Source organism: Henckelia pumila, chromosome 2 (genome assembly GCF_033568475.1).
Source record: "Henckelia pumila isolate YLH828 chromosome 2, ASM3356847v2, whole genome shotgun sequence".
Classification (NCBI taxonomy): domain Eukaryota; kingdom Viridiplantae; phylum Streptophyta; class Magnoliopsida; order Lamiales; family Gesneriaceae; genus Henckelia; species Henckelia pumila.
The window spans coordinates 14,455,829-14,526,248 of record NC_133121.1 but is presented as its reverse complement, the minus strand read 5'-3'; the positions used below and the strand labels follow the sequence as shown (position 1 = coordinate 14,526,248).

At 34.4% G+C, this 70,420-nt stretch overlaps 9 protein-coding genes across 11 annotated transcripts; 4 read left to right on the top strand and 5 right to left on the bottom strand.

The window, feature by feature from the left end:
• Positions 1-23: 23 nt before the first annotated feature.
• On the bottom strand, positions 24-675 carry LOC140877257 (probable pectinesterase/pectinesterase inhibitor 46). The gene is made up of 2 exons (XM_073280798.1): positions 334-675; positions 24-242 (listed from the first exon to the last, which is right to left on the bottom strand). The coding sequence occupies exons 1-2, from the start codon at positions 673-675 to the stop codon at positions 24-26; spliced, it is 561 nt and encodes a 186-aa protein (XP_073136899.1).
• An 11,215-nt stretch (positions 676-11,890) lies between these two features.
• Positions 11,891-13,150, top strand: LOC140883792 (GEM-like protein 7). The gene is made up of 4 exons (XM_073290378.1): positions 11,891-12,167; positions 12,257-12,337; positions 12,422-12,696; positions 12,787-13,150. The coding sequence occupies exons 1-4, from the start codon at positions 11,981-11,983 to the stop codon at positions 12,961-12,963; spliced, it is 720 nt and encodes a 239-aa protein (XP_073146479.1). The 5' UTR covers positions 11,891-11,980; the 3' UTR covers positions 12,964-13,150.
• Positions 13,151-16,233: 3,083 nt separating this feature from the next.
• On the top strand, positions 16,234-17,474 carry LOC140883482 (putative GEM-like protein 8). Its single transcript, XM_073289966.1, has 4 exons — positions 16,234-16,486; positions 16,575-16,655; positions 16,737-17,011; positions 17,109-17,474. The coding sequence occupies exons 1-4, from the start codon at positions 16,303-16,305 to the stop codon at positions 17,283-17,285; spliced, it is 717 nt and encodes a 238-aa protein (XP_073146067.1). The 5' UTR covers positions 16,234-16,302; the 3' UTR covers positions 17,286-17,474.
• Positions 17,475-18,930: 1,456 nt separating this feature from the next.
• On the bottom strand, positions 18,931-20,988 carry LOC140883319 (uncharacterized). The gene is made up of 2 exons (XM_073289740.1): positions 20,597-20,988; positions 18,931-20,098 (listed from the first exon to the last, which is right to left on the bottom strand). Exons 1-2 carry the CDS (start codon positions 20,916-20,918, stop codon positions 19,206-19,208), a joined length of 1,215 nt encoding a protein of 404 aa, XP_073145841.1. The 5' UTR covers positions 20,919-20,988; the 3' UTR covers positions 18,931-19,205.
• A 2,230-nt stretch (positions 20,989-23,218) lies between these two features.
• Positions 23,219-27,643, bottom strand: LOC140880493 (FAD synthetase 1, chloroplastic-like). 2 transcript variants are annotated; one of them, XM_073284990.1, is made up of 5 exons: positions 26,910-27,643; positions 26,405-26,457; positions 24,716-24,856; positions 23,939-24,010; positions 23,219-23,849 (listed from the first exon to the last, which is right to left on the bottom strand). In XM_073284990.1, exons 1-5 carry the CDS (start codon positions 27,287-27,289, stop codon positions 23,323-23,325), a joined length of 1,173 nt encoding a protein of 390 aa, XP_073141091.1. In that variant the 5' UTR covers positions 27,290-27,643; the 3' UTR covers positions 23,219-23,322. The 2 variants fall into 2 exon arrangements, with proteins under 2 accessions (XP_073141091.1, XP_073141090.1); XM_073284989.1 differs by having other exon boundaries at positions 23,939-24,114; positions 24,721-24,856.
• A 123-nt stretch (positions 27,644-27,766) lies between these two features.
• LOC140879375 (myosin-1-like) lies at positions 27,767-43,314 on the bottom strand. The gene is made up of 23 exons (XM_073283064.1): positions 42,265-43,314; positions 40,089-40,190; positions 39,866-40,009; positions 39,623-39,773; positions 39,501-39,528; positions 37,864-38,029; positions 37,625-37,688; positions 37,493-37,506; positions 37,323-37,407; positions 36,968-37,071; positions 36,734-36,872; positions 36,063-36,181; positions 35,825-35,977; positions 35,650-35,739; positions 34,116-34,193; positions 32,881-33,039; positions 32,286-32,492; positions 31,024-31,229; positions 30,796-30,931; positions 30,118-30,247; positions 29,862-30,008; positions 29,442-29,509; positions 27,767-28,712 (listed from the first exon to the last, which is right to left on the bottom strand). The coding sequence occupies exons 1-23, from the start codon at positions 42,598-42,600 to the stop codon at positions 28,050-28,052; spliced, it is 3,489 nt and encodes a 1,162-aa protein (XP_073139165.1). The 5' UTR covers positions 42,601-43,314; the 3' UTR covers positions 27,767-28,049.
• Positions 43,315-45,245: 1,931 nt separating this feature from the next.
• LOC140879374 (tRNA threonylcarbamoyladenosine dehydratase) lies at positions 45,246-53,590 on the bottom strand. 2 transcript variants are annotated; one of them, XM_073283061.1, is made up of 11 exons: positions 53,420-53,590; positions 53,231-53,277; positions 52,546-52,639; positions 51,653-51,800; positions 49,506-49,718; positions 48,736-48,884; positions 47,854-47,983; positions 47,382-47,597; positions 46,226-46,350; positions 45,890-45,947; positions 45,246-45,726 (listed from the first exon to the last, which is right to left on the bottom strand). In XM_073283061.1, exons 1-11 carry the CDS (start codon positions 53,509-53,511, stop codon positions 45,616-45,618), a joined length of 1,383 nt encoding a protein of 460 aa, XP_073139162.1. In that variant the 5' UTR covers positions 53,512-53,590; the 3' UTR covers positions 45,246-45,615. The 2 variants fall into 2 exon arrangements, with proteins under 2 accessions (XP_073139162.1, XP_073139163.1); XM_073283062.1 differs by having other exon boundaries at positions 45,247-45,726; positions 47,854-47,988; positions 48,750-48,884.
• A 1,367-nt stretch (positions 53,591-54,957) lies between these two features.
• Positions 54,958-59,062, top strand: LOC140881490 (E3 ubiquitin ligase BIG BROTHER-related). The gene is made up of 7 exons (XM_073286847.1): positions 54,958-55,214; positions 55,600-55,951; positions 56,053-56,144; positions 58,229-58,270; positions 58,351-58,472; positions 58,619-58,727; positions 58,810-59,062. Exons 1-7 carry the CDS (start codon positions 55,032-55,034, stop codon positions 58,855-58,857), a joined length of 948 nt encoding a protein of 315 aa, XP_073142948.1. The 5' UTR covers positions 54,958-55,031; the 3' UTR covers positions 58,858-59,062.
• Positions 59,063-59,558: 496 nt separating this feature from the next.
• On the top strand, positions 59,559-61,210 carry LOC140879373 (pentatricopeptide repeat-containing protein At5g08305). Its single transcript, XM_073283060.1, has one exon. It carries the CDS (start codon positions 59,589-59,591, stop codon positions 61,173-61,175), a length of 1,587 nt encoding a protein of 528 aa, XP_073139161.1. The 5' UTR covers positions 59,559-59,588; the 3' UTR covers positions 61,176-61,210.
• Positions 61,211-70,420: the final 9,210 nt, after the last annotated feature.

Below are 70,420 nucleotides of genomic sequence, written 5' to 3'. Positions count from 1 at the left end.
TTGTTGAAAAAATGAGTATTCACTCACAAGTCTAATTGAAAAGGCACGCCTATCGCCGGAAGCCATCGATCTCCATTGATAAGAGACCTCACAGTGAACCTGCTAGCTTGTTCTCGAGTACTATTCCGGGCACTCACCCCTTTCCATTGAACCCTTCCCGCAACATTCGCACCAGGTCCCCTGTTATTGAATTCAATATAATTTATATTCACCGGAACATATTGATCCCAAGGAAGCCATCCCTGTGGATCAACCAAGCTTTCTATCTGGCTTTGCATGAAAATGGTGGTGGAATATTCTTTCCATGCATGGCCGACCCAAGTATGTTCTGACTCCCGTGAGATCCCATTCCGGAGATGAAATCACACAGTTTTGTATGGAAATGCCTGTGTTAGAGCACGGGCACACTTTCCCTTGTGCTGTTATTGTGTTCGTGTTCCCTTCTATTGGCCTGTATGGGACGATTCGGCTGTTCTGTATAACCACGGCCGAGTCGCCGAATATGAAGTCCACCGTGCCGTATATGAGGCAGTCGCGGTAGAATTGCCTGCCAGAGTGAGCGTACAATGTGTCTTGATGGGATTCTATCCGGCAACGGTAGAATACCGATTGATCCGACGTCGATAGCAAGGCCACAACTTGCTTCTTTACCTTTGCAGCATTGATAAATCCCATGTCTCGAGCTATGAAACCCTTCCCGCGTGCAGCTGCACGTACGTAAATGCATGCATGCATGTGTTCTTTTTCCGATTAGAATGCATTAATTAATGGGTAATGCTACATGTACACTGAGGGTTATACGTTGGGTTACGCATTGCACTTGAAATTAAATGATTATCCCTGCACTTTATTTATTTGGAAACAATCTTTCAAAAATGCATATAGGATAATCATGTAATTTCAAGTGCAACGTGTAACCCTCAGTGTACATGTAACATTACTCATAATAATATATATTGTTCAATTGCTTATAAGTTCTCCTAGCTAGTAAGGATTATGAAAATTATATATGTAGCTAGCACTCACCAAATGTAGTTGTATCCATGGTTCCTATACCAGTAGCAGTGCTGAGTTATGCATACTCCCAATTCTTCCTCTTGCTTGCTCTTTTTGATGATGATCCCACGACGTGAAAAAACGTTGTTAAAGGGGGTCTGAAACCGATGTTAAAAGCTATGTTGTTAAAATTCCAGTAAAAAACAACGGTTTTTCACCGTTGTCATTTTGAGCTTACGACAACGGTGTTTCACCGTTGTTAATTGAGTAAAAAACCGTTGTCGTTTGCTAAAAAGACAACGGCGCAAATCCGTTGTCTTTGACTACACTTTTAACAACATAGCTTTTAACATCGGTTTTTAAACATGCAATAGACAACGTTTTTCCACCCTTGTCTTTTTTCAACTATAAAATAAAAAAAAAATTAATATACAATTATCCAATATTATAAATTACACAAATTCGAAAATAAAATTTATTATAAAATATTTTAGTATTACAAATGACTCAAAATTAAAAAATTCAAATTCAAATACACTAAAAAATAGAGCTATACTAATCAACATGGAATCGGATAGAGAACAAGCTAGAACCATAGCCTTCTTTAATCCCCTTCTTCAAATCAACCACGAACGACTTCTCATTGAACTCAATTTACTGCCAACTGAAAAAGAAACGAGTAGAAGAAATTCAAAATCAACAAGAATAAGCCGATGAAAATACTGTTTTAAGCAATGAAAATACCATCGAGATAGTGATGTAGATGCAAATGAGATAAACTTTAGAAATTATTTTATAATATGAGAATATGAAAGAATCATCGGAAAGTAGTAGGTCAAATATCAATTTTAAGAAATTATTTTTCTAATATATTAGAGCTTATGGAACTTGTACAGGCCGAAATCACCTATGTAAGAACCTAATTTAGCAAACATAGACCAATGATGTTCCTCTTAAGTACTATTAATAATCTCACAAAAGTAAAATCATAAACTGGTCACTATATATATTGAAATGAAACAAACTATATAGATACGGAATGACCCAAGAATTTGGTGTGATGATAAGTTAATTTACCTTAGGATGCAAAGCTTCGCAAAGTGACCTCCATTCAGAGTGAAACATCAAGCCACCAATTGCTAAGCCTGAGGACATAGCTTCCCAATACTCAGGATCATTCTCAATAGCCTGGGAGAAAATACACATACAAAATAACCTGTTATATAATTTATTAAAAATTGGTAGACTACCGAACCGTTAAAATAAAGGAGTCGACACATCAAATTAGAAAATAAGGTAACAATGGTCACATCCAAAATACAATGAAAAGAAAAAGTATCTCTGATGTTAAACATAAATTTTACAAACTCAAGCATCGCCAAACAAATTAAAGTCGATCTGCAATTTTAAGTAAATTAATGTTGATAAATCAACTACCAATAGGATGTTTGATATATGCACAGTAAGACAATAGAATCCTCTTGAAAACTGATAAAACATCAAAATTTGTAAAATTAATGATTATTTCATGTTGTGAGATTTATACAAAGTTAGCTGTCGAAGATATGTTTGATGTTGGAAGCTAAGATAACTAAAAAATGATAACAAATTGTTTCCCACGATGAAACCAAACAGATATTGGTGAAGTTTTGGAAACACATACAGGTCTAAATTATGAGAAATCAACCAATCATAGTTGGTAGGTCGGTCCGAATTCTGATTTAGTAGAAAACCAACGAGAAACATTTGTTTACCTTTTGAAGCGAATTGATACTTCAATCAAAACCTCGAACTTTATAATCTCATCTTCAGTATTATATATTATATTCATATTCGTTTAGAAGTTGATTTATTACAAGACAAGCTGGCTGCCACCATCCCAATATATATCATATTATATATATACTTTAAGAGTCAGAAAAACATTCGAAACATCGTGAATTTATCATTCACCATAAGAATTCAACAAAGATCCATCAAACTTACGTTTTTAGGTCCAGTGATGAGAGTTCGTCAATGGAGGTCAGTTTTTTCTCGGCTTCTGCATACAGAAAAAAATACAATATCAAGTAGGCCAAAACAAATACACCATATGGTGAATTTATAGCGTGCATAGTTAAGAAGAGCATAATAACGAAAGACAGAATTGGACACAAATACTTCTTGTCATTGCGAACTAAATAAAGGTGATGATAAAGAATACACAACGAAGATGGACCAATCAGTAAAATCTTATCAAGAATCATTATGCCTAAAATAAACTTTATAATTTGCAAAGTACTATGGCGAGCAGGAAGAATGTATACATAGGGTAATACTGTGAATGAAACAAAAAAGTACATAAAGTATAAACCACCTCAAGAACTATTGGAATTTGGAACCTAAACATTAAAAAGGCTGAACTTAAGAAAATTCAACAACAAAATGAATACCAGTGAATGAACATATACCACAGAAACTCACATGTGGAAATAGGGGGGAGGGGGGAAGACAAAATTTTTAACTTGAAACCAAGACTCTGTTAAAACAAAGAGAGGGGAAAAAAATTATACTGCCAAGTCATGGATGTAATTTTACCCAAATTATCAATGCTTCATGTTTCTTCTATTTATTTTACCATCAGAAGTTCAGAACAACACAATCGATGAAATGGCATAATTGACAGGATGAACATACAAATTGGACCAAAAAATTGGACAGAAACAATGACACACCTTCTGTCGTCTTTGGCTTGTATCTTGCAGTTCGATATTTCTGCGATCAAGGGATCATATTCCATTTCAAAGGTATCAAATCAATTTAGGTTTGAGAATAAGCATGCTTACAGATATACATACCTGTCGGTGGCTTTTAACATGGTAGATGGCTTTTAACAATGGATTATAGCTCCAACATCCGACAATATTCAAATGCCCATCCAACATAGCATCAGTCCGGTAAACAAAAGCATAAGTTGGAATAAATTACCAATATTTCTTGTAACGGGATGCGTCCATAGAATTTTTCCTGCTCTGAAGAAGCGAGAATGGTGCGACCAAGCCATAAGCAATTTTCCTCCATTGCGCGCCTGATAAATTGCATGCTTGCATCTTTAACCAATCAGAAAACAAGGATTGAACAGAAGGTACAAAAGGATAATCAAAATCATTCTGAACAGTGTACCCTGTCAAAGGTTTTCATTGTGCAACTAATCATCTCATTTTAAATCAGATGTCCAAATGATGGAGCATATGTGTAGAGAAAAAAACAATTAACCAACCGCATTTTGTTAGAATTCCAAAACTTCTGCTCTGATTGAATCCATGTCTCCTTTTTATCACATCCGGCTTATACCTGGACCACCCAGGTACAAATTCCAAACATAAGACAATTGGTCAATCCTCTCCTTAGGAAGCAAATCACCACCAAAACACCATTTTCAGCTCAATTTATCAAAGGGATATCTGATTATCATGCCTGAAATAACAATATGCCTAAAGTAAGTAGGCAGGCCAGTACAAAAAGCAACAAAAAAAAGAGCAAATGATACCTAACGCATTCACCTGCCATAAACATTTACTTTTATCTGCCCAAAAGCAAACCAAGGGAATCATACTACAAACCTTCTGCGAATATCCAAAAGCTGTACCTCAGGGAACAACAACGGTAACTCATCATACACCCTGTTAGCTCCACCATCCGCACATACACGAAATTGTGCTGCTCGACACAAAATTCCAAAAGAAGATCTCAGAATAGTTATATTTTGAACAGAAAAAAAAACACAATCTCCAGAATTGGATGCATGATAATTACAAACGTTTTTGTACTGCGCACACATGAAACAAGAAAACAAATAGTCACGATAGAACTTGCTATATAATGAGCTCATATATAGAAGCAAGGAATTAGTCCAACAGACAATAGCAGAATTAGAATTCATTCACAACACGAATGTTGAAAACTCGCTAACTTCCATTTTCACTATGAATCAGCGTTAAAAACCGCGTGTTTTCTTTGTAAAACAATATAGGAATCAATATATCATGTCTATCTCACAAAGTCACAGGAAAAAAGCAATTTAGTGCCTCATTTCACCTTCAGATATGTATCTGCACCAAGTTTAAAAAGACAACTTCCACAGAACAGGAGTAAACCGAGAAAAACCTTGGTTAAGCAGAACGTGGTATCACAGAAGAGGATTTTCCATACCGATGGCAAGTTTCTTTCCGGTGAGGGTTTCTACGGAGACGCGGCGGCCGACCAGAGCCAGCAACTCCCAGAGGTCGTGGTTTACTCAGCCAATTTACTCAGAAACAAAAAGAAGAAATGAAAAGAAAATGAAAGTCGAACAGAGCGACGGCTTCGACGCTTCAAGTCGTGATTCGCTTACGAAGAGATCTAACCTAATTGTAGCTCCAATAACAGATTTCCGAATTTGGTGGCAGCGAATCGACGGCAAGAAGTGGGCGGCTAGGGTTGGGATTTGGGGGAATCGTGAGAGGAATGAAAGGCGATACGAAGAATTGCGTAATTTCCTTGAAGAAAAAAAGAAGGAAGAAAAGAAGAATGACACGATAATTTTGTCTTATAAATTATATACCAAAAAACCAGCTTATAGACAACGATTTTTAAAACCGTTGTCCTTTGTTAAAAAACCATTGTCGTATAGCTTTAAAAAACACTCAAAGACAACGGTTTATAAAAACCCGCTCATAGACAACGGTTTTAAAAAAACCGTTGTCTATGAGCGGGTTTTTTGGACTTACGACAACGGTTGTCAATAAAACTGTTGTCAAAGAAAAAATACAACGGTTTTTCAAAAAACCGTTTTCTATTAAACGTTGTTGAATCCCAATATTCTTGTAGTGAAAATCGTCCATGCATGTAGACAAGTCCGCGTACGCGGAGCTTAGCCACGTTCTGAAATCATCCCGAGTTTCCTTACTCATCGCGACGTTGAAATTGGTCGTAGGCGAGGAAGAGTTGAGGTTATCCAATGCCATAGAAAGAAGCCGGATACAAATCCCCAAGGATGATATGGATGATATACTAGCGTTCTTTGGTAATGTTCCATTTTCGCGAACAAATCCCTTCAACGCTTTAGAAACCTCATTCATGGAGACTTCCACAGAAGTCTTATAGAGGAGTTTCAAAGGATACAACTCAGTAATCGAATGGATAATAGGCGACGAACGTCCAAGGCTTTCGCGACATGCATTAGGGTATGGCATCGTGCTGCATAGTTCTTTGACAGAAGTTCTCCAAATGGGATTCGGAGACCCTACTGCATCTGATATTGAAACCATCAGCATCAAAATTAAAATACTAGCTTTCATGATGTAAAAAAGAGGATGGAGAGGGGCCATATATGTTTCCAAGTTGGTTTCTTGGATATCTACATATATCTCATGTGTTACATGCATATATATAATGGTGACTAGCTCCTGGCCTCATAAATATTTTTTGATGCTAATATGCATTATGTGTGATATGTGTGCACAAAATTTGCTTCTATTAATATATAAAATGCAATCCAAATGTTGGATGCGGAAGATGCTATAAATGCATGCATAAGCCATATATCTAGTCTTGTTCGTGGTAATTGAATTTAATTAGATCTGTAATCTTGTACTAAAAGGTTGATATAGTAATTGCAATTAATTTACGAAATCCATGATGATTTCACTTAATTGTGAGATTTTTCCAGTTTCTAAATCATACAATATCCATTAATTTTTTTTGTGTGGAATAATTAATAATTGATTGGACGTCACATCTCATTGAAAAAAGAAGAGAGAAATTAGCTAGCAGAAAATTTTAAAGAAAAAATATTTTTTTTCCCTGCGACAGTGAGATTTTGGTTTTAATAGCCATGTTGTGAAATTATCGCGACACCGGGATCGGTTGTAGGCAAGGAAGAATCCAATGCTAGAGATCAAAGTAGCCGGATTCAACTTCCCCCAGCTGATATGAATGCTATATATATACACTAGCATTCATTTGGTATGGTGTCATGCCACACAATTCTTTGATAGAAGTTCTGCGAATGGGATTCGGAGATCCTAAGCCGACTGATATTGCACTCAACATCATCAAAATCAAAATTCTTGCTTTCATGACCATGTAACAAAGAGGATTGGGAGAAGCCATGTGTGCTTGGTTTCTGGGATTCCATCATCTGTCATATACATTTTTATAGTGGTGTGTATATTTGGAGGTCAACTACTTTTATGGGTAATCTGTGTACACAAAATCAACATGAATAATTAGCCTAACCAATTAAGAAATCTAATGATCTCAATCAATAATATCCAATATGTCATGATTTTACATGTAGTTTGAGAGTTTAATCTTTGTACTTGAATATTTCCTGACTTGACATCATAAATCTTAAAAACTGCAAATTTGGTCATGTATGTTTGTCACTTTGCGATTTTGGTCCTCTATGTTTTCATATTTCAGTTTTAGTCATGCATGTTTTGATTTGTGGCAATTTCGGTCTTTTTTATTCGAAAATGCTTACGTGGCACTATACACGTCAGCTCCACGTCAGGACTGAATTGGTGCCACGTCAGCGCCACGTCAGAAAAAGAACTAAAATTGCCAAAAAAAATAAAAATATCGGACTAAAACTGAAATATAAAAATATAAAGGACTGAAATCGCAAAACGACAAACATACAGGATCAAAAAAACAATTTTTCCTAAACTTAAATATCAGTAGTGGGTAGTGTTTGATTGATAAATAACTGTTTATCGATTGTTGTTAAAAAAAAAGTGATTCTTGGTTGTTTAACTTAAAAAAACAAGTTATATATATGTCATTATTGAAAAAACGTGTTTGGTCAAATTACTAATGTGCCACTGATGGATACTTGGACGATAAATGAATGACGCACTGTTGATCTTTTTAAAGTCCAAAGATTTTAAAGTGCAGAAACAATACATATTGATAGTCAAATTGTATATTAAAGTAAACTATTTCAAAACTCACGGCAAAAAAATCAACAGGCTAATATTCCTTTGAACTTTTAAATATTTTGGTCACTTGTCCCAAACTCAACTTAAAATATATTTAATTATAGAATGACTTTTATGCCCTTAATAATATTGTAAGGCAGCGTTTGGTAACCAAAATTAGCCACGGATAACGGATTAATCAAGCGTTTGGTAGAAATTTAGCACACTTTTGTAATACCTAGGGCCCGGCATAAAGTTACTGTACCACATGAAAAAAGCCAGACAATTGTCCTCTTCTCACGGTAGGTATTAGTAAGACCCATGTCAACAGTGTCTTTGATTACTCATTTTTTAACGTTTTTACCCTTTGCCCTAATATATATTTTCACGCGTCCACCATTCTTTGCCGCATCTTCTTCCCCCAATTTCCCCCTTCGAAGGTATGTAGAATATTTGGCAAACTCAGTTTTATCTTCGATCAACTTTTTTTATTCAAATACATACATGGGACCGTATGCTAGCTGCAATTCGAAGCTTTGATTTTCAGCGATAGTTTATAAATCCATGGGATCGTATGCTAGCTGCAAAATTTCAGAGAAAACCTCAAATAAATGATTAACAAAATGTCTTTGTAAAAGAAATTAAATTCGAAATTGAGTGAGAGATCCAGATCTGAAAATAGGAGCAACCGTAGTGAGAGATATGGAGATGGAGATTAAATCTGCAATAATCGAGGAGGAAGAAATTTTTCATTCAATGGGATAATGTCATAGTCAACAAAGGTAAATTGGTCTATAAAAATATTAGCACTCATTTTTATCAATATCTCAAAAATACAATCAAACAAGTTATAAAATTATCACAATTTTTATTATCCTATAATTTATCAAATTTTTATTCTTACATTAATAGTCTTATCGCAAAAACCAAACGATGCCTAAGAATATAATCAAAAGCTTAAAACGTTCCAAAAGGAAGAATATACTGTGGCCGTTGCGTAACCGGATCGCCGGATCAGCTGTCACCGTCGACACCTTGACACATGCTACAATTGTTGTCTTGAATCCTCTAGTGGCGGCGCGGCCATTATATATATCTGTAGGAACGTAAAATCGAGCGATTTTGAGGTTGGACAGAGTAGGGCTGGGATACCAAACTAAAATACAAACTTTTCGGAATACCGTACCAAAATTATTTCGATATATAAACATTTTTTTGGTATATCGAATTTTTTTTCGGTATTTGTACGGTATCAATATGGATTTTTTCCATACCAAAATTTTAAAATTTCAATATCGATATCGATATAAATTTTTTTCATATCAATATTTTGGATATGGTATACCGAAAGCCACCCAGGCACAAGATTGAAGATAAGAAGAGGAATTCGCAGCAAGAAGATGGTCCGACCCATATTTGATAATTTTTAAAATTAAAAATGAAAATTTAGAATAAGGAAATTAATAAATAATATAGTTGGTTCATACGTATTATTTTTAAGTAAAAAAATAATACATTAAATTTAAATAATAAAATTTAAAATTAACTTGTGTAATCTATTTTGATCTTAATAATTACATTTAACTCACTTGTGTAATCTATTTGTTTTTGGTAAAATTTTGTTTCTTGCAAATCATTATTTCGAATTTAATTAAATATCAATTTTTCAAAATATGCAATACAGTTAGCGTAAACCGTTATTATAATGTAATTCAATTAAAAATAGATACACAATTTAAAATTTTTAAAATAAAAATTTCTTTTTCAATCTAATTAAACAATTAGAATTTATCATCGTGTGTATATATATATAAAATAAGCTAGTAGTTTACGGCAAGCTATATATCTATACTATTAGGTTCCGTTTGATAGCTTATATTATTAATTTATGTATAACTTATCTTATCTAATCTCATGTTCTTCTCGTCATATTATTTATCTATTTATTAATTATTTATTTTACCTCAAATCATTAATTATTTATCTTACATCAATCAAATCATTGAATTTAAATTACTATATTACTTCTTATAAATAATATTATTTATATTTTATTTATTGTTAAGAGGTCAAAATGATAATTTATCATTTTTATATAAAATCTAATTAATCAAATCAAATAAAGTATAATTTATCAATCAAATCAAATGTTATATTAACTATCATTTTTTTTATTTTTTATTATATTACATTACATTACTTATCTATGTATTATTGATCATATCACTCAAACCAAACGGAGCTTATATAATAGTTCCACCCCTTATACTAATAGTTTTTTATGTGTCAAATCACACCAAAAATTATTCCCATTTTACCCCTAAATTTAACAAACTTTTCTTTTATTTTAGATCTTAAATGACTAAATTATCCTCACTTTTATCTAGCATCCTTATCTCATTTTATCTATATCTCTTTTTTCAAATTTCATCATTTATCAATTCATGTTAAATCATCTACATAAAGTTTTTCAACTTCTCTCTGCTTATATCAAAACTCCCATATTTTTTCATCATGATAATTTTTTTACATTTTTTAAAAAAATAATTAAATTATCGAGTACGTGAAAATCACGCGTGACGATGACTAGTTTGTAATGAAAAATTCAATGTTTATTTGCAAGTTATTATCTAAGACCCACATCTTACATGGAAAATACGAGGGGAAAAACAAATATTTTATTCTCAAAATGGAGGGTGAATTAGTCAAATAATGTGCGAAAAAAAACATCAAACATTATAAACATTTGCATTTATCGTGCGTGCATTCACTACTTTGATGGCAGAAGAGTTACGGAAAAAGCATCAAACATCATAAACACTTGCATTTATCGCGTGCCTTCACAACATTAATAGCAGAGGTGTTATGGGCAAAATGTTTAAAAAATCAAAGGTATATTAGTCTATCAATATTTCATAGTTTTGTGATAATTAGGATTTTCACAAAAATAAAATAAAAAAATCGAATGCATTTAGCCTGCGCATATATGTTGGTTACAGTGACGCGAAGATGATAAGGTTTGATAAAGAAAAAGGGAATTAACAACATGAGATAAGGCTCCTTTAGAACTGGCAGCCATGAAAATATTTGGTTTGCCTAACCTGTTAAGGAATCCCTTTTAATTGGTGCAACAAATTTAACTGTAATCAATTTGTGTGCGTGTGTATGCTTTTGGCCCTACAAAACTAACTAATGACACTGTTTTTATTTAATGACGGAGTGGCACATGCATCCTATCAAAATTCGAAAGTTTTGTCCTAAATTGGACATTATTTATTCATGGGGGAACAATGCAAAGTTTCCTTCTAAAGGTGGTGTGCATGGTTACATCACAAAGCATGGATTCCAGCTCAAAAAGATCGCATGACGAATCTGCACACACTCACATTCCACCTAAGGATTGAAGGGCCGGAGAATTAATACACTTTTTTTTAATTAATAGCATAATACATGTAGTTATCAATTTCAGGACGAAGTCAGAAAATTCTACTCAATATCATTAATTTTCAAAACACCGATACAAAATGCTAAATTTATGATTCTTTCCACAGCTAGTTTTCGATCCTTGTTTTCGAAAACATTCAGGGTAGGATGATCAAACTCGAAAAATTAACAACATTCCATCTAGTGACAGAGAGTTCAAGTAGCGGTGACAATTTCAAGGAGGGAAAAAAATAGTCAGTTGCAGAAATTAAGGAAGTTGAACAATATATATAGATAGATGGTTAATCCCTTTCTCATATTATATTTTAAATTTTAAAAAAATTGGGACTCAAAAATCAAGAGGGTGTAATGTAATCCCAGAAGAAAGGGAATTAAATATGTAAAAGAAAAAGAATGGTCAGAAGTTCATACCTTCAGCTTTAACTTTTGATGACCCAAAGCTGACTCATGCAAGAAAAAAATAATCTAACATAAAAAAACTAAGACATTTCACTATAAATAGAGGGCTAATGAATCATGGTTGGATCAGCAAAGTTAATCTCAAGAAATTGGTGAACATTCTCAAGTATTTCATCTCACAGACACCGAACTGAAGTATAATGGAAGTAAAAACCAGCAAGTCGAGAATTGGGAAGAAAAATATGCAGAAAGAACATGTGATCATGGGGATTCCCATTAGCTCACAAGGTTATGCTTTCTCTGCAAAACCAGAACTTTTACCCGATCCCGCGTCTCAATACCAGCTTCTGCCTTCCCCGGCTAATCACTATTACAAAATCAGACACAGTAAGCCATTCTTTCTTAGCATGGCCTCAACAACTATTCAGAATATCTGAAGCATTAGTTACTCATTTGATTCTAATGGAAACATGCAGGTAGAGTAGACTCAGTGATTGCTAAGATCAACAAACTCGGGCAGAGCGTGGACATATTCGCTCAAGGGATCAGAGAGCATGGTAAACTACTCATAATTGACATACAACCAACTATCTTTGTTTGATGAAAAAACCGTGTCCAACATTTTTTCATGGCCTTTGCAGTGAGACTAGGACCTAAGTTAAGTGAAACTGTGAAAGGAAAACTAAGCCTGGGAGCAAGAATCCTCCAGTTAGGGGGAGTGGACAAAGTTTTCAAGCAGAAATTCGACATAAGAGATGGTGAAAAGCTTTTGAAGGCTTCACAGTGCTATTTGTCGACGACGACTGGTCCTATTGCTGGACTTCTCTTTATTTCTAATCATAGAGTTGCCTTCTGCAGTGAGAGATTAATCAAGATCTCTTCTCCATCTGGAAAGCTGGTGAAAATAAACTATAAGGTACATTTCATCTTTGGTATTCTGAACCTAATTTTAAACATTTCGCCAGAAAGATAAACAACTTATCCTGAAATTTTTATACATACTCAGGTCATGATCCCACTGAGGAGAATAACGAGAGCCAACGAAAGTGAGAACGCGAAAAAACCAACACAGAAGTATGTGCAAGTAGTCACTGATGACAATTTCGATTTCTGGTTCATGGGATTTCTAAATCATCAGAGAACTCTCAAGTACCTGCAGCAGGCAATCCATCAAGCTCGATGAAGCATGGCCAACAGAATTTGCAGCATAATATAGTTTTTTCTTTAATTTTTTACCCCTATATATATCTTCTTGTGTTTTTTAGTCACCCTTTCCTTAGGGTACATAGATGTAAAGTTAGGAAGATATATACTCTCATATATGTATGTATCAATTTGTATAAACTCGGGCTTAGCCTTTCGGTGAAAGAACAAGTTCAGTTCATTCTCATTTTTTTTCATCTGATGCCTGAACCGGCGAAGATTAACTCAAATATGCTTACTGTCAATGATAGATTTGTGCAAGGATACAGATTTGAGATTTGTGGGATATGAGCCTTATTTGCTGGAGCCCAGGACACTATTGGTTGATCTATTGGGGATACATGAAACATCCCAAGATCTGCTGAACAGGTCATGGGCTAACCAGTTAAAAAATTCGATCTCCTGTAGGAGGTCGGACAATCTGGAACTTGGTCACAATGAGTCAGTCGAGTGCTGGGAGATCATGCCATCCTAACCTTCGAACATCAGAGAATATTATATTGGATATCTAAAGTGTTAAGACAATTGATATCAGGGTTAGTAATCCACCAGGTGATCCGTTCGATCGTTCATTTGATTACACTAAATGTGTTTTTATATCCCAGAGCCTATTTCAGATGACAACCTATAACATACATGAAGCTGCATTTTTTTCAGCATCCAAAAATATTGCACATTACTCTTTAGTAGTTGCTAACTTCATTTTCTTGGTTATTTTATAACTCACTTCTGCTCACCCTTCGGATCAGTCATTAATTTTCCATTTGTTTGTGGTTTTACCATTTGAGCTCACGGTTGGAGATCTTTAGAGATGAACGATGGATGTTGTGGAGCCCGAGCAGCGGGGTACCATCTTTTGGAATCATTTTACGTGTTATTTTGAAGTTTATATATATTTTGCATTCGGAAAATTATCTCAAATCATCTTAGAATGATCTGCATTGACCATTTATATGTGATGTGGATGGTGTTTATTTTGTGTTGTTTACTGTTCTATAGGAAGGTCTGTGGTATGTGCATGCATCCCACCCGTTGATTCTCTTGCATTGAAATGAATTTAAGTGAGTTTTGTTACCTCTAGAGTCATTGGGAACAACTTTGCTTAAGTTGACATTCCTGGTTCGGGTGCATTCAAACTTAGATATTTATTGTCACACATGAGATTTATAGTTTTTTTCAATGGATCCCACATACAATCATAAATACCGATCATTTAGTTTATCCTTGGATAGCACCGGATTTTCTCCATGAGATTTTTATCTGGGTCATTGATTAGTTTTGTTCTCAAGTGATGCTCATTCTTATATTAGATGACAATAGGCTAAAAACATCTATTGAGATTTTATGTTGCTGGTATATATCACGAAACATATATCGTGCTGCCATGGTATGGTTTCAGATAATTAACCAAAGTAGCATTGCACACTATTTATCTTTAGTAGCAAACACGAAAGGTGGAAACAATAATATACATTCATAATGCACAAATTTGCTGAGAAAAATAAAAGGACACTCTTTTAAGTTGTGAATTTACAACATTAAAGAGATGTGGAACCCTCGTCCTTTCACTTTCAAATGTTAGATTTCCAAACACGCTGCTGTCGAAACATGTCAGCTATGTTGTGTTACCACTAGTCCCATAAATTATCATCTTAGCACGTCTGGCTCTGCCAAGCTAATGGAAAAAATTTATCTAACCACCTATAAGAAACTTGAGTCCAGGCTCATGGCATCTTACAGTCAAGTTTATCGCAGCAGTTCATCGAAAGATGAGTTAACATAGAATCAAAAACCAGTCTGCAAGATGCAAGATGCAATGCTATGAGATCCCGGCAATCTTTGACCAGTGTCGATGATCCTATATCAGTTAGCTTGCGACAGTGAGACACACACATAAAAGGATTCCAATGAAGGAAGCCTCGATCCAACTGAACTTTCAAATTCCAAAATGTTAACTTTATTAATCGATGTATATGGATTTTCCCTAATTTTGAATTCTCTCTTGTAACTATACATCCATCTTTGCACACTGTATCCATTGGATGATTATTTCATTTTAAAAATATGTAAAAAATATTATGATCATAATAAAAGTGCATAAAAGAAACATCGAATGAGATAGATTACAGGTAAAATTATTTTTAAATGTAGATTTTAAAGTCGGACGTGTTATTATATGCAAAATATAATACATAGTGATAGTCAAATCGTCTACTAAAAGAAAACAATTTTAAAACCTGAGCATATGTTAGTTACAGTGACGCCAAGATGATAAGGTTAGATAAAGAAAAAGAGAACATCAGATAAGCCTCCTTTTGAATTGGCAGCCATAACCTTTGGTTTTGCCTAACCTATTAAGGAATCCTTTTAATTGGTGTAATGTCTGTATGCTTTTGGCCCTACAAAATTAGTATTAACAACACTGTTTTGTCTAATGACGGGTGTCTTATCAAATTTGAAAGTTTTGTCCTAAACTGGACAAACTGGACATTACTAATTGGCAAAAGCAAAGGTTACTTTTGAAGGTGATGTGCATGGTTACATCACAAAGCATGTATTCCAGCTCACAAAGATTGATTGACGAATCTGCATACACTCGTATTCCACCTAAGAATTGAAGGGACTTAAAACTACTAGCTTTGTTGCATGGACCGCTAAATAACATGTTGAATATGTCTAGCATTATATTAAATGTATGTATGACTCGTATCCAATGGAGAGAATATATTATCTATGTCAACAGTTGAATGATTTATAAACAGCTGGCTTTCAATCCTTATTCTCCAATTAAGAAATCAGGAAAGGGTAATCAACCTTGCAAAATCAACAGCATTCCATACCAAGTCCCTTAAGTATCTAGCTCCGCGGTGTTGGATCACGCGATCGAATTCAGAGAACTCTTCTATAAAAACAACAAATCTTGGTTTTCCAAAAAAATTCAAACAGGAAAAGATGAAATTGAACTAGATATGGAGACGGCTAATCCCTTTCACATAAATTTTTGACCAGATGATCGATTATTAAAAAATATTGGGCTCAAAATAAAAACGGTGTGATCCCAAAAACACAATGCTGTCAATGCATTAGGGAATTAAAAAAAGAAAAAGAATGGTCAGAAGCTCATATCTGCAACCTTTAACTTTTGATGATCGAAAGCTGACTCATGCAAAAAATAATTTAACACTAAACAACTAGCCAATTCATTATAAATAAAGTACTAACGAACCATGGTTGAATCAGCAAAGTTGATCTCAAGAGTTGTGAACATTCTCAAGTATTTAATCTCATTTACTCATCAAACACACCAAACTGAAGCATAATGGAAGTAAAAACCAGCAAGTCGAGAACTGGGAAGAAAAATATGCAGACAGAACATGTGATCATGGGGATTCCAATCACCTCACAAGATTATGCTTTCTCTGCAAAACCACTTTTACCAGATCCTGCGTCTCAATACCAGCTTCTGCCTTCTCCAGCTAATCATTATTACAAAATCAGACGCAGTAAGCCATTCTTCTTAGCCTAGCCTCAACAACTATATAATATATTTGAAACATTTGTCAATCATTTGATTCTAATGGAAGCATGCAGGCAGAGTAGACTTAGCGATTGCCAAGATTAACAAACTCGGGCAAAGCGTGGACATATTTGCTCAAGGGATCCGAGAGCACGGTAACTACTCATAATTGACATATAAACAACTATCATTATTTGAGGAAAAAACCATGCCCAACATTTTCATGGTCTTTGCAGTGAGACTAGGACCCAAGTTAAGTGAAACTGTGAAAGGAAAATTGAGCCTGGGAGCAAGAATCCTTCAGTTAGGGGGAGTGGACAAAGTTTTCAAGCAGAAATTTGACATCAGAGATGGTGAAAAGCTGTTCAAGGCTTCACAGTGCTATTTGTCGACGACAGCTGGTCCTATTGCTGGACTCCTCTTTATTTCCAATCATAGAGTTGCCTTCTGCAGTGAGAGATTAATCAAACTCTCTTCTCCATCAGGGAAGCTGGTTAAAATTCATTATAAGGTAAATTTCATCTTTGGTATTCTGAGCCCAGCTTTCAACAACTATGCCTAAGCAACAAGAGAAACCAACTTGCTTAGAAATTGTCATACATTTGCAGGTTATGATTCCACTTCGGAAAATATGGAGAGCCAACAAAAGTGAGGATGTGAAAAGGCCGACACAGAAGTATGTGCAAATAGTCACTGAGGACAATTTTGATTTCTGGTTCATGGGATTTCTAAATCATCAGAGGACTTTCAAGTATCTGCAGCAGGCAATCCATCAAGCCAGATGAGGCTTTAGCAGCATAATATTTCTTTTCTTTAATTTTGTTAATTTTTTCCTTTATGTCTACCTGTGTTTAAATTGTCACCCTTTTCTTGGGGTGGATAGATGTAAATTTAAGAAGCTATATTCTCAAATATGTACCATTTTTGTACAAACTCGGGCTTAGCCTTTTGGTGAAAGGACAAAAATTCACTCATTTTATATCCCCATAGCGGAATGCAATGCGCCAAAGCAACCCCAAAGTAGCAAAAATGTTTTGAAATGAACACATTACTATCGATGTTATTCAAGCCGTACAAACATCAACAAATAAGTAGAGGAAGTCACTTGAGAAAATCAACCACAAGCTTTCATTCTTCTATGATCTTTTCTTTACCTATTGTAATGAATTTCATCGAATGTCGGAAGTAGAAAAGTGAAATTTGAAGGTGACTGATGCAACAAATAGTTAGGAATATGCCACCTATCAAGCGGAAAACATCCTTCAGGTTAGATGCTTCCTACTTATCGACTTAACAAAACCACCCAAAGTTGGTTAATTTAGCTACAATATCCCTCTGCTCTTCCTGACAATTCAATTCTAGAGTTTTATCCATCCTAGTCATTTTCCTATTGATACTACCACAAATAGAATGATTAACAACTGGAGGTGATTAATAAGGGATGATTTTTTATTAATGATTAACTGTGGTCCGCAAAACATGAACAAACAGGTGAAGGGTGTCGTAAATTTTCCAAACAAAGTCCCGAAACTAAAATTAGGGACTATAGGAATATGTGAAAGTATTAAGGCTGGAGAATGTGAGTAAAAACAAAAAATGGTGTACCTAAATATTTATAGGTGTAGAGCATACTTGATTTTGGAGTGGAATTGTAATTTAATTTGTTCACGAGATTTAATTTGATTAGCCAGGATTTACAGGGATTACTGCAGTTTGTACATATACCTTTTTATTAAGAATAGATTTGTGTCTGGATGTAAATGTGAAACTTGTGGGATATGAATATTACCTGCCGAGGGCAATATCTGTTGAACTGCTGAACAGGCTACAGCTAGCCATTTGCGTCTGTCATTTATCTTCCATTTGTTTATGTTTTAACATGTGACCTTAGGGGTGGAAGCTTAGAGATGAATTATGGATGTTGTAAAACTCAAGAGTTACGGAGAATCAACCTTAGGAATTTTATTGCATGCCATTATGAAGTACATCATTTCCTCCCCAACAGAGTATCTTAAAATGTTTTATGTTCAAAAAGTTGTTTTGAATTGAGCAGTTATATTTGATGTGGGTGTTGTTTGTTTATTTTGTATTGCTTGCTATATACATATGAAAATTTGAGTACTGAAAAACAAATATAAATCGTGAAACAAGGGTGTTGGTGTTAATTATAGGGAAGAACATATACAGCACCAACTAGGGTGTTGCCTCTATGATCATAGGGAATAACATCCTACACACTAACAGGGGCATTGGTATTAGTTATTTATATTGTAATATCAAGGGTAGTGTAGGTATTCTTTTTATTGAAACGTTCTAAATCATAATTAATGGATAATTTATGTTGCTCATAGATATCACAAATACACATTATGCTGCCAGCGTGACTTCAAATAATTGACCAGTGGGGAAAATTTTAATTAGTCAAGTATCATTGCACAACTACTCTCTTTATTAGCAAAAAGAAAGGTGGGAATCGATAATATACATCCATAATGTACAAATTTGTTCAGGGAAAATAAAAGAAAAAGAAAAGAAAAGACACTCCTAAGTTGTGAAACTTACAATAGAAGATTCTATATCAAACCGGAGAAGAGATGTAGAAGCCCTCACATGTTTCAGTTCCAAATGTTAATTTTCAAACTCACAACTGCCGCTGTAACACGTCAGCTATCTTATGCTATCATCAGTCCCGTAAATTATAACCCCTAGCGCAAGACTTCTGGCTCTGACAAGCTACCAGAAAAATTTACCTGGCATGCTATAGGAAACTGAAGTCCCGCCTCATGGCATCTCACTTTGGTTATGTGAGGGCACGAACGGACATCAAGATATTCGAGAGCTTCACATGACAACAAAAGTTTGTTGATTCCATCAACTGTAATCTTTGGGCAGTTGCTCAGCCTCAAAATTTTTAACTTCAACTTAAAATCGTCATTTCCTAAACTTTGAAAAGCAGCATCTGTCAATTCCTCACAACATGCAACATCTAGAGCCTCAAGCTTCCTACACAGAGTAAATATGCAATCTAAAGATATGTCAGATACATTTAAACACCAATCCATGCGCAAAATCTTGAGACTGCTAAAACAAGCCACGGCCAATGACTTTATGGATTCGTTAGCTATGTCTCGACAACCACCAATGATGAGTGCCTCTAGATTTCTGCAGTGTTTGGCCAAGGATAGTATGGCATCATCTCCAACCTTGTAGCAATCTAGCAACTTTAAAGTGCGCAAGGAAGAGGAACAACCTTTTGCTACATTATATATCCCAAGATCACCAATATTTTTGCACTTATTGAGGTCTAAAAGCTTCAAACTCTGACAACCCTCAGCAAGAGCAATGAGACCAGAGTCAGTTAAGTTGGTACAACTTTGCAAACCCAACTCTTCAAGTTTATTGCAGTTCATCGAAAGATGAGTTAACAGAGAATCAGATATAAGTTTGCAACCTGCAAGATGTAATGCTCTGAGATCCCCACAACCTTTGGCAACACTTGACAATCCTTTATCTGTTAACTTGCTGCAATAAGATACATCTAACGATTCCAAAGAAGGAAACCCCGCTCCAATTGCTGATATTCCATAATCAGTTATACCTATTAAAACCATCATTAATATATTATAAGATCTTACAAAAAAAAAAAAAGTTCCCTTTGAAGTCTTATTCTGAAGAACTGCCAGTACCAAAATAAAATTTAACTTGCAATCCAGAACATTCAGCTTTCCATTCAAAAAGAAATTAGCAAAATTTTTAAAGGTTTTTTCAATTAATAAATACTTTGAGTCATTCACTTAAATAGAAAAGGTGTGACTATAGATCCAACAAATTAAATTAACCATTATTTTCTAAGAAAAATTACTTCAATAGCTACAATATTCAGCTCCCGGTAAGATGATTTCATTGTAGGGTGATAACAAAGACCAATTACAATAAAGTAACAATTTTACAACTTCTTCTTACACAATATAACGCACCTCAGAAAAAAAATATTAATATTGGGTCGGTGGAAGGAAACTAGTATTCAAATCAAAATCATATCTTTTCCACAATTACCAACAAAAAAACCCGTAAAGTGATGATGAGATCGATATACCTTTGCAATTCTGTAGGTTTAGAACACGCAACGCGGAAAACGCGGTGGAGATGACGGAGAGATCGGAGTCGGTGACACCTGGATAGAAAGAGCGTGAGATGGACTGAGAGAGATCAAGCTCACGGAGGCTGGTGAATCTGGCGGCGATGCGGTTGAGCATGTGGGGGCCGGCACGAGCACAGAGTTTCCTCCTCTCAGAGCTCTGGAGGCGGAGCCACCGCTTGCAGACGAGGCCGAAGATATCTCTGTCCTTGTCCAGCAGAAGCTTGGACAGCACGGCCCGAAGTTCATCGTCACCGAGGCTGTCATTTATGCAAGCCATGCCCGATCGATAGATGATAACCTATTCGGGAATCATCACACACACTCTTCGCATTTCACAAGTCTCACTTTGGACTCTTTTTATAAGTACTCTGGTTTTATTTTTATTTTTATTTTTTTAATTGAAAAAAAAATATTTTTGATTTATATTACGATGAATAACATATTTAAACAACAAACTAATTGTTTGGCCTATAAATTAATTTGGCTCATTAATTCATCACTTAATCCATTTTGCATTTTAATGATGGACTTCGGTGTCAAGAAGGCTGTCGAAACTGTAAAGAAATTGGTCAACAATTAGGGTAGTCGAGGAACCAACTAGGGAAAGAAAGTGGAATGAGATATCAAAGAAGTTACAAGTTAGTGGGTAGTTAGTAGGGCTGTTGGTGCTGCTGTTAATGGGTTAGTGAATGCAATAATTTATTGTAGGAACTAACTCGGGAAACTAAAATTTAAAATGAAATAAAAAATGAAATAAACAATGCAGAATAAGAAGTTCCAAGAAAAACAACTCATCATCAATAATTACAGAGAAAATCTCAGCAACTTCAGTTTCAATCTTCAATTTTTTAGTTTTTATTTCTAGTTCAATCATTTTAATTCTATTTTTCCAGCATTACACTTTCAACTTTCAGACTTTATATTTCAACTTTTTTTAATTGTAAAAATGTTGTTTTCAATTCTTAGTGATATAATCTTGTATTCATATCATTCAAAGAATTTAGTTTACATGTTATTCAATTACATTGGTTAAATTTCGGTTAGTTGCATCCAATTCCGAGTATGTCATGACGGACGCCGGAATCGGACTTACAACGTCCGATTAAAAGTTAGATTTGCACATTTTTTCCTTCAAATTTTGGTATGATTTGTGTCTGACACACCTGCACGCAAAATCCAAACCAAACACAAATTAAAAATAAACCAAATTAATTTTTTACCCATGAGAATGGTAGTCATGGTGAATGGCAACCACCGTGCCAAAGTTTCGGGTAAAAGTGATTGTATAATTATAGCATTTTTTTTCGAAATGTTTTGGAATTTCGATGATTTTGAAGTGCCCTGAAATAGAACGAGACGAAAAACCACTGAAAACTGGAACAACCACCTCTGTGAGGGCGAACCATGGTAGTAGCGGCTTGCCTTGAATTGTTTCTTTCAATTTATTTACCACGTGATAAATTTGTTTAGAAAAAATACATTCTTTGTTTAGTTTTCACATTTTCACTTGATATTTCAAGTACGAACGGTGAATAAAACAGTGCAAGAAAGAATAATTGGTGGTAATCAAGGACGTAGTCAGAAATTTTTTCGACACTGTACTAACTGACCATTGGAGTTTGAAATCTTGTCGATAGTTGATCAATATTTTCTTTATATCTCGTGCAACAAATTAACTTATTAATGAATATATAGTTTACTTGTTAGAAAACTAACTTGTTATATACATTTAACTGAAACAATTAAGTCCCAAAAAGCACAATGAAAAGAAAAAAAATGAAAAAAAAAGAGAAAATTCCTAGGAAGCATTTTCTCGAAAAATACAAGTAATGAGATAAAACAAATATACAATATATAAATTGATGATAACCCAAAGAATATAAAATTTCCTGTAAAACAGTCTCACGGGTAAAATTTTGTGAAACGAATATTTTAATTGAGTTACTCATGATAAAATACTACTTTCGATGCTAATGAACAAAAATATCACCATAAATAGAAAATTGAATCTTCCAAACAAAAAAACCTAAACAATAAACTTTCTCATTGACAATTTTTTTTTTTTTTTGAAATTCACCATATTTAAATTTGACTATTTATAATTTCCGTTAGTTTTATTTTTAAATCAGATTTCTAATAATAATGCTTATTAATATTTTTATAATAATATCTTATTTAAATAATAATTTTACAATATTCTTTATAAAATCCAGGCTATCCAAAAATAAAAAATGATAATTGAACACAATAAAAGGAAGAATTTAATGATAGATTTAAAGAGGACGGAAAATCACCATATGACTTCGTGCCGATTGAAAAGCAAGGAACGAATTGAGAAAAGTAATGGAATTGAAAAGAATTTCCACCGTCTGCTCAATACAATAATCGTTGGCTTACTAATGGAGTGGACCAACTCCTAATTGGGCTATGTAAAAAATTTAATCCATGCTATAATTTAAATAGATATTATACTAACGACCAAAGTTTTTTTTAATCCAGGGCTGGAGCCCACCCCAGCCTTTGGGTGGCTCCGTCCCTGGTGGTAATAGAGATTGTATCAGCAAATATAAATCAGTATACAAATAGCATGCATGTATGTATTCATAGTGCATCAAATGAATCGATCCTAAAGAAATTAGAGTATTATTACTACCAAAACACCATATAAACATGTGTATATCTTAGCTTAAAACCGACGAATCTCCGAATTCTATACCCAATAATTCCATATTTTGGGCGGTAACATGTGAGTGAGGGGCTAAGGCTAATTCATCTGATTCCACGTGAATATCTGTGGTATCAATAATGACTCTGCAGGGTACCACCACATTCTCCTCGCCAATCACCAGGCAACAATCCTCGTATACACCTTCACAGGGAGGAAGATTCAACAAACAAGATCTAGGAGCTGATAACCTCTTTCCACCACTAAAAAACCTTTCCTTGTTTTCGACCCCCAGCATAAGACGATGACGGCGTCCCAACAGCTCTGACGCATATTTCATGTCCCCTTTCGCAAGAGCATGACAAACCCGAGTGGATGAGACTTGGCCTTTCTCCTTCGAGTTGGTACAGTTTATGTCTTCAGAGTCTTGGTTCTTGTCCATGACAGAATCTATTATACAAGCACTCATGCCAAACTCGGCACACAGATGCACCAGGTCTGATGCATCACCAGCGGCTTTGTATCCAAACCGGTAGTTTTGACCTGCCACACTAACAACCATGCTTAACGTATTTGTTTTTGGACCAAAATAAAATGAATAAATCTGGAACATCAACAGAGGGATCCTATACCAGCAACAACACCTCGGACTCCAAGCTCCTCAGATAACTTCTCAACAAATTGTCGTGGAGTGAGATATCTAACTGTAGAAAATTCAATTTGGAACTCCTTAGGGATGACATTATGGCAGAGGTGACCCCAAGAGGAAAGAATTCGCTTTCGATCACATTTGGCAACTATAGGAGCTCTGTTAAAAAACTCACAACGGTCACGAATAAACGTCCAATCAATTTATGCCACCGCAGCAGGTGAATTATTTATTGTTAAGTTACTAGAAAATTGGATTAGTTTTGATACACAAGCCTGAAACAAAAATCTAAAAATAGCACTCATCTGACTCTAATATTTTTAAAAACGCAGGCTTCAAGGTAACTAATGGATAGACTGCTAATCCTCGACTTCGCATAATCTCAAATTAGCAAAAGCAGCTAGCGCAGTGGCATGAAAGATTTCACAGTCATGCAAAACCAGTAGTCTAACAAGATTTACATATGTCCTTAATTTGTATAAAAAGAGTATGAACAATTTATTACTGTCTTCATGCAAGTATATCAAACAAACTGCTCAATGTATGTGGCTATAAAATACCAAATTTCAGAATATGAATCACTGCACCAGTAATATTGGAGACAAGTAGTTTGAAGTCTGGGTTATTAATGAGGCCTTCATCTTACTTATTCACAAAAGACATTTCTTTAGGCATTAATCTGAAATTAAATTTGACAAAATAATTCGTTCTTCCATAAGTATATGCAGGGACAACAAAGTTGAGAAGACAGAGGGCATACCATACCTAGGTTCCCAACCAAGTATCTCAGCCATTCCAACGAAGGACAAGAGAAATGGAACTCCTATCTCCGCAGCTTGGATGGCAAGTTCTCGATGACCGATGTGAAGGGCATCAAACTTTCCCAAAGCTACTATCCCTCCTATTTGAGACCAAACAATGATCAATCCATCGGTATCACATTAATTCGTAATAATAAAACATCCAAGAATTTTTTTAGGAAAAAGAACGATATTTCTGGAACAAAGTACGTCAGGTTATGGTAAGCACAGCACAAGTATAACTAGAGCTGCAATATTCATTAAAATTTTCGTTTTCTAGTCAAATCCCTTGCAAATTTTTAATGAATGATCGATTTTGTTGTTTTAACGAACGGTCATCACCCATCAAGAGAAATAGAAGGAAATAGAAGTGTACAGCATAAAATTACAGGATAAGATTAATTACAAATACGTAGAAAGTAAAAAAAAGTTTCCATAATATTAATTAAGCAGCACATAAAATGAAAGCCAACTTATTATGGACTCTGTCAAGACTCTTATTCAGTTCATATATGTATATATATAAGAAAGAAAGAGAAAAGAAATATTGAGGAATAATGATAAATTTTGACAACGAAGAGAAAAGCTTGAACCACACTAAAGAAACACCACAGTGATGAAAAAATAGATGTATATATCTTAAAGTCATCAAAATTTGTGAGTGCTCAGTTTACTAGTGACCAATGTTGTAAATGGCGGGAGGCGGTGGCGGGGCGGTCAGTGACCGCCTACCGCCTTGGCCGCCTAGGTTGAATTTTTTAGCAATTTTTAATAGGCAATTATGTATAATCATGCAATATAATTACAAATAGTCAAAAAAATTTGTGTAATATATGTAATTAAATAATGTTTATGCCTAAAGAAGCTTCATACAATATATATAATCTAGAAAAAGTGCAAATAAATATATAAATGCAAACTGACAAGATAATTAAGGTGGTGGCAGATGTTGACAGCGGCGGAGGGCGGATGGAGGCGGTTTGAGGCAGATGGTGGCTAATGGTGGAGGACATTTGAAACCAAAAGTAAATATAAAAGAGAGTGAGGGGTATTTTTATTATATCTAAGGTTTTTAAAATTAAATGACTTTGACTGGTTTTTAAAATTATTTGACTTTGATAGTTGACTGGAATTTTAAAATCATTGACCGCCTCGGCCGCCTTCTAGCCCGCCTCTGCCGCCTTGACCGCCTGCTTGCCCGGCTCCGCCGCCGGATGGCCTCGGACCGCCTACAGAAACCGCCTTAGACTAAGGCGGGGCCGCGACCGCCATTTAGAACACTGCCAGTGACACAATATTTGACCTTCAGATATTTTAAGGCAATAACAGTACAAACGGTAGGCTAAATATCACGAATGGTTCAAGATATATTTGCACAAAGCAAAAATTAGTAGACTGCTGTCCAAATTTAACTTTGATGCTTCTGCGACTGGACAAAACAAATCCTTGAAATATTTAAACGTTCGGAGTGAAATCACAAGTCAAACCACACTTTACACGAGGCATTATAATCTTAAAGCATTAGTTGCTGCAGCCACAATACTGAATATTAAATATCTATTGATTGTATTCTTGTGAACTTAAAGAGTGTTATTTTCTGGCTATCGTTTCCAGCAAACTGATAAAACAACAATACTCAAAGAAGCAACCTGCCACAGGTGATAACCTTGCAGATGGAGGATCTGGAACATCTCCAGCTGGGCTGTTAAAAGCAACATATTGTGGTAATAAGAATCATGAATATTTGAGAATAAAAAACTCCTCAAGATTAAGAATAGGAGGCAGCATTCTGGACCTCATTTAATTGTGGTCAATAATGTACAATATACAGGGATTCATTGACTGCAGAAACCATGCAAAAAGGGAAAAAAAAATCGAGGAGAATGCTGCTAAAACATAAAATTGCAGCAATATGAAGAAAATGCAGCCCAACAAAAATACCAATCACCCCCATTGCCAAAACTGAATACCGCATCGTTCACTAGACTATGAAATGAAACGAGCAAACAAATTGATCCCACTGAGCGAAAACACGCATAACAAGTTTTCACAATAAAATCCAATCTTGAAAACAAACAAACAGTAACTTGTCCAAAATATGCCAACCGGAAAAAATTCACCAAATTAAGAAACCAAACCAACGGGGAAAATTACCTCAAGCAACCAGAAAGGAGGGGAGGAGCATGTATTGCACTCCGAACACAACTTTCGTTATTAACGACAGAAACACGAGCCGGGTCGTCGTCATTATTAGTATTGCTAACAGAAGGATGGAGAGAAGCAGAAGAAGAATAGGAATGAGTGGCGGGCAATAATTTGAATCGGAAGAATCTCTTGGAGGAACGAAATGGGAATTGAACAATATTTCGACCGAACGAAAAGGGAAACGAAAGAACGAAAGAAGAAGATAGGTGGGATGGTTTGAAGCTGCGGTAACGACAGCAATTGCTCCAATTGGAATTGAAACCACAGAACCCTAATTGCAGAGAATGGTGGTCTCGAAACTGCTGTGAAATACGAGACCCACTTAACATCACTCTATTTCTTGCGCCTCCTTTATCCTTTCTCCCCTTTTTCTTGGATAATTAATGGCTAATTTGTTTTCACTGTAATCATGGACAATTGCTTGCAGGTGGGAGAAGAACAAATAGCCCCAAGAACAAGGAAGGAAGGTGGCAGAGCTTATATATGTGTGGGCATCAACAATTAGACAGTAAGCTGAACCCAAATAGTTTGGAGCAGCAGGGGACCCGATCGTCTGGCTGGACAGTTCAAAATTCGCATTTCATCTATATAATATATTAATGGTGCAAAAATATATGGGAGACTCCGTGTTTTGATGGTGATTCACGAATTTTTGTGTTCTAGGATGAAATCAACCGATAATATCCTTGGTAGGATACAAATGTAAGATGCAGACAAAGTTGTCTTATTTATATTATTACTCAAATTAATCACGCATTTTTTTCTTTGCTAATTGGTTTTTACTAGTATAATAATTGGTGCCAACATGATGTACCAGATAATTCTATATGATAATTAAATGAGTTAGTTAACCCAATGCTGGCCTTTTCAGAGAGAAACGTTACAATACCATTTCTCAAGAAAACAAAAAAGGGCCAAAAAAGCACATACATATACATACTCAAAGCTTAGCTACCACATTCCACAGATCTTCCTACAAGAGTGGAACAAATATCATCAGCTATGCATGATATTGCGTCAGATGACGTCAGCTGAAATCTAATGTACGGTACCTAGCATAAAAGAATATTAGCTTCAACGCAATGCAACTCAAATTATCCTTGTGCTGTTCCTCCTCCCCCACCAGTTCTTCTTCGCCTTTTCGCCTGATGACCCTTCCTCATTTCCGAGCTTGTGGAGAATCACCTTTGTTTCCCTCAGTCTGGCCCCATAATCTTTCTTCCAAGCTTCGAACATCTGTTTTAATCTTCGGAGCTCGCGATCTGGATCCAAACTCGCGTCAACCTGCCCTGATTTTACTTCCACCAAGAACTTGGAATCATCTCCAAACACGTGACTCCTCTGCTCAAACTCCTCGGCAAGCCGATTGATAACACTTAAACCAGCACCTAATGATCTTGCGCCATTGATATCATGATTCCTAAAGTTGCTACCACTCTCCCAGCTAGATTCTCTCTCATCGTTTCCATTCACCGATGCATCCGAGTTTCTGCGGGAATCATCAAAAGCCAGGCTCTTCTTTGCAATTGAAAGGCTAGACTGTAGTGATCTCATCTGTTTCTGCCACACTTCTTCCATGGACCTCATTTTTAGCTCATATTCAGACCATCTATTCTCGTATTGTTGAAGCCTTTGGTGAAGGATATCATTCTCCTCTTCTTTTACTCTCAGAGAAGCTTCAGCCCTAAGGACACGACGCTGCATTTCAGCCAGGAAAGATGACTTCACCAGTACCTCTTCCGGCTCATTGCCCTGGTTTGCAACATAATAATGTTGATGATAAATAACTCCAAAATGTACAACTCATATAAAAAAGAAATATGGAAATGAATGAACAAATGTGGAATAACACATTTCCCCATTTGGTCAAAACAATTTTAACTATCAACATATCTTCCATGCTCCAGCCATGATACTTTTTTCATTTCTGATCTCACTGAAGAATTCAAATAGCAACAATCGCAAATATACATCAAGACAAACATATCGGACTCCATATTTGACGAAAATCCCGGACTGTTAAAGTTAAGAGTTCAATCCAGAAACAAACATGTAAACAATGCAGATAAATCATAAACACTAGAGAGGGAATTGAATGGCACAGCTGGAAGTGAATGACTTACATTTTTAATACAGAAGTTCAGAGAAAATGGTCATGAAACAGATTCATTTAAGGTAAAGGCTCCACCCTCATGATAACAGTGGTATTCTTTGTGCAAAAATCGAATCAAGAGCTAGGATAAGGGTGTTAACATTTGTGTTCGGACTCTAGTACATTTACAGACACCGAAAAAAGTCTATATTTTTAACTGCTTTGGAATGGATCTTGAAATTTGAAGTACTTGCAATGATATGAGTGCATGTGATTTAAGGATCCCATTTTCCTTCAAAAAAGTAACAGCAGAGAAACTGAGTCATCAGTGACTCCCTTGCTGACAACATGGTTTTTCATTAGGAAAACCAAAATAGAGTCAAGTGTACCTTTCTTCCTCCAAACTGCAACAAGCTTATATCTCCTGAGCATCTTCTCACCAACCAGCCACGAATTACTTGAAATGAAAAAATAAGGGGAAAAAAATTGTATCAGTACAATCTTCTTAGAGAAATGAGTCATGAGGATCAGGATTTGTCCTGATAGTGTCTAGGATTCAACAAGACAGGGAGTCATTATCTTTAAAAATTCAGTCATGTTGGCTTCAAAAATAATGTCGAAAACTTTTCACCAGCATGTGAAATAGTGGAAAAAGCTTGTCTGCTTGAATTAAATTTGAGCCAAAAATAAAACAGCCCACAGACTAACCGGCAGTCATTCAGATTCCAGAATAAGCAACAGTTACATCGCATGAACTTAAATGGGGTAGTGGAGTCATCGGTCACCAAGTAAATACAGATTATCGTTACCTGATTGTATTGAAATGGATGCCTCCTTCAAAATGTTGAACCTCTTTCTGTAAATCCTTGCTCTTATTCTCTTCTGGATGGATATAGCAGCTCTGTGTCTGTTTAATAAGACTCCAAACTCTTTTCTAGATTTTTCGCCACGAACAACTGTATAGAAAGGGTCCATGGCTTATTGAGATGATAAATGGCAAATATTATCTGAGATGATAAAAATGGTAAATATTATGATAATCAGTTTCTCCATATATAGGCATACATGACTGGAGTGAGGCAATCCCTCTCTTAAGCTCCTTTAAATGGCAACGAGCTTGATAACCTCTGAAACAGCTTTGAACGCGCAAGATACCATGGAGAGTATGGTTCCTTGTATCCTCAAGTACTCCAATCTGAAACAACTCACATTAAATCGCAAAATAATGTTCATAAAGGACAATGTCAAGATGGTGCAAATATCCCAGATAAACTATTTGGATTCAGTATTTCCTGGATCTTGTCTGAATTTGCGTTATTCTAGCAACAAGATAAAAGGACACATCTTTGATAAAGTGCTCAAAATTGTGTCAATGACATCATGGTCAAGTGGCATCCCCTATTCCACAGTGGGAGAGGTGAAGATTCAATACCTAATAATCCTCCACCTGCATATATTCATATGAAGACAAAAAAAAAGAAAGAAAAGAAAGACCAACCTATACATCTTTCGGCATTGCCAACTATGATTCTATAAATTTCAAACTTTTGGGAGTTGATTAAAGAAACTAAGCCAGCACTCCAGAAAGGAAAATCACATAAAAGCATACACACACAGAAAACTGTTCGGGTCTATTTATTTCTACATTAATTACCAGAATGTTTTGACATTGTTTCCACAAATAAAGAGCACGTCCCCAAGAGCAAAGGATATATATATAAACAGAGTGAGTGAGGTACTAACCTGACCAGTTCGGAAAAACAACTTTGTGTAGCCAACTTGATACATCTCAGGTAAAATATTAAACTGCTGAAGAATTGCTACAGAAACACTTAGTGGATCTTGTGATGCAACATGGTCTAATAGAAGAAAACCATACCTGACAAAGGTGGAAGGCAGAACATAAGTGGAATAGAAATAGAGAATCTATGAAGTCAAATAAGTAATGATGGCTAATTTCATTTTCTTTACCTTCTGGCAAATTTTTGATGAGTCATTCTCGTAGGAAAACCAGATCTTGATATTCTTACAACCTCTAGAACTCCACAACAACGAAGCTGTTGTAGGACCAAACCCTGATTATAGCTACCAGGAGATTGAAAGTTGTTGGGCTTTATACAACGTATAAAATGAGGTGTTGTGCTCTCAAGCCGTAACATTAATTGGAACAATTGGCCCTGAAGATAGAAAGAAAACACCACTATCACCGTCATCCACATGATAAAAATATTGCCTCAAGCATAACTATTATTCATAAACCTCGGCCTTTAACATCCAACCCCCATACTCCCACACTCCAACGAAGAAAAGTAAAAGTATTGCCTCAAGCATAACTATTATTCATAAACCTCGACCTTTAACATCCAACCCCCATACTCCCACACTCCAACGAAGAAAAGTATAGATACCGTACCCTGCCAAGTGCATACTTACTAAGCTCAAATGGCAAGCAATTTGAATAATTGAATGTAATCAAACAAAAGAGCAAATTGATACCAGATTTTAACAAGTTTCAACAACATTGATCCTCTTTATATATATATAATATGATCTCGTTTCTTATCCAAAAAAAAATGTTTCAGCATTGATCCTTATTCGATCACATTTCTTGGCATGCAAACCTAACATGTGTAGCCGAACATGTATCATGAGCATGCCCCCACAAGGATCATCCTTAGCAGTATCGATCCCGGAACCTACCGCACTTGTAAGTTCTGGTCAGACCATAGCTAGAATATGGTCCTTAACACCCGCTAACTCATGTTGTCACTAGTCATCCAACTAATCATGGCGAGTCATAACTCATATGGAAGAAAGACAACAGGTTTTGATCAATAAAACCCCATAGAGAACCACGAGACAACATAATGCAGTTAATTGATTCTTACCATCACATATACAAATAAAAGGAAACTATGATCTGAAAACATGGCATGCTATGACGAGACTTCTAGTTCAAAATGAAGAGAATATACTTTTTGTCAACTTCATGAATCAGGAACTTCATACTATATGATATCATCATAATTCTGACAGCACTTTAAAAGGAGAAATATATGCTGGCGTAATACAGTAGACACCAACCAATGGCTACGAAATACTGTTTCATCTGTTTGTACAGAGCCTACATCTTCAATTTGCTATTTAGCTTATCCCACCCCCCAAGCATGATCACCAGACTTGCACATAAATTTAATCTCCATAATCCTTTAAGAAGGAGACGTGATTGTTACCTTAAACTTTGTCATCACACTTAGTTTTTGTGAATCTGCTCCACCAGATTTATGTAGTGCACCTACAACAGGCTTCTCAGATTGAGAAAGCATACTGGATGCAAAAGCCTGAGGAAGGTTGCATGCACAGGAAGATAAAAGTTGGATGGAATCTAAATATAGTAAATCCCGATTCTTCTCGAGAAACCCAGTCGTATTGTAAGTAACCTGAAATGAGCAAAGAAGACAGCGAAGTCTCACAGATCAAGAGAAAATTATTAGGCATAAAAGTTCTAGAAATTATTGTCATGGTCGTTAAAACATTTTCTGTACTTGTTTGTAGCACGTACAAACATCAATAAAAATATAGCCCGTAAGCACAATGTCAACATTTATGCAGTCAGGGTAAAGCGAAGAATTTAAATAACAGAACTGGCCTGCGACCGGCCCCAGCAACTAAGATTTTGAAAGATAGCAACCAAAATTTTATTCTGCATTTACTTCTTTTAGCTTTCTGTGTGAGAATGTGAGTTAATTGACGAAGGGAAAGGGATGGTAATGGAACAGCAGTTAATTATCTGTAAAGAATAAAGATTTTCAGTAATAAAGTGAATACCTCCCCTGCATAATGGCATACAGTAAAAGCTTTGCCTCTTTCTCCTCTAAAACAAGGGTTAGAATTCAGATGCTGCTTGAGCTTATTGGCAAAGGTCAAATCTGTGCCGTTTGGAAAGGTTGACTCCTCATCTAGCAAGGATTGCAACCCTAAAGGTTTCTGCACAAGACAATAATTAATAGGTCAATTGCGTTCAGTTTATTTGTCACCGTAAATTAAAGAATTTTTAAAAAAATAGAATTATCACTTAGGAGTTAAGACCTTGTGAGTTGTGAATGGCAAGTATACAATATTAAAATTAAGGGAGACACCACAATATTTGTCCAATTAGAGATTCCACAGGGTAGCATCTATGATGCCTCAGCATATCTTTCCCTCATCAACATCAAACGTTTTGTTGCCCAGTGCTTGCCTTGGTTTAATTTCATTCTCCTGATTTAGCTCCAAAGAATGTCTATATGGAGCTATGTTGTCTCACTGACTAAATGATCTTGTAAAGACCGTGTATTAAATATTAAAATTAGGCAGTGTTCGAAATGGCAGTCGAGGCGGCCGCCTAGGCAGGAGGCGGCCATCAACCGCCCCGCCTTTGCCTTTGGTGGTTTTGTAGGCGGTCAAAGGTGAGCCGAGGTGTGCGAGGCAGGCGGGCGGTGAGGAGGTCAAAAGCCAACAGAATTTTAAAAATTCTAATTATTAATACATTAACACTTTATAACCAAAACATAATATCCAACTCAATCACCCACGTTAAATTTATGCATAAATTGCATGATTATATATAGCTATGCATAAAAATATTCAACCGCCTAGGGATTATATATAGTTATGCATAAAAAATAGTAAAAAAATATTCAACGCCTAGGAGGTCACTGACCGATTCGCCTTCCGCCATTTACAACACTGAAATTAGGGGACAAACCATAATTTTGGTCCAAAAGGAAATTCTCAGGGGTGGCATATATTATGCCCCTAGCCAATTTTTAAGTTATTTAACAATTAACATGCGTCGGACATGCCTTCAGTATTCACCATATGTTTCCTATCAAAAAAAAGTATTCACCATACATCAACGTAAAATGGATGATAAAGAAAAACCTATTGCACACAGCACATTGCAATTATCCTCAGTAAGGTCATGTAAAATAGATTTAAAGCTAAAAGGTTAAGCAGTTTAAATAGCAAGCATCAGATGCGACAATTAGTTGTCTAAAATGTCTGGAAGTCGGCTTTCATACCTTCTCAAAAAGATTAAGACAATCTTGATTGTCATCAAAATCAACTTTCGCCCAGTCAATGCCGTCTTGAATGTATTCCTGGAGAAGAATTTTTTAAACTTCAAAATATTGAAAAAGCATTAGCGGTTCAATTTCATCCATTTCCCTGGAATCTGTTTCGTGGACCAAATTTTTTTCCTTTAGTTATATAATAATTTGGTCCAAAAAAGCTCGAGTACAAATTCAATTAATAAACATGATCGTCTCCCTGTCCTAAATATCAGACAAATTGATGAGATTCATACCACTAGGTTGCGCATGTATGGAACGATTTCAAAACCATGGGTTTTGATTGTAGTTTTATTCTTTCCAATGAAACAATACGTCAAATCTTAAATCCATATATTTACATTTATAAGAATGAATTTCAAATGACACCATTATCAGGTAAACTTGAAATCCTCTTAATTAACATGTAATACTATATAAATATGAAATGGTGGATTTGAAGTTTATAGTCTCGCTTCTCTAAACAACAAAAATACATTTGAATACATTTGAAATCCATGAAAATCTTTCCATCTAAACGCAACCTTAATGTATGGTTGAGGTGATTCTATGCTCGAAACAAAATTGAAAATAAAAAATGCACCATCTTAATTGAAGTCAATTCATATAACTCATTCAAGGATTTTTTTTTTATTGTAACAAGTAAAGCATAGTAACCCTAGTGTTTACATGGAACTTAACTCCAAAGCCGTCATTTTTAGCAGGAATTTTAAACTTATATTGGCCATCTTCAAACATGAAAAAGAAGTGTGAGACAGCTGCCAAAATTACCCTATTTTCGATAAAATGATTAATCGAAGCAAAATGTCCATGAAATCGAGTGGAACAAAGTAACAGTTCCCCCTTTGCAAACTGACTCTAACTCTAACCATAGAAAACCATAAGGACTTTTCCAAAGTGCAACTTCGAGTTGATGAACATTTTCAAACGACATGACTAAAAGATCAAAAAAATTCGACTATACCACATGCAAAAGAATATATTGCTAACTGTTCACATATTAGTGATTGACACATTTTCAGAGGCGATTAGACAGGATTATGCACATCCTGTGAGGCTGTGACTGACATCAAACCGACCATGTAGCACGGCTAGCAACTCATACTTCACTGATCCATTTTTCCAAGCATCTCCATAACAGGTTTCAGTAAATTTGTCAACACATGAAATAAGTACTGATTCAAACTTCCTTTTCCTTCTATAGTAAGACAGTAATCATGATTACTTAACAAAGCTTCAGGTAGCTTCATACATTAATATTTTTTAGCCTATGATTCATTTAAAATAGAGGAACCAGGAACCGTCAATGTATTTTCGAAAAAACAATAACCCAATTATATATTATAAAAAAGTGAAGATTGACATGAATGGGGGAGCTACATAAATAAGCCACAGTTCTCATTTTAATTAGGATCATTAAACCTGACACAAATATATAATTTACGAGCACCGGAAAGACATTTGAAGAAAAAGATAAATTGTTCACCTCTTGCTCCAATTTGAACAGGTGGCGGTTGAAGTGTTGTTGTAACCTTTCATTGGCATAATTAATGCAGAACTGCTCAAAGCTATTCCTCTAAAGAACAAAATAGTAAATGCAGTCATAAAAGAAAAAGACAAATAACAAAAAAAGTAATTGAAGAACCAGGAAAGGCACACACCTCAAATGATTCAAAACCATAAATATCCAGAATACTGATGGACCTTCCTGTGCGCCTTTTACCTACTGCTAGAGATTTATTGATTTGTTCAACCAGCCAATCAAACAAACAAGAATATATTGATTTAGCCAGTGCATCTCTTGTATCAACTGCCTGAAAAATTCAATTAACAATGTACCATAAATTAAGTGCAGACATGACAAGTCATCAATATCTTTGGCACTCTTATGTAACTAACCTGAGCCAGGGTAAGTTTTTGAACAATTGTATCATTTCCAACTCTCATTTTTCGAGTTGATAATGCTAGCTTTAGCTCCTCAACATCACATTTAATCAACGTTGCAACATTAATTAGACCTGAAAATTGCACAAACAGCATTGAGAAAATTCATGCAACTCGCGGGAGTTATGAATAGTCTTTCGTATTACATGTTTTTTATAAAACTGGTGCACAGTAGAGAATATAAAACTCGAGGCAATGAAATGACAATTCTGTTTTTCAAATATCTCAAAAGATTTTGATAAAGGACAAGCAAACAAAAAAGGTCCAGAGAAACAGAATAAGTTCAAACAAGAAACCAATTCTTCAAAGAGGGGGTATTAAATGAACGCAAATTTAATACAGCAATTTTTTGTTATCTTGCCTAGTTCACGTGTACAATAATCAGAAATGCCAGAAATGTAAATGTCTCATGACAGCGAATTTAGATATGGAAGTACTCTTGAGGCTTATTGAATTCCGACATCATTACACTAGATGCACCTCATTCATATATGAAATTTACAAGTCTGAAATCGTAACTCTCTTTAATGTAGGATTGGTTTGGCAAGCTAATCACATGAAGCTTGATTTACTTTACCATGCATTCATGCAGAATCATTTCAAAGTGAATTCTGAAAATTCATCACCTTCATCCACCACTGGTTCAACATGGTGATCACTATCAATGTCTGTGAAGGAGATCTCCCCCAGCCATAGAACTGCGGATAGCATTGCAAATACGCTATCTTGGTCTTCTTTTTTAACATGAACTATATCCAGAGCATCCTGGGCAAGGAGGGATATTGTTTCATAAGTTTTTTAGCATAAGCTATGAGTATCAGAGCTTGAGATGATTAGATTTTGTCCAAGTTGGTAGTTACCATTACAACTTGAAACTGTTCTGCATCATCGATTCCAGGAATTGTAAAGCAATTGCTTTGCCTTAAATACCTGAACTCGTCCACATTCTTCAATTTTAATTTTTCTGCATGATAAGACATTAAGACAGAAAAAGCTCAATCAATATTTTCTCAAGAGAGAGGTGTGAGATGTGAAAGGAGTACCAGAAAATAAATCAGTATCTAATCTGACAGTAGTGAAAGTGCAACCAGCCCAAACCCATGTAAAATTCAGGACATCAAGACTATACCCTTACTCCATTCGATCATATATTCAGTTTGCGAGACTGTTAATTCTTATCAACACAACACATATGAATTGAAAACAATGCTCTACCTCTCAGGATATGTGAAGCCCCAGCACATAGCTGATAAAAGATGTGATATGACCTTTCTCCTTCTGTACATTGAACAACTCTGGACTGCTCGTTAAAACAGCCAGTCTGAGTCTTTTTATCCAAAAACCCAATTATTTAAATCAAACCACTAGTATATTTGAAAAATTACCTTCTCAAGTAAAACTACGGGGGACAACAAATGAATTCGACCATGAAACAAAAATAAAATGAATTAGATCGGTATTTGTAATTGCACAAGGGTACAAAATAATTTGGATTCTTATGATGAACGTGATCTTACAAGTTTGAATCCTGGCACCCGATATCTTTCCAGTTTCACTGAAGTGAATTTCAATCAGTTTTCCCTGCGGACAGGAAATAATAGTTACTTAAAGTTCACAAACCAGAAAAAAATAGGAAGTCATTTGACTCATTTCCATAACATGAGTGCAGAAGTTTCGTGTATGTCAACTGTCAACGTAAAGATGTTTTGTGCTCGTCAGCTATGTAGATAAAAAGGATATAGTTCAAGTAACTCACAAATCGACTTGAATTGTCATTCCTTAACGTTTTGGCATTACCAAAGGCTTCCAAAATTGGGTTAGTCTTCAGTATCTCATACTCAATACCACTACCACCTCCCAGAGTGGCCAAATACTGCATTGCTATTTTTGCAGTCTCAGTTTTCCCAGCTCCACTTTCACCGCTGGATAAGAGCGACCAGAATCACACATTATTGTGTGGATCAAAATAATAAATATATCAGTTGCGCAGAAATTAAATCCCAAGGAAAAGATTAAAAGACTTAGCATCAACATATTTCCGGGATAACAGCACCATTCCCAACAGAATCACAAATGCAAACAAAGAAGTCGCATCTTCATAATGAAATAGTTAAATTGACTTGGTAAGCAGAAATGAAAAGAAAGAAATACAGTATATCCAGCGATAGCTATTTATTCTGAGACCCATGCATTGCAATATTCAGGCCATGAATTGCTTGAATTCGACTTCTCAGTTCTAACTTAAAGAATAGTGTTTTGCCATTTAAGCAACCTTTGCTAAACTGCTAATAAAAAATATTAGCACGAGTTGCATGCAGAAGAGTTGTCTCAAGATATTTTCTTAGTACACAATAAATGGCAGCCGAGTCACAGAAAATCTAGCTTGTCCAAAGAACCCTCACCTAAGATAAAGAATTATGTCGATGCTCAAAGAAGACCATCAAAAAGAACTGTGAAGCACAAGAGAAAATGCCTATTTTACTGGGAGTGGAGGATGTTTTATTTAATCCTGTAAACTATAAAGTAAAAGTGATAGCTCAAAAGTTTTGTAGGAGTGATCACCACCTCTAACAAAAAATGCCAAAACAAGAAACTAAGAAGGATTGCTTTGGTTCTGGAAGCCTAAACCTTACACCAAATCTGCATCTTGTCATTAAATTACTTTAAACAAAACAAACAAGTTAACAAAAAAAAAAACAGATGGAACATTTTCCGGACCTAGCACACTAGCATGTTTCTTCAGTTGATTTCAAACTTAACTTGGTCTAGTAGGCCATGTCAATTGGAAGGTGTGAATCAAGTGCATGTCTTAAATGTTGTCCATCAGCCAAGATTAAAGGTCAAACTCAAATGAAAGTTTTTTTTAAGTAAAATGTGGTTGTTGCAGTCCAATAATGTAATACTCAAATGAAGTTCTTTTCAAGTAAAATGTGGCTGTTGAAGTCAGTAATGTGATACTCAATTACGATCAGGAGGACGCATGCTAACTATGTATATGACAGCTACAATGAATCAATGATCAAGCATCTCAAACCTTGCAGATACTTCTTATATTCAATTTCATAATGTCGGGCTCATTTCTTCTCTGGTTATCAGATACTGTTCCCAGAATTGTTTTAACAATACTTTAAAAAGGTTACATAAAATTTAAGAAATTGGCATGAGTTTGGCATAAACCACCGCGAGTCCTCCAGCAATGAAGTTTTTCATTAAAATAATTTGAAAATTTGGATCACCCAAAGCACTTAAAAAAGTTTATCCGTAAGTAACTGTACTATAATCCATGTTCGGGGATTGAAGCATTACAGAGTCATGATACAACAAAAAAAACTTATTTAGCAAATCCAGAAGGTAGAGATGGCAAGAAGGAAAAGCAATCGGTGAGTAGCTGACCTTATAATGATAGATTGATTAACTTCATCTGCAGGGGAAAAATAATTGCTCAAGTAAGTAATTTCCAGCCAATACTTAGTTGCTATTCAGAGTAATATAATAGTTCACACAACAAGGATTACCTCGGATCATTTCCCGCATAGCCGTATCAGTAATGGCATAAACATGTGGGCTCTCCAAAGATTTGCTCTTATATGCATCAATATAATCGTTTCCATACAATGATACTTTCTTGAAGGGATTAATAGCGACAAGAACTGGGCCAGCTTTGGTCTGATATGAAAAAAGGCATATAAAAAAAGTATCTGACGGTTAGTACAACAGGAAATTTAAGATAAATTTTGAACATGAGCGTGTACACTTACATAAATCATGTCCCTGTTATATCTATATTCCAGATTGTACAATACCGACGGTTCATTTAAGTAACTTAGCTGCATCAGGTCATCTACACCATCAAGTATATCTGGATTTGCTGGTACCAAATCTTCCAAATTTACTTTCAACACCTATGCAGAAATGCCAGTTAACGAGGGATAAATTTAACTGATACAAAAATTTAATTGAAATATAATAAGTTCCACTCACTTTTCCCTGAGGCAATGATATCAATGACTCGCTTCCAGAGTTCTGAATGATTGTCCCCAGCTCCCAACTACCATCAGGAAGTTGAAACCATGACTGAAGCTTCTGAATATACAAACTTAATAACTTGGTTATAAGGTCAATGATAACGAGATTAATCATCAAAGAGGACTTTCCAAGGTTATCAAACTAAAACATAATAGTACACATTCTCCCAAAGTCAGTCATCGATCAATTAACATGATCTCATACACATGGTAGCAGTCTCCAACCCTACAGCATTCACGAGGGTCTCAGACGAGAACTACCTTCTTATCTACAGGGTGCAAAAATTTATAACGCAGGTATGCAGCCAACTTTTTTTAAGAAATGATAATATATTACATACGTAATAGCTATTAATTACAAGAGGCAGACAAGTGATCTGCGTACGACAAAAGAAAAGACCAAATCCCTAATCATATCAAGAGTAAACAAAAGTCCAATCTATTGATAAATCTGAGATTGAAACACTCTTAAACTCTGTATGTGATCCAATCTAAGTAGTAGTTCGAATCTTGATCTTTTCCCAGCACTCGTCCAATGACTCTTCAAGATTTTCGAAGATTCTTCTATGCCTCTCCAACCACACCGACCAACAAATACCATGAACCACGACCGTCCAAAAAATTCTCCCCCTCTTGCCAAGAAGATGTCCAAGATCTGTCTGTGGCGAATAAATCCTGAGTTGATCTTGGGGTTACCCAAACTATTCTCATCTCCATGAAAGCAGGTATGCAGCCAATTGAGCAAACAAAGTGTTTTTAGTTTCTTCTTTATCTTCTCTCTCTACCACTAAAATTTAACTACTAGTTTTTGAGTTTATAATGCAAACATTTTGGAGAAAATTTTCTATCATCCCAATATAAAACACAATTGCAGTTCATGGGAGAATCCATCGGTCTCTCATCCAAATTCTAGGTTGGACCACATTGTTATTGTTGTTGAAAATATGCTGCTAAGGCTCCACTCAAATAAATAGAAATAATCTCATAAAATATATTTTTAAACACACACACAACCGTCTATCGGAACACTTGACAAACAGTTACTTTTGTAATATAACGACCCTGCAGTTTCAGCCATCTGCAATCTAAATAATGTCCACGTGTCTATGGTTCTAACATAATGGAAATCTGTTTATAAGTCACCACGAAATGTAATGCTAGCGCAACCTTCCATAAACCGAAGCTTAACTTATGTCGACATTCGACCCTGAGCTGCTAGAATGAAGGGGGTATGAGTCAACCAATAAAGATTCATAACATGAAAAATATCCGAAAATGCAATTATATCAATCAGAAGTGAAAATCTTACATCAAAAGATAATATCTCGAGGAAAACCGTATATGCACCGAATGATGTTGGGTGGTTCCATAAACAAACATAACTTTCCATGCGTGTCAACGTAGATTTATAAGAAGAGAAAAGACACATGGGTGTATAAATTATAGCATATTGAGAGAAAGCACCAATCAAACTGTGCGAGAGTGTATGAAAGGTGACTACGATGCAAAAAAAAAAAAATTGTTCACAATAGTCATTCTTATCAGTCAAATACTTCAAGGATCGGAAAAAGAATTAAATGATCCAATCATGTCGGTGAGGGCTTATCCTAGTTCGAAACTAGGTGACATGGTTTTTCATTTTTTCCACAACTAAAGATACAATTTCATAAAGGTGCAATTTCAAAGCTAGTAATCTTACAACTACATTCCAGGTCCTTAACTAGAAATTTCGTGCATAGAAGTCACGATTAAAACTTCTGTATTCTCGATAAACAAAGGATGTCTTAGAATCTGAGACCACCCTCTAAACCAAGTCATTGGCTCTAAGGAACTTGAAAAAAGTTTAAAGACAAAGCTTTTACTCAACTCCATTGCAACACGATGTTCTTCCTGATTGTTATCTAATTTCCTAATTCATGGTTCAATTCAGACGAATGGTCATATAAATAGGGATTCATCAGATCCGATCAGAAGAAGGGGAGTTCCTATAATCTATAGCATCTCCTTGCCTGCCCCCCTCAGCCATAAAAGCCTGAGAGGCAAAGGCGGAGATGCAACTAAAAAAATAGAAACAATAAATAATATGCAGCGAAAGAAGTGCATTTCTATTCTGTGAAAACTCCAGTGTATACCTTCTTTGATGCATATGGAGTGCTGTCATTCCACCTAGAATCTACATACGACTGCTTGGGTGATCTGATGGGCATATGCGAAGCCTTAAAACTATCACCCGACGAAGGTCCATCTTTTGTTGACACATCCAAACTACCATAGGGTGATTCATCATAATCCTCCCCGCTGCCATTACCATGGCCCTGCTTACTGTCAATCGACAGTTCAGCAATCTTTGATGCGATACCAGGTACCATCACCTTGCCACTTCCCGGAGAACCTTCGTACCTAAAATCTCCAGGCAAAGATTTAATTGCCTGAAAGGCAGGCGATCGCCTAACTTTCTCATGCGACATTTTTTACTCAAGAACGGTCCTTTTCCTTCCCCAGCTTAATGAATCGCACTCACGGAGCTATAACTGGATCCAAAGATAATCGGTAAATCAAAGTTCAAATTTTGCGGTCCCGCACTCCAAGCTGCCCAACTGAATGGTTATGGAGGGGACCTCCATTCTAAAATCCAACTACAGTAATGAAACTCTTCACTAGCAGCTCATACTATGAAGCCATCCCAACACCAAATCTGAAACCCAAAACCTAAACCTCGAAAATATTGGGGAAGATAACGAAAATTCTCGAGCTAAAGAAACACACACAAGAAACCACTGAAACCCAAAAACCTCAAATCATAACACACTAGCTTCACCATTATCCAAAGAAGCACCACATCTGCACACTTTCACCAATTCCCACAACCCCAATTGACCAATTCGCCAAAGATTTGATCTTTTCGAAAAAAATAATTAAACCCATTGTGGGAAAAGAGCTAATTCTTCAAAGTAACAGTACAGATTAAAATGAAAGCCGAAATCATGGGCAACAAATAATGGGAGAGAGAATCTAGGCAAACAGAAAGGAGGAGCGAGAAAATCCAAGGCCAAGAAGAAGAGAAAGCAGCAAAAGGCTTTTCCTCTGTTTCTTTATTTGTTGGGGAGTTGACGTTAATGGACGCTTTCAAAGGCAAACATTGTGGGTGGTTGCTATTGCCTCTCTCCCATTTTCGTCTCCAAAATTTGGGTACCAAACAAATTTATCGTCATTTTCATATTATTATTACTACTCATATTATTGATAATTACAATTTCATAATTTACACAAATAAATAAATAACATTATATGTGGTTGAAAAAATATGTTCCACAATTCTCAATAAGCACAATAAATTGAAAACTTTATTGAACACAAAAAAGCTTTTCCATTTCCATATTTTAATAATTATTTTGGTAGTGTGTGTTAAATTTCATTTTTGTTGCTATTCGAACTTATATCTGGAGATTACTCGAAGAAATTAATATGGAAATTGGTTAATATCATATATATACAAGTGTTAGCTTTATATGTAAGTTTAAAAGGTGCTATAAATCAAATCTCGAGAAAATGAACTTTGGAGAACTTCAGATTTAAATTATTATTATTAATAATTAAATTATTAAAGGTTTGTGTTGTCAGAGAATGTTTCATGTTATTTTAATAGTATTTTATAAGATCTAAAACCATACAAGTTTTCTCATACTATTAAAAAATCAGCTTGCTTAGAACTTAGAAGATGTCTAATCGACTTATAATATATTAAATCCTATTTCAAAATCAAGCTGTTATTATCGATAAACAACAATTAATCAAGAAGATGTGTTAAGAGTCGCTTCTATATATTACAACTTATAAATTATTGTTAATAATAAAATATTAAAATATTTGAATACATTTATTTTTACCACTTACAATATATATCTTTTTGACGAGTTATAAATTTCTTTATATTATATTGAACGTAACTTTAACGGAATAAAAACGATATATATATGTGTTAGTGTCATGAGTCAATCCAATGTTAGTGTGAATATATATATCGACTAGTATAACTTTAACGAAATAAAAACGATACACATATATCATGAGATCGAATATTGTTAATTAAATGTTAATGTGATATATATATACGGTATCGATATCAACTAGAGTAAGCCGGTTTGAATTGCCGGCCGGCAACAATAGTAAGCGCAATCTAAAGGCTAAAAACCTATAGGGAGGTTGTGATTTTGGAGGATCGTGCTATGCCTTTTAAATTCCAATCAATAAACAATAATTTTAGTAGCTGCCAATGCCTGCCATTTGCCGGAGGGAGATTACACTCTATCTTTTGTTCTACATTTTTTAAAATAACTTTTAAATATAATTTCTACAAAATAATTTTTTTATTATGAATTTTAATTTCATTTTCTGTATAATAGTTTTGAGTACTGATTTTTAATCACCTAATCGGAATGAAGTTTTATCAATTGTCATCATGGGTATAACTTTTGTTCATGATATCGTAACATAAAAGAAAATTTGAGATTTTTTTTTTTGAAAAAATAAAATGATTTTTTGTTTCTAAGGAGTCTATCTATGCTGCTAACACATAGACAGTGTTCAGATGTTGCATCCAACTTTTTTTTGTATTTGAACATCTCAAATTAAAAAATGTATAGACAAAACGATTTCTCTAAGATGTCAAATATTATCGCTTAAAGTGTAAATTATTATCTTATAAACTTGGAGTAGGCTGTCAGATAATATTTTATATTAAAAATATATATATATGTCATAAGAAAAAAAGATAGTGAGAGATCTTTTTCAATAAGAAGTAAGAGGGTGCCAACTTATTATTATATTATTTTGAGTATGCCAACTTAAATTTTAAGATCCAAATTTCTCGATCCAAACACAATTTGAAAGATTGATATTTTTCTCTCTCTTATTTTCATTATAAAATTAATTAACACATTATTTTGAAACAAGGCTTTGGCTAATTAATATCCCACTATAAGTCCATAACTGCCCGAATTCATTTACCCTGACGCGCATGTGATTAATGAATTACACTGCCACGGATAAAGAATTAGTTGGGAGATTTTGGGCGAGAATCCAATTAATTTTACAGATAATTTTTGGATTTTTTTTATAAAAAAATACGCCTTATTACAGTGATGCACAACTGCACATTCATGAGGAGAAATTTCAAGTTACCCTTACAAGGATGCATCAAAGTGGATGGTTCTCAAAACACAGTCGCCATGAGGTCATTCAAGTAGAAATGGGAAAAATATGTTGATCCGTGTCTGTTGTGACATTCATTGTGGCGCGCATATGGTGGATTTGAACTCATGACCTCGTAATAAAAAAACAAAAACAAAAGGAAAAACAATTTCTTGACCTCTGATCTTGTTGGTAGGCCACAATCCACAAGGCAGATTTAAGGAGTCTCAGTAGAATAGATTCGGTAGCATCCCAACAGGTAAACAGTGGACTGTGAGTAGAATTCGCTGAAATCACAAACCGAAGTCCAATGCAGCTCGTTTCAACACAGATGTCACCTTGGCGAAAAACTCGGGTTCATTTTCTCTTATAACGTCAAGTGAACTGGATTCATGTTCATCAGCCTGTGGAGGAAAATTGATTAAGCAAGTATATAGTATTTCAAATACCTCGTGTATGACAAAGTCAGTGAAGGATGAATGCTTTGCGTACAAATTGCGAGTGCACAATTGCTAAAGAGTGTATTTTCATTTATGTTATGACAGGCATATTCAGTCCTGCACATACCTCTTTAAATCTCAAGAGAATTAAATTTGACATACAGGCAGGTTTTGTACGATCCCATCTGAAAATATACCATCAAACAACAAACAATTAGAATGGACAAAACCGCAGGTATGTCGCAAGTGTTTGCCTTCTTCATCATAATAAGATAAACATGACTAGGAGAAAGGATACACATATCAACTAGCATTTAAGAGAATTTGTCATATCAATGAAAGCTTCTCTTTTTTCTTTTTCTTTTTCTCTATAATGCACTATACAACAAAAATCCATACCTGATAAGTATTGAGTTTCTTTTTCTTTTTTCTCTATAATTCGCCATATAACAAATATCCATACCTGATAAGTATTAATTCGTTTACAGAACGCCACATTGCACGTCCTACTTCTTTAGGTGATTCATCTCTTGCACTCCGTCCATGCCACAGTTCTTTGACTATATACATGACCTCCTCAGCATCAACCTGGAAGAAATACAGACAAGACACACAAGTTGTATTTAATTGCAAATCACGTGGCTTGTGGCTTGACCATATGAAGGATGATGCTGGACATAAATCATTGATAAATGCAGTTTCATGAGTAGCAAATGACGGTTCAGGACTCGGTTGACATACATTAGTCAGTTTAAGCTTGCATGACTTCAAGATTACGTATGAATTTGCAACTTATTACGTTGTCAGCTACCACTAGATTTATGGTCCGTTCCCTCAATGAAAGAGTTATTCAGGTGACTCCAAAATCGCAAGGCATATACATGTTCATGTAACCCGTGTCGATTAAATGAATCAAGGTATATTCTCAAGACAAATTGTCCTGGGATTTCTTTCTATTTCCTTTCCTGTTCTTCCATAAAACCCAAAGTTAATCAGTCAGAAATAAATTGAAAAAAGGCTGGTAAAAACCAAATATAGCAATCAAATAACTGACTTGCTCATGCTCTGTGACAGGTGAGGTGGAGCGAAGAGGAAGGTGAGAGTTGGGGGGCTGCCACTTTATTGACAATGCATGTTACAGGTAGGTGAGGTGGTGTGAATAGGAAGGTGAGAGTTGAGGGCCGCTGCTTTTATTGACAATATATGTTACAGATGTGGAATAAAACACAATAAATATTTGAATCCAGTTCTTAATGACCAACACCTAATTGGTCACTTCATTATATCTTCGAGTGAACACTTAAAAGTACCAAGAATTGGCAATTATCCGTCACTCTTTCCTTTTATCCTAAATTCCGCCACTAAATCCACTCCATCCAACTTTAGAAAAGGGTAAAATACAAGCCGTCAATTCTCTGGGTTTTCATGCCAAACCAAGTGTTATCCCAACCGTACTATCTTTTTCTGACAAGAAATGCCTTCCCAATACCTTCCTACATAAACATTGTTTCTCAATGAAATATTTTTAGGATGAATACTAGCAGTGAATCAATGCGGATAAAAGGGAAGCAAGAGCACCCCAATAGAGTATTAGGAAAAAAACATTCACAATTGAGTACCTGAACTTGCATTGTGGTACCATACTGCAACTCTTCATGTTCAATAAGACGCTGATGAAGTACACGGTAATGATCGATATCAATATTCACAACTGGCTCCATATGAACTTGCACTCCAGCCAGTTGAGTCACAACATAGGAAGCCATTACTTGCCCAAAGATTGCAGGAATGGTTCCTAAGACTGGAATGATACGTACTCGAAATCCTGGAACAATCTAATAATCAATTTAATAGAAATTACAATTTCAGAAGAACAACCAGGAAAGATAAAAGCTGGTGCATGCTTAGAGATTAACAAAAAATAAAGTTCTGGTCACTGAAACTCTGCATAAGAAGACCCTGTATTTTTATTTGTTCTTTTAAATAGACCCTCAATTTCTTAATAAAAAATATCTGTAAAGAAACAGTAGAAAGCAATGACTAGAGCTATTACGAAAAATATTGATTGTAATAGGAAAATTGAGTGCTTACTTGATAATCTGAAGGGTTTTCTGCCTCCCCACTTGGCCCTTTGAAAGGAAGCAATTTTGCCTTGGGTTTCTCCAAAGAAAATACCACAGAAATGCCACCTTCAATGCCGTAATCTCTCTTCAACCGGTGTCTGACCTGCAACGTGGTGTTTTAGGAGTTTGGCATAAAAATAACAAATTTAATGTAATTAAGCAAATAAATAAAATCCTCCATGAGCGCTGAGAGGTATCTGTCAGTTGGCAAGTTTATTCCAAAGACCAAGTAATGAGGAATGAACCAACATCATCAATAAACAAGAACCATAGATACAATAACGAGTGAGAAAAGGATTTAGACCCACGTGTATTAACAAATAAAGGACAGCCAACTTCGAACTCAGAGGCATGCAAAATAGTTGGGAGAAAAATGAAGGTTTTAATTGTGAGTTTGAATGAAAATAGTAATAGCTGTTTAGTTTTCTCTTTCATCTATTGATATTTATGACTCAAACATCAAGGTACATGTGATACCAGCAAAGTATTACACAAAAGGCCAGATGATGCAAAGAAGGAGAAGGCTCGCGTTCTGAAGTATGATCATGGAAGCACGGCGATATTTACAAGGGCGGAGCCACACTTGTAGCCACCCGGGCTGTAGCCCTAGTGGCCCGAAATTTTTTCAAATTTTTGTATATATAAATTTTGAAAAAAATTGGATTAATTTGGTATTAGCCCGGGTAGCTCAATTGAAAATATTAAAAGATTCGGAAACTCAAAGTTTTAGCCCTGGCAGACCAGAAATCCTGGCTCCGCCACTGGATATTTAAGAATTTTTTTTATAAGAGATATTTAAGAATGAAGATTCCATGATAATTAGAACAAGATAAAGAAGAAATTTTCACACTTGCAACTCTTTACCGCCCGAGATAGAGGATCATTTATCGATTCTTTTAAGTCAGCCACACGAATTCTTGTTGGATCAGCTCTTGCACCAGCTCCTGTGGCGGACAAAACTTTCAAACCCCTACGCACGCATGCGGCAAGAAGCGAGACCTACAAGAAAGGATCAACCAAAGAAATCAAAACCTTTATAAAGGACACCACATGCAAAGAAGTCACACGCCATTGCACAGTTAAATGATGGATAACACAAATAAAAACATCTGTATTATATTATCCTTGACGCACGGTAAAAATCAGGCAAGATGAAAATGCTTAATTTAGAAGATGAACAAACTAAAAGCTTTAATGTAAACTTGCACTTCACAACACAAATATCAAACCAAAAAAATACTGCCTTTGCCTTTGAGCAAGATTCCATAGTGACGAGAGAAATTCCACGAACATAATATCATTAACAATATGAAACACAACAATAATGATCTAATCTCATTCCCACAACATGACGAACTAGAAAAAGTTATAGGAGTATCAAAGCGAGTACAGACTAAAAAGTTAGAAGACACAATTATAGCTTCAGATCAAAGGAACGGCTACCATCCAGTAATGTTTTAGGAATCACATTCATTATATAACGAATGAAAATAATGTCCTACTTGAGCAACCAAGTGATGGAAATGCATGTCGCGTTCAACACAGTTTAACAAATTCATCAAGCACTGATAGTTCAAGAACTAAAATGAAGTGATATAGAAAATCGAAAGGTTGGATGACCTTGGTGTCAATGTTATCAATACAATCTAAGACAAAATCAGGGTGCCCAGAAAGAATTTCATCTTCGGACGATGAATCATACAATAGCACTTTAGCATCTACATGGCATTCAGGGAAAATTGCTGCGAAATGCTTCTTCAGACACAAGGCTTTGGGGGTGCCAACATCCTCTCTTGTCGCAACAGAATGTCTGTTCAATGATGACACTGAAACCTTGGCAACCAACAAATGAATGATAAAATAGTTATGTCAAGTTTAAGCAGATAAAGAAACCACCAAAAGGTTTAGCCTGAAAAATGAATAACACTTAGAAAGCTTAAGTGGGCCACATGAACAAGGGAGTTACATAATTATCTAGCATAGAGATCCTGAAATGCAAATTTTTTGCACTGTGTGGTTTTCAGAGTTTCAACTAAAAGAAAACATATCTCTTTACTGTAACCCACAACACCTTCTTGAAGACAAAAGTATATCGAATACTTCCGTGAATGAGGTTCAACATATGACGAACCCAAAATTTTCCTCAATTTCACTTCATTTGTCTGGATTCTCGGAGAACATCAGCAAATGATTTGCTGAATCAACAAGGAGGCTGAGAGTAAGCACAAGCTTGCAATGAGCTTGAAGTGCTCTCCCATCTGAATTCTCCAAAGCTATATCTTTGGGTTTGGGCTCTGTAATGAACCCAAAGGCCAAATGTCAGCCCAATGATCCAAAGCCCGGCAGCACTGATGGTTCATCCATTGGGGAAGACTTGGTTTACACTCATGGGAAATATAGAACTATAGATGAGGAATTTTGGATTCTAAGTCTGTTTCTTTTTATTCTTAGTAGCTTATCTTCCTTTGAATAAATATTATCCCATGTAGGCAATGTTTAGGGATATTATCGAGTTAAGGATTTTTAAATAATTAGGTAGCCTTTTTCTTGTAGTTATATGGCACGCTTAAGCATTAAAATGCATATATTTTCTCCAAATAATTCCATTATATTCAAGAGATCATTGGGTTCTCTCAGCAAAGCACAAAAATTTACTAATGATGGAAGCTACTAAAGATTTTGACTTTTTGAGGAAGGCAGGAAATATATATGTTATAGGAGACTAAGATGGTTATCTTAGTTTGTTAAAAATAAAAAAAAAAAATATCATGTGCACCATTTTGCTAGCAAATTGATAGATGTAATGGTTTAGACAGGAAGTGCTTTGAGAGAATATATAGGTAAGCACGGCCCACAATTCAAATACAGACGGTTTCGACTCTAGAACTGATAGTTATGATTCTTATGGAATGTGGAATCAGTATTGAATTGCTTCTATACCATTTCGGTTTTGGTACCTGATGGTTTCAGTTCCAATTTAGTTACAGTGGAAACTGATTTAAATTGTGATTTATTTCTTAAAATTTAATGGTCAAGAAACAGATGATGGGATGACTCATGAACTAATCAACCTAATTAAAGTTATTTATTTAACAATTATATTATTAAATATCTTAATATATAATTCTTATAAAAACAAAGTTGGTTTTAAATTTAATCTCTATGAATCAAGTAGTTTAATTATATAAATTTAGTTTTTTATGAATACTCTAAGACCTCAGATTCATGTTTTTTAATTGTACAGAAAAAAGGTTTCGATTTTTATATTATGAGAATGTTCCAGTTTTGATTCACAGTTCGAAGAAAATCATTGTCAGGTCAATATTTAGGAATGCTTTATATAGAACTGAGACAAGAACACATATGGCATTGTTCTCTCTAGAAGTTTCTCTAAAAAAATTTTCCAATTCTCCTTTTCCCTTTCTCTATGACTGTGTTATTTCTTATTTCTCATAGTTACACACTTATTCCAAGACTCTTGCTATGATACAATTAGTTTTTACAGAATGTGCTCTCAATGAGAATAGATGTGGCAGAATGGGTGACCTGGGAATATGATACCATTGAGTGTGTAACTTCACTCAATGTGGGTTGTGGACATCAACTTCTCAATAGATAGATGGTGTTGTGCGTCTTATTTTTGTTCTACAACAAAATATGAAGTGGTTAAAAATCCGAGAGCCACTCTTGTGTAGAAGCCTAGTTTCTTGGGCCTGGACTCTTACCTGGAAATTATGGTGTAACATAATGCTTGTAAAAATAAATACCTGATCAAAATCCACGAGTAGAAGCCTCCCTACACCTGATCTCAAGAGCATAGATGCAGCATGACTCCCAACTCCACCAAGACCAATGACCACGACATATGATGATGTCACTTTTGACTGATGTTCGAGGCCGAAGAACTGGATATTTCTGGTATGATAAAAAAAATACATCAATTGTGTTGTCAGCTTCTGCGCAATACTAAACCAATCACCAAAAAGATCTTATGCCAAATGTATGCATAACCTTTTTCTATGAAGAGAAAAATGGACGTGACATGAATACTACCCTTCTTCATCATTGTGTTGGTCTTAAACAAGTAAAAGATCATCTTTTTTATTGAATTAAGTTTCCTTCGTCCGTTTTTTAATCACCGATGTGAAAGGACACAAAGATTTAGTCTATGGTAGAAAAAGTTACCGTTCTTAATATACTTGTTTTTCCCCATTAAAGTACTAGCTGTGTAATACAATAAGTACTGTCAAATACAATTCGCCATTTATAGAAATGGAGTGTCAATAAGGGATGTCGCAAAAGGATGTAAGAGAATGAGAATTCAAATGGATGAATTGAAATTTTTAACTTTTTTCAGACGTTTTGATACTAAAACTGAGTTGCACTTTTGAGTTCGCAGAGCTTCAACCCTAATCTTCTCTCAAATTGAAAGCTCACCCCGAATCAAGCCTCTAAAATACTGAAAGAAAACACGGTAGCGTCATTTGAACTCTGCCAGCCTTGATATTGTATACTATGTAATTGGATATTACAATTATATGTTGATCATATAAAATCCACAAAACATCCATCATGTAATCAATCATTCCTTTGTATCTATAGGAGAAAACAATTGATCATCTAATTCATCAGCCTCGTGAGAGAAAGAACATTCTGTCACCTTGTGAGTTGTTCCGACACAATTTCATCCATCAGCAGACTTGGACTAGCTTCGCATTGATTCGCATCCTCCGATAATTTATGGCTCGCTAAAGCTGTATCAGCTCGATTTTAGATAAGTTGGTCCAAGAAACATGGACGGAGGTTTCAACCATAAGATTCACAACAATGATAATAAAATGGAACATCGAATCTCATTAGACAGAGAACAAATATCAGATGCCGATAATAAGTGAACTCATCACCAAAGTTTTCAACATGCCAATAACTATGTTTCTAAGAATTTCACATGATGAATCCCACTTACAAGTTAAAACAAACCCAAAAAAATCCCATTTATAAACAAAAAAGGTACTAAGAATTTGAAAGAATCTATCACCTAACTCACTGATAAGCACTTTTTTGTCTTATTGATGCGGTTGAAGAGGACAAAAGAAAGGGCTTAGAGCCTTAGAGACAATGATAAGATCACCTAACACGGTTAGGATTAATTTCATGCACACACATGATAGATAGTGAAAACCATCATAAGTAAACACTGTAAAGATCAGCTTAAGAACCGTGCCAAGAGTACAATGTTGGCACATAAGAAACTGGTGTTCATCTAAACCACTTGAACTTGAAGTCTAAACAGAAAATAAAGCACATTCCCTCGAACAAACCAACGTGATACAAATGCAATATACCATTCAATTCAGTTGCCTCAGCAATCGTCTGTGGCTTCCCAGCTTTTCTGCAAATCACAACCAAACATATCAACAGATGACAAACCACCAAACCACGAGTCCTTGATGCCAAAAAAAAATCATCATGAAAAAATGGTAAAATTTGGGTCACGCAGTCAAGCTCGTGCCTAAACAGTTGCAGAGAGTGACCTGTGCACAAATTTGAAGACAGCAACGGTAGCAGCAGATCCCATTAGAGCTCCAGCTCCAAACAACACCAGATATTTAGACCTTTCTCCCATCTCACACCTCACTGTGCGCGCGTTTTGGGTGAAAATTGGAGCCGGCGATGAACAATTTCCCCTACGACCAGAGCAGAGGTTCAAGAGTAAAAAATTTAAATTTTTATTTTTAATTAAAAAAATATAGACTAAACTTTCAAATATCAAATATAATGAGCTAAATTCCATTTTATCGGATACATTATTATTATTATTTTTTTTAAAAAGGATACATTATTTGTTCGACGGCCTCTTATATGTTAATTAATATATAGTTTTGGAGAGTTATTTTCAAATTAAAAGAACAATAATTATCTTTTTTTTCATATTTTCTAGCATCTTAAAAGTTTTATATATTTTTACCTTTAAAAAAAAAAGGTTTATATATTTTTTAGATATGATTATATATGACACATGATTTATAATAGGTGTGCATTTGAGGAGATGAGTTTGAAATGATCCTTGAAATACATGAATTTTAATCAATTTTTTAATGTTAACAATGAAATAATATATAAGATAACAAGTAAAATGAGTTTGAAATGATCCTTGAAATACATGAATTTCTATCAACTTTTTAATGTTAACAATGAAATAATATATAAGATAATAAGCAAAATGAGTTTGAAATGATCCTTGAAATACATGAATTTCTATCAACTTTTTAATGTTAAAAATGAAATAATATATAAGATAATAAGCAAATCTTAGATTCGATTATTCTATTCATTGTGTTAAGACCAATCTTTCTAGCGCGCTTATTTTCTCATTCTCACGCATCATGAGAAGTTGGGACCTTACATTAACAATTCATTACATAATAACAATATCGGTTGAACTAAAATTTTGCTTGAATCGATGAATTTTGTTGGAAGTGGGAGGTTTGATTTGGGAAAGATTTAAGTGATGGTTTCATATGACTCATATCTAATATGTAATTAAAATCCACCGCAATAATTTTTGAAATTATGTAACTTGATTTTTAATTTATTTTAGTTTTTGTCAATAAATGTAGTTAAAATAATTTTAAGATAGCAACTTTTAAAAATAAGTGATTGTGGAGATTCTCTTAACAAATTGTTTGCAACCTCTAAAAATATGTGATTATGGAGATTCTCTTAACAAATTCGGTGATCTGAGTAAAATACAAAAATATATAAAAACACATTTCAATTTTTATTTAAAAATTATACTTGGATAATTTTTTTAAAACATATTTTTCAAAAAAAAAATATTGTCCAAATATATAATTTAAGTTTTTCCATTTATAAAACATTAAAATATTTTTAAAATAAAGATTCAAATGGAAATTTATCCATGATATGCAACATTTCAATTGATATGAAAAAAAAAACATCTCGATGGATAAATTGTTCGATTAAAAGTAATATAGTCGACAAAAATAATAATTTCCAAAAAATTCGATAATTTGAAATGTGTAAGAGACAACATGAACAGTATAAAGGTATGGCAAAATGAATCAGTCCAAGTAAATTTACTTCCAATTTCTCATCTCCGCGTGCATCTGTCTATCTCTGAAAATGGAGAACACGAATGCAAAGCCCGCCGCCGCCGCGGAGGGGGAAGAACGGAACCCTAACAACATTATTGATAATCCACTGTCCAACGGGAATGACGGCGAAAATCAGCGTCGGAGAACGCCGTTTACGGACCTCAGTCAAGTCGATTCCGATCTTGCCCTCGCCCGCACCCTCCAAGAACAGGTTCTTTTTCTTTTCTTTTTTTTTTTTACTGTTGATCATTTGTTTCTGAATATCTAATATTTCCCCCCCTTATTTCTTATCTATTTTAGGGTGAGAATATGTTGCTTATGACTCTTGCTTATTTGGATAAACCCATAATTTGCCTTCAGGAAGCCTAGTAAAAAGTTTTGAATTAAATTCAATTTGACGACACGTTTCTATTCTGTTTGCTGTATTGTTTTTTTTGTTTTTGTTTTTTGTTAACAAAGCATCGAATGTCATTTAGGGTTTCCTGTTTTTATTTGAAATGTATCTGAGCTGTCATAAAGGTTTATCCTTGATTCTATTTTGTACCTTTTCTTGTCTGTTTTTTGGAAAATAGCATAATTTGTATTTCACGTAATAGGAAAGGGCATATATGATGTTGAGGATGGATGGTGGTGATGTCAGCGATTATGGAAGTTGGGAAACTGGGAGTTTTGGGCACGAAGACGACGGAGACGATGTGGACCATGATGATTATGATGATGCCAGTGAAGAGGATAACAATGTTACTGATGTGGAGGTGGATGATGAGCTGGATGATGATGCTGAAGATGTGTTCGATATGTATGATCATGATGAAGGAGTAGAAAATGAGAACGCTGAGTTGGATCCCTCTACGTTTTCTAGTGATGAAGCCTATGCAAGAGCTTTACAAGATGCCGAAGAACGGGCAATGGCTGCTAGACTGTTGGCTCTAGCTGGAATAAACGACGGTGAGTGTATAAATATCCATCTTTTGTTACTTACTCTTTATTACCCATTCGGTTCTTTGAGTGAACTTGGGATGATTTACTCCATTCTAACTTCTTAATAGTGATCATTGGGGAAGACGAAGACGAAGATGAAGATGAAGACGAAGATGATGACGAAGAAGACGACGACGACGATCATGGTGACCATTCTCAGGTACCCTTCTGCACATGGCTGTCTCATTTACCTTTTTATTTATTTTACACCTGCCATCAATCTTTCATTCAGTAGATTGAGGAACCCATTAGATTTTTCCACAACCATCTAATATATTTCGTAAGGTTTTGCTTTCAATTTTCGATAAAAAAGCATTTCTTTATTCAAATTCCCTTGATTTGAGCTAATGAAACTCATTTCAAGAAGGAGATCAGTAATGCTTGACTCTATAATAACATGACAAGAAACTTGTGTAGTGGGAGAGGAGAGGAGAGGAGAGGAGAGGAGAGGTTAATGAGGTGAAAATGGTATTCAAGATTTGGTGTTTTATTTGTGTGACTGAAAAGATTATTGGAAATCACTGGAAAGGTTTTTTTTTTTTTAATTCTCTAGGTTCATTATTTTTAAAATATTTAAAAAGTGATGACCATGCCATGAAAGCTGCATTTCTCGACTTAGAATTACTTGCTTGATATGAAAGATCAAGAATATGACTAAAACCAGTGGATTCGCTAGAAATCTATGGTTTCTTGTGCCTTCTTTCTGATTTTATGTTTCTTGCATTTCTCAAAGGTCCTCTAGTTTTTATGTGAACGTTATATGTGCAAGTTGTAAGTCTTGTACTGAATTTGTCTGCTTGCTTTCATCCGTTTTGGCATGCAACTTTACTGTTTTGGCATGCAACTTTACTGCAATTCTAAAAATGAAATTGAAGCTAAACCACAAAAGAAGTGTGTAGCTGGGTTCTTAATGGTACATCGCCTCTATTGGTTCAATTTTTAAAGCACTCATTTTCTTTCCTGAACATCCGACTTCAAAGATGTGCTTTTTTCTGATTTCATGTTATCTTTGATGTTTGTAAAATATCTATGAGCCATCAAGCCATGTTTAGAGTTGTTTTCATCATATGGAAAACGTTATTGAAAATAATTCCCATAAATGAATTGGAGACTGTTTGTCGGTTGCTTTTATTTTCTGAATGATACATTTTCTAGGTATCACACCATGTAATAATATGTCGAGTTAGTGATTCCATATAATAAAATGCATATTATTTTAATGGTCTCTGGGATATTTTTAAGATATTAGTTATGGTTTATATGATTAGGATAGAAGATAATAATCAAATTTTTTTGGTAGTGTTGAAAAGATAAATCAATAGTAATGATTCTGTTGGAGGATATGAAAACATTGAAAACATGTTTTGGGAGTATAGAATAGTGCAGTGTTTGGTTTATTCTCTGGAAATGAAAAAAGGGCCAGAAAATGAATTCAAACCTACCCGTAACTTTTTTCTCTCTTTATTCTTATTCAGTTGTTTGACCAATGATTGAATGAGCTCTTTCATTTTTGTAGACCCCTAATTTGGTCATGAAGAAGGAAAAAGAGATCTCGTCTTTCATGATCTAGTCTTTTGGCCATGGATAACTCCAACACATTTAAAAGACATGTTAAAAATTTGGCCAGAAGATTTCTAAACCATTAAGTCGTCATAGACCAAAAATGACAGTGCTATTTTTGTATTTTTATATCCTACACTTTTTAAGGACAAAAAAGCCTTTTTGATACCGGGAAACCTGGAAATTCAACTAATTAAGGACGATTTTAACTTATTTTTAGTGTACTAATCCATTTTGGGAGTGTAGTGACTTGTCTGTTTCATTATCCAACTGCTATTAATTGAGATAAATTTGGTCGGGAAGGATTGGCTAAAACCTCCAATTTTCAATCACATTTCGTACATACCGATAGGGAACTTAAAGGCGTCTTCCCAGATTTTGTTGATCATGAAAGATTGCATGCCCTGCAACTAAATGATTTACTTTATACTTTAAACTAGGTCAAACATGGGCATGAATGCCTTTTATTTTGGATACCTTTGCTTTTGCTTTGCCTGTATTGATAATTTGTCATATGCAGTTTGCTACGGCATAAGAATTTTTTTCTTTTGTGGGTTGTTTATTTACTTTCTGCACTGGCTTGTGATTTTATCTGTATTCATTTCATTTGCATCGTAGCAACAGGCAACTGAGACTTGTCAACATATTTTGAGGTAGTACTTGACATTGTTGATGAATTTTTAGGATGCATGGGATGAGGTGGATCCAGATGAGCTGTCATATGAGGTAACTCTTGTTGGAAACTTGCCTTCTGGTTCTTCTCTGAATGATTTTACTTTGAATTCAAAAGTGACTTTGTGATACAGGAGTTACTTGCACTCGGTGAAGTTGTTGGAACAGAAAGTAGGGGGCTTTCTGTTGATACAATTGCCTCCTTACCTTCTGTCAACTATAAATCGCAGGGCGATCAAACAGGAATCAATGATTCGTAAGTAAACATGTTCCTGCTTTGGTGTAAATTCTTGTTTTTTCCTCCCGACCCTGAAAAAGAACTGAAGTAAACAAAATACAAATAATTTATTTTTAGGTTGTTGTATGAAGGCAATGAACTGACCTATATACCTTTTTCGTTAGCTGTGTTATTTGTAGGTTGGACTACGAGGATGATGAAACATTGACCGTTCTTTCTTGCAAACACTCTTACCACACAGAATGTATTAACAATTGGCTAAAAATAAATAAGGTACGAATATTCTCATCGCGTAATGGATTGAGAATGGGAAACCTAGAGAAATAACAATGTATGGCATTATGGGTTTGTGTAGGTTTGTCCTGTGTGCAATACTGAAGTCTCCACTTCTGGGAAAAGCTAAAGCATATGGTTGCATACTATGTTTTGCCTATTGAATTATATCGTATCGACAACATCTCTGTTTCCATTTTTCGTTTTGCCTAAATGTACAATAGTAGTCACATATTATATTGGGGCTTGATTTGCTAATGCATTTTCCTTTAGCAAAATATAACTTCCCGAGACTTTCCGGAAATATTTGGAAGTGTTATTTCTCTGTTAATATATTTGTTTTGCTGGCAATGGCGATTATTATTTTTTCATCAATTGATGAGTGGTATATTAATCAAACAATTTACAAATACACCCGGGCATTGCAATGCACCCGTTTACTGTACCAAAAGGTGGGACATGTACATCATTCAATACAACCAACAATAAAGCTAGGCATTTGAAGCCATTGTCGGATTTTGTTCCATAAGTTGCTATTATACTCCCGTTGAAAGAACAAGTGATTAATCGATTCAACATGACTTGCACAAAAGGTGCAAAGTTAAGAGCTTAGATTAAGCTCATAACCATGAAATGCATGAATGCTTCGGAAGTATACATCGACGGAGAAGATCGACCCGTCCCACCTCGAGGTGGCAGAGGAGAACCATTTCGTTAACAAATTTATAGTCCCCCTGTCCCTGAAACCGAGTTATGGTGTCAAATGGTGTCTTGAATATATATATATATATATATATATATATATGCTTGATAATTTGTTGCATGTATAGTTCAAACAATAATGAAAATTATTGAACAAGAATGGTGGATGTGTCATCTTCTATTTTCTTGAATTTGCTTAAGAAGTGCAGTAGTTTGTCTCAGTTGAAGCAAATCCAGGCCCTGCTGACATCTTCTGGCTTATCCAACATCCATCCATTTACAGGCAAAATCCTGTCTTTGGCCGCGAATTCTTTCGACATCAGCTACGCTCATCGCTATTTCCTTCAGCTTCCCAACCCCACGATCTTTCATTACAATGCTCTCATAAGGGCATTCTCAAATAGTAAAACGCCGCACAGATCCATCCTCGCGTTTCTCCAGTTGTTGGAGCATGGTGTTGCCGCCAACCATCTAACTTACCCTTTTCTTGTCAAGGCTTCGGCACGCCTGTCGGACCCTATACTTGGGGGATGTATTCATGCGCATGCGTCGAGGAATGGCTTTGCGTCTGACTTGTTTGTATCGAATTCTTTGATCCACATGTACGGTACGTGTGGGGAAATAGAAAATGCAGAGAAAGTGTTCGGTGAAATGCCGACGAGGAACTTGGTGTCTTGGAACTCGATTCTGGATGCGTTTGCCAAGTGCGGAGATGTTGTTTCGATGAGGAAAGTGTTTGACGTCATGCCTGAGAGGAATGTCGTGTCTTGGAGCTCTTTGATTGATGGGTATGTCAAGGATGGGAATCACATGGAGGCCTTGTCGGTTTTCGAGACGATGCGAGCGAGTGGAATGCCGAAAGCGAATGAGGTGACCATGGTCAGTGTGTTATGTGCTTGTTCTCACTTGGGTGCACTTCAACAAGGCAGGACAATGCACCGATACGTAGTCGAGAATAAGCTCCCGATGACCCTCGTCTTAAGGACGTCCCTTGTAGATATGTATGCTAAATGTGGTGCAATCGAGGAGGCACTGGTCGTATTTCGCGAGGTTTCAGCGAGAAACACTGATGTTTTGCTATGGAACGCGATGATGGGAGGGCTCGCAACGCATGGCTATGCTGTGGAAGCATTGGAACTTTACAAGGAAATGCGGGAACTGGGAATCAAATCTGATGAGATCACGTACTTGTGCCTGCTAAATGCCTGTGCCCATGGAGGATTAGTGAAGCAGGCACGGGAATATCTGGACACCATCGCTAAGAATGGTATGGCGCCGAAGGCTGAGCATTATGCTTGCGTGGTGGATGTTCTGGCTCGTGCAGGTCACGTGGACGAGGCGTACCAGTTGGTATCTCAAATGCCGATAGAACCAACAGCTTCGATGTTGGGAGCATTGTTTAACGGTTGTATAAACTACAGAAAATTTGAAGTTGCAGAAGCAGTGGGGAGAAAGCTGATCGAGTTGGAGGGCGACCACGATGGGAGATACGTCGGGCTGTCGAATGTATACGCGGTCATGAAGTGGTGGGATGAAGCAAGAAGAACTAGAGAAGTGATGGAATGGAGAGGGGTGAAGAAGTTTGCCGGATGTAGTTTTGTGGAGGTTCTTGGTACACTCCACAGGTTTATTGCTCATGATAAGGAACATCCAAGATTTCAAGAAATCTACTTTATTCTAGGTGTACTTGTGGAACATATGAAATTGAGTGCACGTCCCCAAAGGCTACAAATTCATTTTTATTGAATTTTTGTTTTAGGTGATGAAAGGTGAAGAAGAAATGTTCGGTAGAGAATTAAAATTTTAAAACATATGTGTAATCCTTTGTTATTAATATAAATAATAATTAAAAAATATATTTCCTTGTTTAGCGTCCATGCAATTATTTCTTTTCATGCATTGAGATAGAGCTGTCATACGGACTAACCTATGGCAGGGATGGGCGGGGCGGTCCACCAAAAATTCACTTTTTGGTGGGTCGAGGGCGGGCCGGCCCACTATCCCAACGGGCTGGAAATTCTCAACCCAACTCAATTCAAGGTGGATTGCGGGTTAGGCGGGCCGGCCCGCGAGTTGGTTCACTACAAATAAAATAAATAAAAAATATTATAATTAATTATAAATTTATTTCATAAATAAATATTAATAGAAACATATTAATAAAAATTTTAATTATTAATTTTATACGTGTAAATTTTATATAAAGTAATTAATGCAAAAATATATATATATATATATGTGTGTATATAATAAATATATATATTAAAAACAGTTCAATCTACACTAAACGAATTCCGCTGTAGCAATTTGTCAAATTTCAGATGTGAAATCGACACACTAGTTTGTGTCCCGGGTTCAAGTCCCGGCAGCGGACCATTTTTTTCCCCCCCAACCTCACTACTAACTACCATATTTGGGGAGTGTTATTCATACTTCAAAATGTGTTAATAACAATCCATCTTATCTAATTAATATATTATTTGACAAATATACCCATATAATATCATTCCTTATATAATAGATTTTTTTAAAAAAAAATTGATTAATAGTTTTATATCATTCTAAAATTTGAGATAATGTATAAATAAGATTAAATTTTAATATCAACATAAAATAGTTTATTATTTAATGTTTTATTTATCTAGGAATAAATATGTGAAATTTTTTAAAATCATTAAAATTTTAGTAGTTAACAACAAAACCTATAAAAATTGGATGAGCAAATTTTGATTTAATAAAAATTTTATTGAAGTTTGGTTTAAAATATAAATTAATCTTAATTTAAGACTAAATTAAGATTTATATGTTGTTTTATACTTTTTATTTTTAAAATATCTTTAAGTGATTAACAACATAATTTTTATGATATAAATATATTATTCAACTCGATTTATATTATGTATATAAACACTAAATATTAAAATTACTTTGTGTCTATTTTGTTTTTATTTTAAAAATTGATAATACACAAATATATTAATTATAAATTTAATAAATACATTTTTAAATATATTTCATAAGATATTATAATTAATTAAAAATTTTAAAATTTAAGTTACAATAAAAATTTAAGGACATATGACGAATGAAAATTAAAATTTTAAGAATGAAATATGTTCATTTATAAAAATTGAAAAAAAAAGATCAAAATAAAAATAACATTTAATTTTAATACTCGACTTGTGTATTTTTTATATTTAATGTTATTAACAAATTAAACTATATTATTTTGAGTAACTAAATAACTTATTTTAGAAATTGAAATTATGAATGAATTTACTAAAAATAAACCAATCAAAGGCTGAATTTGTCAATCTTTAGTATAAAATTATAAATGGAGTGTATTTAACAAAATGTGGAGTGTAAATAACACTCCCCAAAAATTTTCAATTTATTAAAGATATTGATATCTCTTATAAATTTAATGAGAAAAAAAGATAGAAGAATAGAAAAAAAAGTGAGTTTTGATAATGACTCAACACTTCACCATGATTAATTTCATTTGGCAAGATGGTTGCTTAGAAATTTCATGGAAACTCAAGTGTTGCCTCATTAAAATCTTGTCAAAGAACTTCATGGAAGCTCAAGTGTTGTCTCGTTAAAATCTTGTCAGTAAAATCCAGTGAGATAAAAAACCGAGCGAATGAAAAAAGAGTACATCAATTGATATTTCTTCTTGGATGTTTCTTGAAGACAGATGTGCCTCGTTAAAACCTTACTAGAGAAAACTCAATGAAATAAAAATTCAGTGAAGGAAAAAAAGTAAGACATCTTTTGCTTCTTGCTGACTGCCTCATCAAAAACCTTGTTATGAAAAACCACTTGAAAAAAATTATAAACAAGTCATAAGAATTACTCCCCATGTTGCAAGCATCAGTTGAAATCTTTAAGTCGTTGCTCGATATTGCATGTTTTTTTTCCAAAGTTTTATATCGACAATGCCCATATGAAAAGATTCGCCACATTATCTTCGATTGATGCTTATATAAAGTACTTCAGGACTAAAGATCTTTTGATCATTTAAATAATCAAACATTCATTAATGGATATAATATATCAATATAAATGTATTTAATTACTTTGTTGTGTACTATAACTAATTAACATATATTCTTTCTGGAAAATATCGGATCTATGACTCAAAAAAGAAAACTTCATATATTGAAAGTTTTCATATCATGTTCATATATCAAATACTTGATAGCTTTAATAAACTCTTCTGAAGTACTAAGCCGATTGCATCACATGTGTCTGGATTATTATTATTTTAATACATTTATTGACTTATGTAGCTTTATCAAAAATATAGTCATGGAGGTTGAATCTAATTTGATTTGACACTTGAAATCTTTCAGAGATTTTTCGAATAATATAAATACTTAGTCAACACACTCATGACAATATAATTGGCTTCTCATAGTCAATTTCAAGTCTTTATGAAAACTTTCATGCTACAAGAGGGATTTACATTTTATGATATTCACATCCCTTTATCTTACGAAAACTCATGGTTATCATACTGAGATTTCATGAGTATTCTTCAAGAATAACGTTTTTTTTATTTTATTTGATCGATCATTTTTCAAATCACTTATTCTGGAGTTTTTGATTTTTTTGTTTCTTATATCTTTTTTTTCTCAAGATACAATATCTTTGAACTAATTGGTCGACCACACATCTGACGTATTTCGGAGTTACTTGCAAGTTAGATGGTCCTACATGAACATTGATATCATAATTTTCAGATACCTAAACCTCTTCTGTGGTTTTACTATTATTTATGTCATTATCTCTCCAAGACGATCAGCCTCCTTAATTTTGACATTTTAGTTATTTTTTCATTCTTTGAGTAGGGGTGTTTGGTTTACATTTAAAACAATTAAAAAGCGAGAAACAAAAATTGTTCAACTGGAACAATTACAATAACTAATATATCTCATCTATAAACACATAACATCAAACAATGTATTTAAAAACTAAACTTTGAACATTAGGTTCATTTTATAGTTTAAAGACAAAACATTCTCATTGATATACATTTAACTTCTACGTTCCTCCCCCTCAATGTTGAAAAAAATTGTTTAACTTAAATAACAATTGAGAAATCGCGCCATAAAAATCTAATTGTTATTGATTCGAAATACTGAATCATAAGAATCAAAGTATTTCCAACATGTCTCTAGTCTCTTCGGAAAATTTCTTGTAATGCATTTAATGCACAATCAATAATTTTTAACTCATAAAACTTGGCTCAAAACCAGAAGTTAATAATAATTAGTTGGCATAATATTTACAATATTTGTTGCAGAAAACATATCACATCCAAAAATATGACGCATTATTTTCAAAATATACGGTCTATTATTTGATTGGAGGCATCTGATAATTAATCAACTAAACCATTTTTACTGATTGTATATTCTGGAAATTATTCTCAATAAATATCTTTGCAAACATCATGTAGCGAGTCATGGACACACGTTTATAATTAATTTTCATTTCAGAAAATATAGGGATTCGGTCCCAATTGAACTATTGATAGCTATACTATTAAAACATAAGAATTCTTGAATTAATGTTTGAATCCTCTGGTTCTTGGATTCAAGAATCACCTTATTTATCAATCCAAAAACTTCTGGTTAATTGGATAATACCCTTGTATACAATAATTTATTATATTATTGTGTAATTGGGATGTCAAAACCAATCAAATATGCCACACTATAAAAGTATTTGTATCAATAAGTTTTATTGGTTTGTAAACTTCAAGTTTGTGATACCAAATTTAAGTTTATGACATCAACAAACTTTTATTTACGATATTAATAAATTTCAGGTTTACAATATCAGTAAGTTACAATGTCAATAAACTCTTGGTTTATTGTGATGTCTATTTTATCATACTGACATTGATACAATACTATTTATGAGAAATTGAGTTTGTGTATCACCCAATTTATTTTATATTTGTTGGATCAATTGTCTCGATATTATATTTATACATGAGACATAAAAACAATATTCATTCTTAACAATAATGTTATTGTTTTTTCTTCAAGAAAATGAATATTAACTCTTTTAGAGTACTAGAGCTCTTCTAGAGCAATTTTGTAATGATATAATATATTAAATGAATATTATCATTGGATTCCAAAAACTCAAATACTTCAAACACACAATTGTTTTATTGATAATCAAATGATCTTCTGGATCTTTAACATCTATGTTAAGTTAAATTGAAAATATAATTTGGGTAGTAATCAATCTCCTCCACAAATTATGTATCATGTTTGATAGAGATCATTTAACGTACTTCGTGTACGATTTAGTAACTTCTTATGCCTCATATGTCGAATATAAATATCGACTCATTTGAGTCCTTATATCTTAATTCACTAGGAGTGAATTATTATTTATTTGAAACGACAAAATCGTAATGATCTTCTGAATCATTTAATAAATCTACATTAGGTTACGGTGAAAATATTATTTTGGGTATGTATAAATTGCCCCACAAATTTATTGCATTGAAACCTGTAAAAAATTTTAACGTACTTCAAGTACGTTATTCTGTAAATAGTGATATGAGGAATCAGTGTACATCTAGTACAATATTTTATTACGTTATTTTTATTTATTTATCGTACTACATGTATGAATATTTGTTTAGAATACTTGAAACATATAGTTTCTAAACATTCATGCCGATATTTTGTAATATTTATATATTCTACTTCTACTGAAATAAAAAAAAAAAAGTCATATTCTTTGAAAATTTAATCTACACATAACACAACATATAAACTATGTTCGTTCACTTCAGGGAACGAATCACATCAATCAGGTGACTTACAATATTTTCGTTTTTTTATTTACTATTCTATTGTTAATTATAGATCAATTTTTTCAAAAATATTGACAAAATTTAGATCTCAAATCAATATTCTTCAAGAATTTTATTCTTGATAAATATATCAAGAGTACTAAGTTTAATATTCTTCGGGATTATTAACAAATTTTAAATCATTGATCAATATTCTTCCAAGATACGTTCAAATATTATATATTACATCAATATCATTCATGATATATATCAATAGACTTTGTATATTAGTTCAATATTCTTCAAGAATATTGATAAAATTTAAATCAATATTTTTGAGAATATTATGCATCTCCTATTATTTTTCAAGAAAATTGATATATACTAGCTTTTTTATCAATATTCTGCATAAATATTGATAAATCTTTAGATTTTGGTTAATATTGTTCAAGAAATATTGAAAAATCTTTAGATTTTATATCAATATTCTACATGAATATATATATAGATATATCTTTATCGATATTATTCATGATTGTTGATAAAACTAATCAATATTTTCAAAAATATTGAATATTCTTCATGAATATTGATAGATATTATATCGATATAAATCTTATGAATTATACGGCTTCTGAAGCATAATTGAATATATAAATATAATATTTATTATAATACACGTTTTTCGAGAAAATAACATAAATATATATTATAATTAACAATAAATCTATATTCTTTGAGAATATTTAATATCAATATTCTTCGAGAATCAAGAATATTTAAAATCAATAATTTTCAAGATATTGACAAATTTTAGATGATATATCACAAATTTTATCAATATTCTCCAGGATTGTGGCTAGATCTAAAATAAATATTCTACATAAAATTGGTAATCTTAATATCAATATATATATATATATATATATATATATATATTATAAATATTGATAGATCAGTCTTAGATCTTTAAATTTTAGCTCTAATATTCTTCATGAATGTTGATAGATATAAAATAAATATTTTTCAGAAATATTAATTGATTTTCGATCTTTGATAAATATTCTTCACGAATACTGTAGATCTCATATCAATAATCTTCTGGAATATTGACAGACGATCTTATGTACATGTTAAGAGCAATATTTTTTGGAAATATTGGTAAACAATATATAATGATTCTTCGAAAGCAGTAATCAATAAATATATATCCATAATCAAATTAATATTCTATAGGAATATTTTTAGATATTAGATCTAATATCAATATTTTCAAAAATATTTATAAAAATCTTGGATCTTATCTGAATGTTCTTCAGGAATATTGAAAGATATTTGATTATAGATCTTATAGATATCATATTTGATATTCATATTTTTCAGAAAAATTTATCATCCTAGATCTTTAATCAATAATATTGAAGATTATTAGATTTCAGATCTTAAATCATAGATCTGGCTAGATAATCAATACAAAATTATGGTATGCTACAAGCATTGACCGGCTAAATCGGTATGATATAAATCTACTGGAAAGCGTACCAGGTCAAGTAATAGTAAAGTGGACTGAGAGTCCAAGTATCGATCTCACATGGACTGTTGTCAATTCTCAATAATTAATTATTTTACTTAATCTAGACAAAATAATAAAAAATAATTTGATTTAAATAAAAAAAGAAAATAAAATAAAAACTGCTTAAGAAATAAGAATAAAAATAAATGAAGATAAAAATAATTAAAAAAAAGACAACCAAGACACACGTAGGTATCGAACAAATCATGTAACATGTAGTCGATTTAAGACTCAGATTTAATCTTAATTCACGGGAATTCTCCTAATTTGTTCAAAGGACTATTTCTAGAACAATCAAACATATTCAAATATTGATGAACTAATCTTTCGTAATTCTAATCAAATTTGAATGCATTAAATATTTATGAAAATTCAGTTTACACCCAAACCGCACACTGAAACCGAATTCTATTTCTAGTCGATTTTACCATGTCTTAATTATCAGAGTGATCAAAATCAATACATCCTCTGTCGACTTGGAATCGATTAACATGCAAACAAACAGTTGATCAGACTATTCACAAGACAAATATAAATCTGACAATCAATAAAATAAAATCAACTCTGAAAAATCCCAAACAAACATCCAAGTTTTCTACATGAATTTGTTCAGCCCAATCACGCCGTCTTGGTTGAAAACAAACTACTCAATATTTGAAACTATAATTCAATAAATAAAAATAAAGAAGAACAGAAGAAGAAAAAGTGTAGAAATCTTCTCCGCCTACCTTGTGTTGTCTGCGTTTGGAACCCCTAATCTGATGAATAGATCGGTATTTAAATGTCCAAGGGTCTTCAAAAGATAGCATCCAATCCGAGCAAGAGTTTCTAAAAATATAGATTCTGCACGCTCCACTCGCTCGAGCGAGCACAGATCTCGCTCGAGCGAGAAACTCTCTGTCCAAATATTTTTTTTTTCAGTCCAGGTCTCGTTCGCTCGAGAGAGTCAATTTTTCTGCTCCGTGCGACGATTTTGAAAAATATATCTTGAGATCTAGCCGTCGGATCGAGCTGAAATTTGGACAGCAGCTTCAAAACATCTTGAGCTTTATTTTGAACGGTGAAGATCGGATTTGGATTTCTCTAAAATTAAATTTGATTTTTTGAACAAAGCTGCTCCGTAATTCACTCTTCAACAATTCATTTTCCTACAAAATTAACCCGGAGAGTGTAATACACACACATGAACTAAAACACATAAAAACACATAAAAATATGAATGCACATAAAATAGACATAAAAATAACATGAAATAATGCACACAAAATGCACTTATCAACACCCTCATACTTAAACCTTGCTCGCCCTCGAGCAAGACATGCAAAAACAATATGCAAACAAAAACATAAGTGAGAATGAATCATGAACAACATAGCCTCCGACAAGTTTCAACTTCAACAACTAAAAAAACCTCAAACTTCTGAATTGTTCACAATACACTGTCAGTTTAACGTAAACGTGTGTGTGTTCCATGTCATTCCAGTTTCGTGCAACTTCAAAAGAATCTGTCCTAAGAATGCTTAGCGACCTATGACAATTCAATGCAAGTATCACAATCCAGCATTCCTTCATCCCAACAATCCCAAACAAAAACATGCACTTTCTTGAGATTAATTACGTACCTCCGGATTTTGTACCCGGTATTTTTTTATAAGCCCCAATAATTACCCCTCAAACTTAGCTATAACTAAGTTAGGATTCGAATTTCAATCCCCTCGTCTATAGCCCGGATGGAGCATCAATCCCATTTAACCCGCAAACTTAGCTATGGAAGAATGATTAGGATTTCAATCATTGTCCAAGCCCGAATGGAATTAACTTTTTTTTTCACAAAAAATTTTCAAAAAAAATTTTATAGGTACGCCCAAGATCATACATGCAATGTCTAACAATCATCGAGAATCCAAAGACACTATCATGATCAACAAACACCTATTGTCGTGCAATGGTCAAGCAAATACGAACTTCATCAATTACATCGCTACACTACACCAGTCTAACATGCGTGCTTAAGATGATTTACGATTCAACCAACAGTTTTTCATGTTCAATCAAAAGCAACATTTTCCAAAAACAAATTTTTTTTTTTTACAACTCTATCATCATCGGCCAACATTCATCATTCTACTTATTCACACAACACAAATACAAAACATAATGATATGCATGAATACGAACTATATGTTGGGACAGCAGCAACAGTCTCGATATATCGGCAGGCATGACAAACTGGCATGGGAAAGAAACAAAAATAAATAAAAACAAAAACAAAAAACCAAAAATAAAATAAAAAGCAAAAAGAAATGACATTGGGTTGTCTCCCAGTTAGCGCTAAGTTTATAGTCTACAGCCCGACTATGCAGAAGCAACTATCAAAGAGCGGATGCCGCCCATAGTATGAATCATACGACTCTACGTATGGGTCTTGATTTTCTACGCCCTCAATGTAGTAGCCCGAACCCTAATTGAGTAATTAAAGGATTAATGCTAATTAAATTGGGGATTGGACGGATCGGAAGCTCCGAAGGGACAATCGGAAGCCCCGATCGGGATCGGAAGCTCCGATGAGGATCGGAGGCACCGATGATATTACGT

What these genes read in the sequence shown, in the direction of transcription:
- LOC140879375 (XM_073283064.1), bottom strand. Translation starts at nt 42,600, where the DNA reads ATGTCGCATGAGAAAGTTAGGCGATCGCCTGCCTTTCAGGCAATTAAA. An exon ending in ATAACAGGGACATGATTTAT is followed by an intron (nt 39,774 to 39,865) that starts GTAAGTGTACAC and finishes TTTTCATATCAG; the next exon opens with ACCAAAGCTGGCCCAGTTCT. An exon ending in GTCTTAATCTTTTTGAGAAG is followed by an intron (nt 33,040 to 34,115) that starts GTATGAAAGCCG and finishes TGTCTTGTGCAG; the next exon opens with AAACCTTTAGGGTTGCAATC.
- LOC140880493 (XM_073284989.1), bottom strand. Translation starts at nt 27,289, where the DNA reads ATGTTAAGTGGGTCTCGTATTTCACAGCAGTTTCGAGACCACCATTCT. An exon ending in AAGGTTATCACCTGTGGCAG is followed by an intron (nt 24,857 to 26,404) that starts GTTGCTTCTTTG and finishes GGTCTCAAATAG; the next exon opens with GAGGGATAGTAGCTTTGGGA. An exon ending in ATACTTGGTTGGGAACCTAG is followed by an intron (nt 24,115 to 24,720) that starts GTATGGTATGCC and finishes GTTTTTTAACAG; the next exon opens with AGCTCCTATAGTTGCCAAAT.
- LOC140879374 (XM_073283061.1), bottom strand. Translation starts at nt 53,511, where the DNA reads ATGGGAGAAAGGTCTAAATATCTGGTGTTGTTTGGAGCTGGAGCTCTA. An exon ending in CGGGCGGTAAAGAGTTGCAA is followed by an intron (nt 47,984 to 48,735) that starts GTGTGAAAATTT and finishes GTTGCAGGTCAG; the next exon opens with ACACCGGTTGAAGAGAGATT. An exon ending in GTACCACAATGCAAGTTCAG is followed by an intron (nt 46,351 to 47,381) that starts GTACTCAATTGT and finishes TATTTCTTCCAG; the next exon opens with GTTGATGCTGAGGAGGTCAT.
- LOC140883482 (XM_073289966.1), top strand. Translation starts at nt 16,303, where the DNA reads ATGGAAGTAAAAACCAGCAAGTCGAGAACTGGGAAGAAAAATATGCAG. An exon ending in TTATTACAAAATCAGACGCA is followed by an intron (nt 16,487 to 16,574) that starts GTAAGCCATTCT and finishes GGAAGCATGCAG; the next exon opens with GCAGAGTAGACTTAGCGATT. An exon ending in TGGTTAAAATTCATTATAAG is followed by an intron (nt 17,012 to 17,108) that starts GTAAATTTCATC and finishes ATACATTTGCAG; the next exon opens with GTTATGATTCCACTTCGGAA.
- LOC140883792 (XM_073290378.1), top strand. Translation starts at nt 11,981, where the DNA reads ATGGAAGTAAAAACCAGCAAGTCGAGAATTGGGAAGAAAAATATGCAG. An exon ending in CTATTACAAAATCAGACACA is followed by an intron (nt 12,168 to 12,256) that starts GTAAGCCATTCT and finishes GGAAACATGCAG; the next exon opens with GTAGAGTAGACTCAGTGATT. An exon ending in TCAAGGGATCAGAGAGCATG is followed by an intron (nt 12,338 to 12,421) that starts GTAAACTACTCA and finishes TGGCCTTTGCAG; the next exon opens with TGAGACTAGGACCTAAGTTA.
- LOC140883319 (XM_073289740.1), bottom strand. Translation starts at nt 20,918, where the DNA reads ATGGCTTGCATAAATGACAGCCTCGGTGACGATGAACTTCGGGCCGTG. An exon ending in AAACCTACAGAATTGCAAAG is followed by an intron (nt 20,099 to 20,596) that starts GTATATCGATCT and finishes TGGTTTTAATAG; the next exon opens with GTATAACTGATTATGGAATA.
- LOC140879373 (XM_073283060.1), top strand. Translation starts at nt 59,589, where the DNA reads ATGGTGGATGTGTCATCTTCTATTTTCTTGAATTTGCTTAAGAAGTGC.
- LOC140881490 (XM_073286847.1), top strand. Translation starts at nt 55,032, where the DNA reads ATGGAGAACACGAATGCAAAGCCCGCCGCCGCCGCGGAGGGGGAAGAA. An exon ending in TCTAGCTGGAATAAACGACG is followed by an intron (nt 55,952 to 56,052) that starts GTGAGTGTATAA and finishes ACTTCTTAATAG; the next exon opens with TGATCATTGGGGAAGACGAA. An exon ending in ATCATGGTGACCATTCTCAG is followed by an intron (nt 56,145 to 58,228) that starts GTACCCTTCTGC and finishes ATGAATTTTTAG; the next exon opens with GATGCATGGGATGAGGTGGA.
- LOC140877257 (XM_073280798.1), bottom strand. Translation starts at nt 675, where the DNA reads ATGGGATTTATCAATGCTGCAAAGGTAAAGAAGCAAGTTGTGGCCTTG. An exon ending in CGGAATGGGATCTCACGGGA is followed by an intron (nt 243 to 333) that starts GTCAGAACATAC and finishes GTTGATCCACAG; the next exon opens with GGATGGCTTCCTTGGGATCA.